Source organism: Lactuca virosa, chromosome 9 (assembly GCF_052849685.1).
Source record: "Lactuca virosa cultivar CGN04683 chromosome 9, Lactuca_virosa_CGN04683_v6, whole genome shotgun sequence".
NCBI classification, from domain to species: Eukaryota; Viridiplantae; Streptophyta; class Magnoliopsida; order Asterales; family Asteraceae; genus Lactuca; species Lactuca virosa.
Window position 1 is genome coordinate 584,306 of NC_136434.1, and position 72,089 is coordinate 656,394.

At 36.2% G+C, this 72,089-nt stretch overlaps 2 protein-coding genes across 2 annotated transcripts; one reads left to right on the plus strand and one right to left on the minus strand.

The window, feature by feature from the left end:
• The first annotated feature begins 45,977 nt into the window (after positions 1–45,977).
• On the plus strand, positions 45,978–48,042 carry LCD (Pyridoxal phosphate (PLP)-dependent transferases superfamily protein). Its single transcript, XM_079074504.1, has 2 exons — positions 45,978–47,476; positions 47,695–48,042. The coding sequence occupies exon 1, from the start codon at positions 46,077–46,079 to the stop codon at positions 47,460–47,462; it is 1,386 nt and encodes a 461-aa protein (XP_078930630.1). The 5' UTR covers positions 45,978–46,076; the 3' UTR covers positions 47,463–47,476; positions 47,695–48,042.
• A 130-nt stretch (positions 48,043–48,172) lies between these two features.
• LOC145141185 (ABC transporter B family member 11-like) lies at positions 48,173–56,011 on the minus strand. The gene is made up of 11 exons (XM_079074503.1): positions 55,760–56,011; positions 54,804–55,190; positions 54,660–54,714; positions 54,386–54,561; positions 54,062–54,283; positions 53,733–53,971; positions 53,124–53,649; positions 52,763–53,036; positions 51,291–52,687; positions 50,908–51,201; positions 48,173–48,649 (listed from the first exon to the last, which is right to left on the minus strand). The coding sequence occupies exons 2-11, from the start codon at positions 55,134–55,136 to the stop codon at positions 48,296–48,298; spliced, it is 3,870 nt and encodes a 1,289-aa protein (XP_078930629.1). The 5' UTR covers positions 55,137–55,190; positions 55,760–56,011; the 3' UTR covers positions 48,173–48,295.
• Positions 56,012–72,089: the final 16,078 nt, after the last annotated feature.

Here is a 72,089-nt window from a genome sequence, read left to right on the forward strand (position 1 = left end):
AAACTTGTGTACGCTGGGCGTACTAATGTCAGGATGAAACCCTAATATTTAGGGTTTGGAGGCTATATTAACATCCTTATGGCTCATTTTCTCTTATCATTCTCAGCCTCCATCTTACAAAAAAAGTTCCAAACCCTAGTTTTGTGTGTGAGTGTGATTTGGTGTGTATTTTGAACTCTTGAAGGTGAAGACATTGCATCAAGTAGTTGGAGAAGGAGAACAAGGCTATAGATCTGAAGTTGTGTTGTGCCCTAGAAGTTCTAGAAGGTAAAAAGCTTGGAACTTTATACTTGTATGTTATAGATCTAGACATTTTAGCTTTATGGAAGCGTTCTTGTCCCAAAAGTCCCAAAGGTGCATGTTATGATTTGGACAGAATAAGCTGTCCTTTCAGACCTTAGAAGAAGTCCTAAGTGATAAAAATAAGGTCCTAATAGTTGAATGTGTCCCATGCATGGAATAAGAAGGTCTTAATGGATTAAGACCAAGTATTAAGAGTTTTCTGGATGTCCAAAGTGATAAAGTTCATGACTTTATGGGTCCTGGGCACGTTAGGTCTCTGGATCTGAAGTTTGGGCTTAAGTGCTTAAGCCATTAAGCACTTAATAAGATTTTGACAAGACACTACATACACCCAGCATAAATTTAGTACGTCCAGCATACTAGGTCAACCACCCTAATGGTGGTCAACATCTGGACGAGTACGCCCTGCGTACCAGAGGAGTACGGCCTACGTACGTCCTCTGTTGGGCCTTTGTCAATTAGGCTTCGATTTTTGGGCTGTTTATGGACTAACTGGATTTGGGCCTTTGCTGGACTTCATGAATATAATGTTTTGGGCCAAGTTTTGATAATGGATCTTGGGATTAGGCCCAATTAGGGATTTGGGCCAATTTGGTAAATTGGGCCAATAATAGGCTTTATAAATAGAATTTCAAGTTAAGGACTTGGTATTGGGTTTAGGCCCAGTAAAGAGGATGAACTTAATAAGTGGTGTGGACACTTAGTCAAGAAGGTTATTTGGGTATTAACTTAGTATTTTATTATGTGATAGTTTTGGATTCCCGGTGAGACAACAAACAGAGATTTGCAGTACTATCAGCACTACTTGCAAGGTAAGTTATCCTCACTATATCAGCAGGGTCTAAGGCACCAAGGCCGACCCTTTATGCATTTCCACCAAGGCCGATGGGGATATGCTTAGGCGTAGTGACCTGGTTAGGTCGGTGTCCTGGTTATAGGATGTTGTTATGCTATATGATTTGTTAGATCGGTTTGATTGTATATATATATATATATATATATATATATATATATATATATATATATATATATATATATGTTATGCTAGCGTATGATAGTTATGTGCACATGTTTGTTTTGATTGGGGATGGGTTGAGGCGGTCCTTCTTTGTGCTGAAGGCCAACATATCCAGGGCGGACCGGATAGACTACAACCCAGGAGGGTATGATAGTCAGACCGAAGTCCCGACGAGCGGTCCGGATAGGCTGAAGGCCCTGCGAGGCGGTCCAGACGTGTCAAAGGCTCGGAGAGCGGTCCAGATAGACTGAAGGCCTGTGAGGCGGGCCAGTCAGGCTGAAGGCTCATTATGCATGTTGTTATGTACTTGTTTATATGATATGATTATGGTTATATGAGGTTGGTATTTTGGGGGTAACTCACTAAGCCTTCGAGCTTACATTTATCGATTATTGTTTCAGGTACTTCTGGTGATCGCGGGAAGGCGAAGGCATGATCGCGGGAAGGCGAAGGTACTTATGATTTTATGATTTGATACTGGGATACTCTGATATTTATTATTTTGAGAACAAACTTTGTAATGTTAAACAGTTTAAAATGTTTTGAAAAAGTTTAAATTTGGCATGATTTTTATGAGCGTTACAAATACATTTTCAGACAGTTTCATTTGAACATTAACTTTACATTTGGTTTACGGGGTAAATATACATTAAAATAGTTACATATAATAATAAAACTACAATACACGACTTCTCAGTACAACAAGGATTACATTTCTAGAAACATACGTTTAAAAAGGATTACATACTAATACAACTACAATATACTATTTTCCTAGTCCAATGCAACTTACATTTCTAAAAGGACTATTATTGTTTACTCTATGATTAATTAGCGTATGTGTTAGGGTTATATATAATAAAAATACCATAGGCATTTGAATGCGTGTTTCTGCCTTACTTCCTGTTCCTTGTTTGGTTGTGGACTTAGGGCAGAGTCACCCAATCGACTGTCCGTTCGATCTTGATTATATATAACTTGTATACTCTAAGTGATCATAGGGGGAAGCAGCATGGGTCATACCACTTACATAAATTAGAACTTCGTATTACAAATTTTAAGCATAAGAAACTTATACATTTTGGTCTTAAGGTACTAAGACTACAACTCATTTACAAAGAAAATATTGGATTTTCGGGAAGAATACGTTAACATTTTCAAGGAACAAGAAACATACTTTTCATATAAAATGCTTATGAACTCACCAACTTAAATGTTGACACTTTTTCAAATCACTTGTATTCTCAGGAAATTAATAGACAGGTACCCTCACAGGTGTCACAAAGAAGGAGCATAGTAATGTCATGTCTTAGGTTTTGTTATGATTTTAATGTCAAACAAATAATGTTTTGAACATAATGTAAATTATATATTTTCAATATGATGGTTGTGTTGCTTTGATTACTATTAATTAATTGTTATGATAGTGTACATGACGTCATCCACCCCCGAATGTTTCTGCCATTCCGATTTGGGGGTGTGACAGGATCTAAAAGCTCTTCCTTGACCAATGAGACTCCAAGGTGGTCACTCTTCTTCAAGAACTCCAAAATACACTCAAGGATGGTCTTCCAAGCTTACACATTCACAATTAGGGTTAGGGTTTCGAAAAGAGGCTTAAGGTACATTGGGGGCTGAGAGAATGAAGAGCCTTGGGTCTTAAGTTGTTAAATGATGCACACTTAGGGTTTTGAGTGTAGACGACGAACGCGCTGCGTTCCTCCATGGAACGACCCGCGTTCGTCTTGGCCTCCGCGTCCAACTTCATGCATCAAACGCTGAGCGTTCAAGATATGAACGCCCCGCATTCGACCCTTGCCCCCAACACCCATCTAGAAATTAAGGTCCTAGGCTTGAAAAACTTTCATACTTAATTGATTTAAGCTTATGCATGCCATATGAATCTTATAATTCCCGAGATGTTACACCCAAGGAGGCATGTATAATTTTCGAAATTAATAATAAATTAGGGTTCAGATACATACCTTTATTGTTATGTATTAATAACAATGAAATCCTAGAAGATCTTGAACTCTTGAGAGCAAGTATCACAAGTGTAAAACCTCTAATGGCTCACAAACACACCAAGTAAGAGGATGAGAGGAGAGAGGATGAGAAGCTCTAGAATTCAGCTCTTCTTACGGTTTTGGAAGCATAGGCCGAAATCAATAGGCAGAGGTTCTTTAAAGCATAGGCTGAAACCCTAATTTCTAGCTTAAGGCCTAAGCAGCCCATGAACTCCCTATCCTTAAGCCTTGGACGAAACTCCTAGGGCCTGCCTAGGAGTTTTTGTCCATCCCTTCTAGGATGGTCCAAGTGTTGGATATAGTGTCTAAGTCGATAACTATATTTGGTATGTACTTGACCCGACCCGGCATGGTCCATTTGGGTTGCATGGCATTGCAATACTTGGATAGACCAAAATGAGAGAAAGGACACTTAAGGTTTATTAATATACTATAAGTACTAATATATTAATAATAGTATTTATTTAGTATTGATCAAAGAATTAATCATGAATTAATTAAGTGATCAAAGAAAGACTAAATTAAATATATGGGGTTGATTGTGTAAATAATCTATTCTTGTATAGTGGGCTAATGATCCATGGTTTGTATGGATTGGGTTAAAACCCATAAGGTGCTCCATGGATAGTACATGGAGGTTACAAACCCATGGATCGTGGAATATGGAAAGCCAAGACAATTAGGGTTTACATGGTGTAACCCTACTTGTGTCACAACTATATAAAGACTCCTTATGCAAGCAAAATTGGCACTACTACAAGCAAGTAAGAGGGCTAGCCGATTTTTGAGTATATTGTAATTCTCTCAAGGTTATTCCAAGAATTGTGGTGTTGTGTGAAGCATTTGAGGAATCACATTTGGGGTGCTAGGCGCACAAAGTCATCAAGAAATCCAAGCTTCTAAAAGGTATGTTATTCTACTTGAATTTTGTATTACAAGTTCCCCATGACATGCTAGATAGGAAGTAAACCTTGGAAAATCAAATTTGCATGTATTTAGAGAAAACATAGATCCAAGGTTTCAAGGGTTGCATGTACACCATAGGAGTGTTAGAATGCTCAAAACCCAAGAGTGGTATCAGAGCCAAGTTTGTTTTCTCGATACTTGATGCAAACTTGTTGAAAAAGCTAAAAAATCTGGACTCTGCAGCATGAACTCGCCGAGCCCATGGGGGGACTCGACGAGTCCATGAGGAAATTCATCCTACTCGTTGAGTAGGTTCTTGCACTCGACGAGTAGGAGCCCCTGAATGCAGATTTTCGAGTTTTGCTGCTGGAAATGGACTAGAAACATTACCCTAAACTGTTTTGGTGTTTTAAAACTTGTTTTAGATGGTGTAATGCTTATGCTAATCCATTTACAATGGCTAATATCAAAATTCCATGTTTTGTATGTGTTAATATGATTCTTGAAATTTTGATATTAATGTTCATGTTCTTATGAGTTTTAGAAGATCATAGGAATTATGTGTAACTTGCTTGTAAGTATGATTCTTGATCTTATTGGATAATCATGGAGTCCATAACTTGTCCTCAAGTTATGGATAACCAAAAGTCACTTCTTTAAAAGTGTCATTAAAGAATAAGAGGTTACATAAAATGAAGAGTCTTCATTTTAATGAACCGTTAAACTCATAAGTTATGAAATGAAAGGTCTTGAATAGTTTCAATACTTGCCCTCAAGTTTTGGAATTTGTAAAGTCTTACACCCTAATACTTTAATTTCCAAATTGAACCTTGGAATTTTAAAAGTTTAAAATTCAACCCTTATACTATTATTATATTAAAAGTTTAAATATATAGATATGTATAAGAATAAGTCAGTCTTACCGTTAGTAGGCCTCATTCACGAAGCCGGTCTATAAGGGGGGTATAAGGTTGTTGCCTATAAAATGGCAGCTTAATGGGTGTCCACTCTCACCCACCGCTTCCTTGACTGGTGGAGGGTCGTTAGCCGAATGGTTAGGACAAGGACTTTAAATCTTCATTAAAAGTATAATGAAATTCTAAAGTAACTACACTTTAATAATTCCCAATTTTAGTTACTTTAGGAAAATGTGAAATAGGTGCTAACCCATGAAATTACACTTTTTACCTTACCAAGTCGTTAGTGGAGCGCGTGTGGTTAACCGGCACACTAACAAGGACTAGTAAGAGTGACAAAGGGTAACTTAATTTTATCATAGATCGGTGGAGCGCGTGTGGTTAACCGGCACATCAATTAGGTGATAAAAGTTAAGGGTACCAAGTAAATTTGCATGGTTATTCACACCTTGTTTGTGATCCTCGGCATCCAAGTCACAAACTTGAGAGGGCATAATCGAGATTCAAACATGCCATTGAAAGTTCAATGTATCTCAAAAGATCCAGAAATTTCAAATCCAATAAAACTTAATAATCTATTTCGTTTTCGTGGTGGAAATTGGTAAATCGTCATTTACCTACCTTCAAATATTTTATAGCTTGGATTACGGCATCCCTCTTCCAACTATAAATAGTTTGTTGGGTCCTAGCCTTAATACTTCATTTGGGTGACTTATTAAGGACTCTTTATCTAATAAAACTTGTCTTTCTTTCTTTTCAGATGTCATCCAACACTGCTACTGGCTCAAACCCTACAGCCTCCTTTTCCCTAGTGAACTTGTGTGGGAAAATAACTTTTGATGGTTCCAATTTCAATGAATGGATTAGGAACATCATAATGATTACTCGCTATGAGGGCAAAGAGTATGTCCTCGATAAGGAGCTAAAGGTTATCGATGAGTCAACTGCTACTCCTGAGGAGATTGTTGAGTACACTACCCATGAGAAAGATGCCACTAAGGTGTCTTGCATCATGTTGGCCACAATGACAGCAGAACTCCAGAAATCCTATGAAGATTTCTACCCTTTTGAGATGCACCAGGATCTGATGGATAGGTACCATCAGAGTGCTCGTCAGGAGAGGTATGAAATCATTTCCTCCATGATAACAGCTAGGATGAAAGAGGGAGAATCTCTCACCGGTCACTTACAGAAAATGCAAAGGTTCGTGTACCGGTTATTGAAGCTTAATGTGGACTTTCCTGAGGACATGGCGATTGACATCATTCTCCATTCCTTACCTCCAAGTTATGATCAGTTTCGTATGACTTATCATATGAACAAGGAGGAAGTCACACTATGTAAACTTCAAGGACTATTAAGGACCGCTGAAAGTGGCCTTAAATCAGCTATTACTCCTACTTCTACTACTGCCCCTGTCTTGGCAATTGGGCATGGAAAGGGGAAGAAGAGAAAGACCCATTCGAAGGGTACCAAGGGAAAGTCTCTTGATGGCTCCTCTTCAAGTGGAACCAAGAAAGGTTCCATTCCTCCTTCTTCAAACCCAAAGGAAGCACAATGCTTCTACTGCCAGCAAAAGGGGCATTGGAAGCGAAGCTGCCCCAAATACTTGCAGGATGTAAAGGATGGGAAAGTTAAACCCACCCATGCAGGTATTTACACTATATTGTCTAGTAACTCATTGAAAACTAACTCTTGGGCGCTTGATACAGGTTGTGGTATTCATATTTATACTGATTTGCAGCGCCTAAGAAGAAGTGAAAAAGTGGAGCACGGGAAGATAAACTTAATCATGGGGAATAGGAAAGCATCACGTGTTACCAAGATAGGAGTTTATTCTTTATTGCTTAATAATGGGTTAATGTTAGATTTGAATAAATGTTGTTACTCGTCTGAAATGGCGAGAAATATTATTTCCTTTCATGACTTGTACAAACAAGGGTTTTCCTTTTCATTTGATAATGATAATGTTGTTATTAATTTTTATTACAATGATGTATTTTACTTTAAAGCATTACCTTGTGATGGTGTATATGAAGCTGTGAATGTTGTAGATAATCTAGGAAATAATGTGTTGTGTATTGATTCTTCAAATAGCTTAGAAAAAGCATACTTGTGGCATTGTCGTCTTGGACATGTCAACAAGAAGCGCATAGGCCAACTCCAAAAGGCTGGAGTTTTGGAATCATTTGACCTAAAGTTGTATGATAGTTGCGAGTCTTGTTTACTTGGAAAAATGACAAAGTCGCCCTTCACTGGTACTTGTGAGAGGGGTGAGGGTTTATTGGACTTCATACACACTGATGTGTGTGGACCCTTCAAAATCGCCACAAGAGATGCTAATCGGTATTATGTGACTTTTACTGATGATTATAGTATATATGGATATATCTATTTAATCAAGCATAAGTCAGAGACCTTTGAGAAATTCAAAGAGTTTAAGCAGGAAGTGGAGAATCAACTGGGCAGGAACATCAAGATGCTCCAATCCGATCGGGGAGGAGAGTATCTTAGTATCGAGTTCCTTGACTATCTTAAGGAATGTGGGATTGTCTCACAATTGACGCCTCCTAGGACACCACAGCTGAATGGTGTAGCTGAGAGGCACAATCGAACCTTATTGGACATGGTTCGTTCCATGATGAATCGAACTTCGTTACCAATCAAGTTTGGAACTTGGTTGACAATGTACCAGGTCCTAAGACAGTCGGGTGCAAATGGATCTTCAAGAAGAAGACCGACATGGATGGTAATGTACACACTTATAAGGCGCGACTGGTTGCAAAGGGCTATTCTCAAACTCCGGGAGTTGATTATGATGAGACCTTTTCACCAGTAGCAAAGATTAAGTCTATTAGGGTTATGTTAGCCATTGTTGCATTTCATGACTATGAAATATGGCAAATGGATGTCAAAACCGCTTTCCTTAATGGAAAGTTGGCTGATGATGTTTACATGAATCAGCCAGAGGGTTTTGTCAGTACAGAGAACCCTAATAAGGTGTGCAAGCGTGAGAAATCCATCTATGGGTTGAAACAAGCACCTCGCAGATGAAATCTTTGCTTCGATGAGAAACTCAAAGAGTTTGGCTTTTCGAGGAGTGAGGATGAGTCCTGTGTATATGTTAGGGCTAGTGGGAGTATAGTTAGCTTCTTGGTGTTGTATGTGGATGACATACTACTCATAGGAAATGACATCCCAACCTTGCAGGAGATTAAGTCCTGGCTTGGGAAGTGTTTCGTTATGAAGGACCTTGGGGAAGCTTCCTATATGTAACGCCCGTGTTTCTAGGATAGGCATTAATATTGACATAATGGTCTAGGTTAACCTTTGTAACTCATTTAGAAGAAATGAAAAGGAATTATGTGAAAATTATGTGTTTTATGCTTAATTATTAGGGTTTAATTAATTTAGAATAAAAATGAGCGTCAAAAATTAAATTTTAGATAAAGCCGATATCTATTAAGAAACTTGTAGTGTGCATGACAAGGATTACGGATATATAAAGAATGCCGAAATCCGAGTTATAACGAAGAAGTTATGACCTGTCGAAGTTTCACGATAAACCGGCACGGTGCCGAATGTCGTAAAAAGTGAGTTTTTGATAAACTACTTTTTAGCCTCAGTGATCTAAACGAAACTCGTAGTGTTCGTTAAACCGAGAGTAGGTATAAAAAGAACACCCAAATCTGACTCCGTATGGCGAAGTTATGATTTTTCGAAGTTTCAGCTTAGCAGTAGACAGCTAAAAACTCGAATTTTAGATCGAGTGATTTTTAGCCGACACGACCTAAATAAGAATCGAAGGTCTCGTAAATAGAAGCACAACGGTAAAAAGTCTGACGAAAACGGACGTCGGATGAAGAAGTTATGAATTTTTAACGGATTTCTTGTCCCGGTCTGTTAAAAATAATAATATAAAAATTAAATTCAAAATTAGCCGACAAAGTCTAAACGGAAGTTGTAGAGCGTAATTTTACCTACGCGTGCATATAAAGAACGTCAAAAACAGAGCTCGTATGCGAAAGTTATGGATTTTAGAAGTTTTTGCACAAAAACTGAGAAAATTCGCATAGTCCCAATTGCCACGTCACCCTCGCTTAGAATGTGACACGTGTCCGAAATCTGTGACTCATGCGAAGCCACGTGGCGAAGCTGCTGAGTCATCCTAGCACATGGCCTTATCCGAAGCGGTCCAGTAGCCATGCGACACGTACCCTCTTAGCACGAGACCGAACCCCTCGCTGACTGCCACGGTGCCTAGGCTTCGGACCAGTAGACCTCGGTCCAATAGGAGACTGCCAGCGAGCCTTCGCAGGTGCGACCCACGTGTAGCCCTCGTGCGAGCCTCCTCTGCGAGCCGTCGGATCCGCGGAGCGTGGCCACTTCTCAGCCATTGGATCAGGAGGCTCGGCCCTATAAATACAAGGGTGCGAGACCTCCCGGGGGTACTTTTGAAAATTGTCAATTTTAGCCCCTAAACTCATATTTCTTTCATATTATCACCCCCCGAAGCCCCAGTATCAATTATAAGCCCCGGAATACGCCACGAAGTGCCCGTGAAGTCCGGAAAATTTATCTTTTCGGTTTCGAAGCCCGACTTTTGCAGAGCCCGGTTTCTCAATAAAACTCTCGGTTTTATTAGAAACGATCGTTTTAGGAAACGAATTGCTGCCCGATGTTCATTAAATCAGGTGAGTGTATAGTCACTTTCACCTTACACATAGATATGAAGTATTTACCTTAAAATACGTGCTATGTGTAAATATATTAATAGTTTATTTGAGGTGACTGTTGAATTGATGTTTTATACAAGTTTTAAACTGTATATATATTTTTATCTACAAATATGTTGGGTAAAACATGGGTAGATGAATTAGATGATGTGTGATAAAATAAAAGTGATGAGAGGTATCGATGTTTAAGATGATCTAGTCATCTAGCAGAGTATAGACAACGGCCACAGACTATTTTAGATAGTCCAGTGGAATGTTAGTAGACTTGTAATCGGTACGTATGTTTGAACTATATGTTCATAAAGTGTTCTTGAACTATATGTTCATTAGGTTTTTTTGAACTATGTGTTCATCCATTAGTTCTTCTTTTTGACACTATTACGTGTCGGGGTGCGGGAGCGTACGGGAGTACTTTATCAGTATTTTCCCTATACTTTTATTTGAAAGAGCTTTGGAGTCTTTGTTCTTTTATGAAGTGATTGGACAAGCTTCATGAGTTAGTGATATAGATCATGAGTTAAATAGTGGGTGTGTGATGAAAGGTGAGTTGGATAGATGAGATGATCAGTGATATAGATCATGAGTTGAGAGTGAGTGGTGAAATATGGGAAATGCTTTTACCCAAATGTTGGCGTGAGTGGTGCAATATGAGAAAAGCCCTTACCCAACGTTGACCCCCGTCATTCAGCAGAGTAGGGATGACAACCATGGACTGTTCTAGACGGTCTGCGGAACACTAGCAGGCTCGCAACCTGTAGGTGTTAATGGACTTAAGTGTTCATTCGTTGTACTCTAAAACCCCCGTCATTCAGCAGAGTATGGATGACAACCATGGACTGTTTTGATGGTCTGAGGAACACTAGCAGGCTCGTAACCTGTAGGTGTTAATGGACTTAAGTGTTCATTCGATGTACTTTATTCCCCTCATGAGTGCCTTTAGGGCATGTAAGGCTGGGGAAACCCCTTAAGTATGTTCATCAGCTGTATGGAAAACCCATTGACATGTATTGAGGGGAAAACTCCCGTGGGAAATACCGTCGATAAATAAGAGCTATGGACTTAGTATATGGAAAACCCATTGACATGTATTGCAGGGAACACTCCCGTAGGAAATACCGTGGATGAATAAGAGTTATGGACTAGCACATGGCGACGATGTGACTTCGTACCTATTTGACATAAATTGTTGAAGGAAAGCAATGTTGTCACCTTATTGGTTGTTTTATGTTAGGATGTCTTGTTTGACATAACTTGCTGAGGGAAAGCAATGTTGTCACCCCGATGTTTGTTTTATTTGACATAACTTGCTGAGGAACCCCCAAAGCAATGTTGTCACCCCTAGTGATAATCCTTAGGCTAGGTCCCTTATGATAGTTGTTTTAGGGACGTAAAGTGAGGATAATGGGAATGGGTAATTAGGGTTATTTTGATTGATGGAATTAATAAATTTATTGATGATTGAGAACTTAATAAGTTTATTATTTATTGTGGGTTGAAAACCCTATATGCTCACCAGGCTCCCAAGCCTGACCCACTCAGTTTATTTGTATCACAGGTATCGATACGAAGTTGCTTTACACTGAGAGATTAAAAGAGAAGTAGATCACTAGTGTAAATGAATGTAAGTTTTGTTTATGCTTATGTTTTTGTATTGACAATGACATCCCAATGGTTTAAGTGAATAAAATACATTTCTTCGGAAATGATTTGATAACATATTTATTATGTTTTTCTGGGAACAAATTCCGCAACACCTTTAATCAAATGATTACTCTGAAATTATTTCAAAAGCATAAATTAAACCGGTCTTTTCTGGCCGTGAATTTGGGGGATGTCACAGTTGGTATCAGAGCATTAGTTTAAGCGAACTAAGAAATTGTAGGAATTCTAGACTTAAACTTAGAATGCTAAGTGATGATTGTGAGATGAGTGTCTGCTATATTTTAGACACGAGCACAAGTTTATTTTAGGAAAGATGCCTAAAATGTTTTATGTGTTAAATATTTTATGTTATAGCTATAAGGATGCCTTATATGCTATTATTTGTTCGGATCTATGGTCTGTTGCCGACCGGATCTGGAAACCTTATGTGTGTAGTATTCTAAGCGTATGATTACGAGATTAGAACTAACATGTAAACGTTTCAAAGTGATAAGGACATTTATACGTTTATCGTAAATAAAGCTTTCCTATCTTAAATTCTCGCCCGGTACACCGAACGTCTGCTTGGGTGTACAAAACGTTATGGTGAAGACTCGTAGAGAATTGAGTAGATGGAGGAAATGAAAAGCTTATGATAGTGAATGATACCTATCAGAAGATATCGTAAGAGTGGTATCTTGTCTTAGAATATGTTTGATAAAATAATGAAACGTTTAGAGGAGTATGGTACGTCTGAAGTACACCTTCGATTGGCAGGATGATGGAACGATTGGTGTAATTCCTGAAGTTGTCCCATCATTTGGAATTTCCATCACCAACCAAGTTGAAGTAGAATTGATGACTGAAGATACGCATGGAAGAAGTCCTAGTAGAGTCTAGGAAAATTCTATGATTAATTGGACACATTCGTATGTGTTAAATTGTTTTGTTATTTTAGGACTTGGGGACTGCGAGACAGTACTTGGGACGAGTATGAGTAGGTGTGAATAGTAGTAGAGATCTATACTACTGGAAGCACAGGATTCACACTTGGATCAGGGAAAGTCACAAGGTTACCAAGGAACTCGTAATTGATTTCGTCTTATTCTAGTATGTCGTTACCATCGTTTCGGTAATGACTAAGAAGATGATTGTTATTCCGACCCTAGTGGTCATATCGAATTGAGTCCGACTACGATGAGTTTGTTATGTGGTTCAGAGAACCAAGTTCGATGTAGCAGTTGACTTAAGCCGAATTGAAGTAAAGGCTGATCAAAGCGATCAATAGAAGTATCGCGTTCGTTGTTAAAGAAGTTGGGTTAGTTTGTGTTCTGACCCAAAGGGATAAAGTGATAGCGTATGCATTGAGGCAATTGAAGGAGCATGAAAAGAACTACCCCACTCATGATCTGGAGTTGGCAGTGGTAGTATTCGCCTTAAAGATAGGGAGGCACTATCTTTATGGTACTAAATACAAACTTTTCACTGATTATAAGAGTCTTCGATATCTCTTTAATCAGAAGGAATTGAACATGAGGCAACGACGCTGGCTAGAGTTACTCAAGGACTACGACTGTGAGATACTTTACCACCTTGGTAAAGCAAATGTTGTTGTTGATGCTCTCAGTCGGAAGGTAAATCTTGAAAAGAAAAGGCCAAGAGCGTTGAGAATTGAAGTTGTCTTGACAATTGTGGAAAGTATAAAGAAAGCTCAAGAGGAAGCTTTAGAGAAAAATGACCGAAAGGAAGAACGTTTGGGATAAAACGTTGGTGTTTGATACAAACGGTTAAAGACTGAAGGTATTCAAAGGTATGATTTGGGTACCTAAGATGGGAGGAGTAAGAGGTCTTCTGATGGAAGAAGCTCACAAAACCATGTACTCGATTCATCCCGGCAGTGCGAAAATGTATAGGGACCTAAAACCCTATTACTGGTGGCCGACGATGAAGCTCGATGTTGCTAAGTATGTGGCTGAGTGTGTAACTTGTGCTAGGGTTAAGGCACAACATCAGAAACCGTATGGGAGTTTAGAACCTTTACCAGTACCCATGGGTAAATGGGAGGACATTACCATGGATTTTGTGACTAAACTGCCCAGAACAAGGAACGGTCACGACATGATTTGGGTGGTCGTTGATCGCTTCACTAAGAGTGCGCATTTCATAGCCGCTAACGAGAAATGGTCTATGGATAAACTTGCGAATTCTTATGTGAAGGAAAGTGTGAGGCTTCACGATGTTTCGTTAACGATTGTATCCGATCGTGACAGCCGTTTTACCTCAAGATTTTGGAGGAGTCTATAAGCGGAATTGGGTACCAAGTCGTGTTTGAATACAACTTACCATCCACAAACCGATGGTAAGAACGAATGAACAATTCAAACATTGGAGGATATGCTGAGAGCATGTACCCTGGAATTCCAAGGTAACTGGGGTAAACACTTACCTCTAGTAGAATTTTCCTATAATGATAGTTTCCACTCGAACATCTAGATGGCACCTTATCACGCTTTGTATGGGGAAAAGTGTCGAATGCCGTCATGTTGGCTGGAAGCTGAGGAAAAGCAGTTTATGGGACTTGAAATAGTTCATCAGACTGCTGAAAAGTTGAAAGTGATTAGGGAAAGGAGGTTAGCTGCTCAAAAGAGCTATGCTGACAAGAAAAGACAATGGATATCATTCGAAGTTGGAGATTCGGTTTTACTTAAAGTCTCGCCGTGGAAGGGACTTATAAGATTTGGTAAAAGGGGAAAGTTGAGTCCAAGGTTTATTGGACCATTTAAAGTTCTTCGGAGGATCGGGAATCAAGCTTACAAGCTAGAATTACCGGAAGAACTGGAGGGTATTCATAATACCTTTTATGTGTGTTATTTGAGAAAATTTACGGGAGATGTGCCCGACATAATTCCCATTTCTAAATTAAGGTTGGATGAAAACAAGAGGTTGATTAAAGAACCTGAGGCAATCGTTGACCGTAAGACTAGGAAGTTGTGACGTAAAATTGTCGAATTAGTGCTTATGTGTTAGAAACATACGAATGGGCCAAATCTCATCTGGGAAACGGAGAGTGACATGAGGAGTCACTACCCGTATTTGTTTGCTGATGTGTGATTCTGGGGACGGAATCATTCTAAGGGGGAGAGAGTTGTAACGCCCGTGTTTCTAGGATAGGAATTAATATTGACATAATGGTCTAAGTTAACCTTTGTAACTCATTAAGAAGAAATGAAAAGGAATTATGTGAAAATTATGTGTTTTATGCTTAATTATTAGGGTTTAATTAATTAAGAATAAAAATGAGCGTCAAAAATTAAATTTTAGATAAAGCCGATATCTATTAAGAAACTTGTAGTGGACATGACAAGGATTACGGATATATAAAGAATGCCGAAATCTGAGTTATAACGAACAAGTTATGACCTGTCGAAGTTTCACGATAAACCGGCACGGTGCCGAATGTCGTAAAAAGTGAGTTTTTGATAAACTGCTTTTTAGCCTCAGTTATCTAAACGAAACTCGTAGTGTTCGTTAAACCGAGAGTAGGTATAAAAAGAACACCCATATCTGACTTCGTATGGCGAAGTTATGATTTTTCGAAGTTTCATCTTAGCAGTAGACAGCTAAAAACTCGAATTTTAGATCGAGTGATTTTTAGCCGACACGACCTAAATGAGAATCGAAGGTCTCGTAAATAGTAGCACAACGGTAAAAAGTCTGACGAAAACGGACGTCGGATGAAGAAGTTATGAATTTTTAACGGATTTCCTGTCCCGCTCTGTTAAAAATAATAATATAAAAATTAAATTCAAAATTAGCCGACAAAGTCTAAACGGAAGTTGTAGAGCGTAATTTTACCTACGCGTGCATATAAAGAACGTCAAAAACAGAGCTCGTATGCGAAAGTTATGGATTTTAGAAGTTTTTGCACAAAAACCGAGAAAATTCGCATAGTCACAATTGCCACGTCACCTTCGCTTAGAATGTGACACGTGTCCAAAATCTGTGACTCATGCGAAGCCACGTGGCGAAGCTGCTGAGTCATCCGAGCACATGGCCTTATCCGAAGCGGTCCAGTAGCCATGCGACACGTACCCTCTTAGCACGAGACCGAACCCTCGCTGACTGCCACGGTGCCTAGGCTTCAGACCAGTAGACCTCGGTCCAATAGGAGACTGCCAGCGAGCCTTCGTAGGTGCGACCCACGTGCAGCCCTCGTGCGAGCCTCCTCTGCGAGCCTTCGGATCCGCGGAGCGTGGTCACTTCTCAGCCATTGGATCAGGAGGCTCAGCCCTATAAATACAAGGGTGCGAGACCTCCCGGGGGTACTTTTGAAAATTGTCAATTTTAGCCCCTAAACTCATATTTCTTTCATATTATCACCCCCCCGAAGCCCCGGTATCAATTATAAGCCCCGGAATACGCCACGAAGTGCCCGTGAAGTCCGGAAAATTTATCTTTTCGGTTTCGAAGCCCGACTTTTGTAGAGCCCGGTTTCTCAATAAAACTCCCGGTTTTATTAGAAACGATCGTTTTAGGAAACGAATTGCTGCCCGATGTTCATTAAATCAGGTGAGTGTATAGTCACTTTCACCTTACACATAGATATGAAGTATTTACCTTAAAATACGTGCTATGTGTAAATATATTAATTGTTTATTTGAGGTGACTGTTGAATTGATGTTTTATACAAGTTTTAAACTGTATATATATTTTTATCTACAAATATGTTGGGTAAAACATGGGTAGATGAATTAGATGATGTGTGATAAAATAAAAGTGATGAGAGGTATCGATGTTTAAGATGATCTAGTCATCTAGCAGAGTATAGACAACGGCCACAGACTATTTTAGATAGTCCAGTGGAATGTTAGTAGACTTGTAATCGGTACGTATGTTTGAACTATATGTTCATAAAGTGTTCTTGAACTATATGTTCATTAGGTGTTTTTGAACTATGTGTTCATCCATTAGTTCTTCCTTTTGACACTATTACGTGTCAGGGTGCGGGAGCGTACGGGAGTACTTTATCAGTATTTTCCCTATACTTTTATTTGAAAGAGCTTTGGAGTCTTTGTTCTTTTATGAAGTGATTGGACAAGCTTCATGAGTTAGTGATATAGATCATGAGTTAAATAGTGGGTGTGTGATGAAAGGTGAGTTGGATAGATGAGATGATCAGTGATATAGATCATGAGTTGAGAGTGAGTGGTGAAATATGGGAAATGCTTTTACCCAAATGTTGGCGTGAGTGGTGCAATATGAGAAAAGCCCTTACCCAACGTTGACCCCCGTCATTCAGCAGAGTAGGGATGACAACCATGGACTGTTCTAGACGGTCTGCGGAACACTAGCAGGCTCGCAACCTGTAGGTGTTAATGGACTTGAGTGTTCATTCGCTGTACTCTAAGACCCCCGTCATTCAGCAGAGTATGGATGACAACCATGGACTGTTTTGATGGTCTGTGGAACTCTAGCAGGCTCGTAACCTGTAGGTGTTAATGGACTTAAGTGTTCATTCGCTGTACTCTATTCCCCTCATGAGTGCCTTTAGGGCATGTAAGGCTGGGGAAACCCCTTAAGTATGTTCATCAGCTGTATGGAAAACCCATTGACATGTATTGTGGGGAAAACTCCCGTGGGAAATACCATCGATAAATAAGAGCTATGGACTTAGTATATGGAAAACCCATTGACATGTATTGCGGGGAAAACTCCCGTGGGAAATACCGTCGATGAATAAGAGCTATGGACTAGCATATGGCGACGATGTGACTTCGTACCTATTTGACATAAATTGTTGAAGGAAAGCAATGTTGTCACCTTATTGGTTGTTTTATGTTAGGATGTCTTGTTTGACATAACTTGCTGAGGGAAAGCAATGTTGTCACCCCGATGTTTGTTTTATTTGACATAACTTGCTGAGGAACCCCCAAAGCAATGTTGTCACCCCTAGTGATAATCCTTAGGCTAGGTCCCTTATGATAGTTGTTTTAGGGAGGTAAAGTGAGGATAATGGGAATGGGTAATTAGGGTTATTTTGATTGATGGAATTAATAAATTTATTGATGATTGAGAACTTAATAAGTTTATTATTTATTGTGGGTTGAAAACCCTATATGCTCACCAGGCTCCCAAGCCTGACCCACTCAGTTTATTTGTATCACAGGTATCGATACGAAGTTGCTTTACACTGAGAGATTAAAAGAGAAGTAGATCACTAGTGTAAATGAATGTAAGTTTTGTTTATGCTTATGTTTTTGTATTGTCAATGACATCCCAATGGTTTAAGTGAATAAAATACATTTCTTCGGAAATGATTTGATAACATATTTATTATGTTTTTCTGGGAACAAATTCCGCAACACCTTTAATCAAATGATTACTCTGAAATTACTTCAAAAGCATAAATTAAACCGGTCTTTTCTGGCCGTGAATTTGGGGGATGTCACACTATATCCTAGGGATAAGGATATTGAGAGACGGGAGTAAGAGACTAATTGGACTTAGTCAGAGTACTTACTTGGATAAGGTACTGAAGAGGTTCAGTATGCAGGACTCCAAGAAAGGGGAGTTACCGATCCAGAGTAACGCCAAACTGAGTAAGACTCAGAGTCCGAGTATAGAGGCTGAGATAGCTGAGATGAGTCATGTACCATATGCTTCCGCTTTGGGCTCAATCATGTATGCTATGACTTGTACTCGCCCTGATGTGGCCTTTGCCTTGAGCATGGTCAGTAGATATCAAGGGAACCCTGGCAAGGCTCACTGGACTGCGGTAAAGAACATTCTCAAGTATCTACGAAGGACTAAGGACTGGGTCCTTACCCTTGGTGGCAGTGATGACTTGAGAGTGGTAGGATATAGCGACGCTAGCTTTCAGAATGATTGGGATAATTTCCGCTCTCAGTGAGGCTGGGTCTTTATCCTAAATGGAGGATCAATTACTTTGAAAAGTTCCAAACAGGAGACGGTAGCTAATTCAACTTGCGAATCAGAGTATATAGCAGCAAGCGAGGCAGCAAAGGAGGCGATATGGCTAAAGAACTTCATTGGAGACCTTGGAGTTGTACCAACTATAAAAGAGCCAATGGAAATTTTCTGTGACAGCGAAAGTACGGTTGCCTTAGCTAAGGAACCAAGGGATCACGGGAGATCCCGTCACATTGACAGAAAATACCATTTCATTAGACATCGTATAGAAGAAGGACTCCTCGTGGCTAAGAGGGTATCATCAGATGAGAATCCAGCAGATCCCCTCACGAAGGGACTGACTAGGGTTACGCATTTACAACATGCAAGGTGCATCGGGCTGAAGGATGATATTAGGTTTTAATAATTAGATAGTTTGAAACTTGTAAAATGTAATTGACATTTGATGATTAAATAAAAGTTATTTATTTATGAGTAAAGTGTTACTATCTTATGTTAATCGTTTACTATTGTTTCAATTTTGCATGTTTTGACTTCCAGGATAATTATATTATTCAAACTCTCCACAGTCAGTCATACTTTGGAAGTAGGTATTGAATTAAGACTGTCATGAATTGGGTTTGTAGACTGTCTAAGGTGTATTAGACATAGCAATGGTTGCTGCAACATTCATGAATGCTCATAAGTTCTGAGTATTGGACTCAACCCACGCTCACTTGTATCACTTCATGGAATTTATCTCGAGTGATCGTGAGACGGTAATATCATATAAATCTTCAAACCTAGAGATATGAGTTGTTGACTATGAGTTGGTTATACATTGATTGTACGAAAACGCATTGGTAACTCGATGTTATAAAACGTGCGTTTGTGCATAATTCAATAAGTAGTTAGTACAAGCATATGAGTCGAAGTTTATCTGTTCCTTCTAGGATTAGAAGCGATATCTGGGCCCCTCGATGATTTTTTTTACCTATGTACCAGGCCCGGTCAGAACCTAATTGATGTGTTCAATTTAGTTCTATGTCAAACAGATCAGAGATCGAGAAACAACTGCTGGACAATAAGTACGACATTGTTCCATGTATTTGTCCGACTGATATCTTGAGAGCAGAGAATTATATGATCACTTATCTTAAATGGCGTATCATCATCATCATCTTAGTTCCAAGAGACTTTGAAAGAGCTACGATTGCTAGTCGGATTCTGAATTCATATCTGCAACTATAGTTATTAGACTTATCCAAGTGGGAGACTGTTGGATATAGTGTCTAAGTCCATAACTATATTTGGTATGTACATGACCCGACCCAGCATGGTCCATTTGGGTTGCATGGCATTGCAATACTTGGATAGACCAAAATGAGAGAAAGGACACTTAAGGTTTATTAATATATTATAAGTACTAATATATTAATAATAGTATTTATTTAGTATTGATCAAAGAATTAATCTTGAATTAATTAAGTGATCAAAGAAAGACTAAATTAAATATATGGGGTTGATTGTGTAAATAATCTATTCTTGTATAGTGGGCTAATGATCCATGGTTTGTATGGATTGGGTTAAAACCCATAAGGTGCTCCATGGATAGTCCATGGAGGTTACAAACCCATGGATCATGGAATATGGAAAGCCTTGACAATTAGGGTTTACATGGTGTAACCCTACTTGTGTTACAACTATATAAAGACTCCTTATGCAAGCAAAATTGGCACTACTACAAGCAAGTAAGAGGGCTAGCCAATTTTTGAGTATAGTGTAATTCTCTCAAGGTTATTCCAAGAATTGTGGTGTTGTGTGAAGCATTTGAGGCATCACATTTGGGGTGCTAGGCTCACAAAGTCATCAAGGAATCCAAGCTTCTAAAAGGTATGTTATTCTACTTGAATTTTGTATTACAAGTTCCCCATGACATGCTAGATAGGAAGTAAACCTTGGAAAATCAAATTTGCATGTATTTAGAGCAAACATAGATCCAAGGTTTCTAGGGTTGCATGTACACCATAGGAGTGTTAGAATGCTCAAAACCCAACACCAAGTGCCAAAAACCACAACTATTAAATAATTACAAAATAGCCCCTGCACTTTTTAATTAATTCCTTTAATCCCAAAATTAATTCCAAATTAATTTCTGATTAAATATTAATTAAATAACATGATTTCTATTTAATATATTATTTTCATAACATATTAATAACTCATTTTATATACTAGTTTATTATTCCAAATAATAAATTCAACCTCTCTCTCCAAAAGTCATCATGTCAAGTTGCTAGTATGAATGCAACCCAAAAGGACCATGTTGCTATTAAATCAAGTACATACCAATTATAGTTATGGGCTTAGACACCTAATCCAACAAGTTGGTGTGAGGTTATCCGGTTCAGCGGCCCAAACAGTTAGTTGGTTATCGGTGGTTTAAGGTGAGTCTTCCTTCGCAGTAGCCGTGGGTCGAAGGCACCAAGATCGGCCCACTAGTTTATGTTATAGCGTGATCATTATCTTTGTGATAATTTTTAGTTATGTTTGTATTGTCTTAATGACTTTGTGATTACTATTATGATATTATGTGGTAGTAGTAGGGGTGAAATAGACCCGGTATCCGGTTGAAATGGACCGAAGGGGTAGGCCAACACCCAGATATGCTTGGTAGTATCCGGTTGAGATAGACCGAAGGGGTAGGCCAACACCCATATATGTTTGGCGGTATCCGGTTGAGATAGGCCGAAGGGGTAGGCCAACACCCAAATATGCTTGGCATTATTAGGTTGAAATAGACCGAAGGGGTAGGCCGACACCCATATATGCTTGGCAGTATGTTTGTTTAGTATATGGTATTTTGGGGGAACTCACTAAGCTTCGTGCTTACGGTTTTCAGTTTATGTTTCAGGTACTTCCAGTTTGAAAGGAAAAGGCACGGCTTGATCGCAGCGCATCCACCCATGTTTCCGCATTATGATGATTTTGGGATTGTACTCTAATAACTGTTTTTCCAATAAAGTACTTCTGAATATTTAGAAAAGGATAATGAATCTTTGGCTTAAAGATAATTAATGATTTGTTTGAATTGAAAATGAAATTTTTACCTCATAATTTTTGGGACGATGACTTTTTGGTTCTAATCTAGGTATATGCTTTTGATTCAATTTTAGGAGTGGTCAATTTGGAATCCTAGGTTTTCTCTTCGGCTTTTTATGAGGTATATACTTTTTTGTAAAATAGCATCAAATCGACATTGTCCTCTTCAGATTGTTGTCTACAACTCAACCTAGACATGAGGTAAACGATAATATTCACCAACAATTTGTATTTGAGTTGATAAATAGATTTTTTTCCACCTTCGGTAGTTCATATTTGGTCAATACACTTAATTGATTGTATTAGTCAAAATGTTGTGTGGTCTTGCACCACAGGTGTTTGATGACATGTCTACACCCCCCGCCCCCTTTGTCATCATTAAATTGATTATTCAAGCACCTTTTACTCTATCAAAGCTACAGATTCAACTTACTGCTTAGTTTGGGATTTTTGCCATATGAATATTGTATTTCAGACATGGAAATATTAAGCTTTTTCTTAATACTTTGTGTGATGTCCCAAAAATACTAAGTAAAAGTTTTCTTTAAGTCAACCAAAATAGTCATTCGTTAATTCCAAATACCCAATCAAAGTGTAAGGAAAATGTATCAAAATTATCAGAGTATAAAACAAAATCATGGAATGTGGAACACTGGTAGATGTTGTGCGATCATGTCGGGTCTTTCCCTTTCGAACCAGAGGTACCTGAAACCATAAACATAAAACTGTAAGCACAAAGCTTAGTGAGTTTTCCCAAAATACCACATACCACATACATATAAACGGGCCCCGCCCACAGCTTAACGGGCCCCACCCAGAACATAACAGGCCCCACCCAAAGTGCATACGAGCCTGTCCAAAATTGCATACGGGCCCCGCCCATAGTATAACGGCCCCCGCCCAAAATGATATATAAAACATATATAAACATGCAAGAGTCACAAAGACAACAAGCACATACAGTCATAATCAACAAGTGTCACAAAGCCTGCTATCATCCTATAAACATAATCCAGTGGGCGGATGTTAGTGCCTTCAACCCATGAGTACAGTGAAGAGACTCACCTCAAACCGAAGATAACCAAATCTCACACTCTCTACTGCTACAAAAGCTCCTGACATTGAACATATCCAATACATCCCTAATTAACAATTAAGGTAATAATCCAAAATCAAAGGTCTAGTTCATACTCTCTCCGTCTCCAGGGTAAAAGACCATTTTACCCTTCCAAAGCTAGACCCCACCCAACTTGACCTAATGCTCAAAAATGACCAATAACACCTTCTGATCGTACATCGTGCGCACTCTAGCTCTACGTCATGCGTAGAGCCTTCCCACAGAAAATGGGGCAATGTTATGCTATGCGTTGTGTAATCCAAGGTTACGCCATACGTAACCAAGCAGTTGCCAAAATCCATTTTTAAGTCCTTAATATCTTAAGAACAAACATCCCACACGCATATCTGAACCTAATGGACATCTAAAATGATAAAGTTTCTGAATTTATGACTTTGCATGGCTTAATGGAGCCCAAAATCATACCCTAGTTCCATAACTTCATTTAATGTCCTCAAACCCTTGCATAGGTGAAATGTAACCATTAAGATCCCATTTTTATAACATATAATCCTCATAAATGACAAGATATGACAACCTTAAGCTCTGGAGTAGCTTTTACTCACAAGAACCAAAACCATTAGACCAAAAGCATGCAAAACTCTAAACTATCCTAGATCCAAGCCATAAAACCATAAAGGTGAGGACTTTATACCTCTAGAAGTTAGAAAAAGAGATGAAAGCTCTAGATATTCAAGCTCTAAGCTCACCAATGCTTCTCCAGTGGATTCCTTCTTCACAAGAACACACAAAAAATCACACTAAGGCCTTAAACTCTTATAAATAGGGCTAGGGTTTCGAGAAGACTGGTGGATGGGGTGGAGGTTGGAGGTAAGAAGGGCCTCAAAGAGATTAAGGTCCTTAAATATGGTCCAAGACCCCAAAATTAGGGTTTGCACCATGTGTGGTTACGCCTTGCATACTTCATTAAGTCCCACGTCCAAGTTAATGAGTTATGCATTGCGTAACTCAACTGACTACGCCCCGTGTACATCCAACATTTACAAAAAGTAAATAAACTTTAAATATAAAGAAATGCACCTGGAAGTAGGGTGTTATAATTACCCCCACTTGAATCAGACTTCGTCCTCGAAGTTCGCTACTGTAAATAACTTTGGATAGTGCTCTATCATCTCTTCATCGGGTTCCCATGTCCACTATGAACCCTTCCGGACTGCCATTGCACCTTCACTAACCTTACTTCCTTGTTTTGCAACGTCCCCATCTTCCTATCGAGGATTGCTACCGATCTCTCTCTATATAGTTCAAGAGTTCGTCAACCTGAATGTCCTCCAATGTCACTAATGAGGAAACTTTTTAGGATTGATTTTCGCTATTTCCTCATATACATGTGGTATCTTCCATATATACATAATGTATTATACATTCATCACCGTTTAAAAACCTCTGTCTGCAACTCTCAACTTTCAAGCTTAACAATGATGTTTGTCCATATTTTTCTCTTCTCCATCTCTCCAAACTAATCTACATCGGGAAGAACGTCAAGATTTTCCATGGATGATCTGTTGTTGTGTATGAAAAATATTTATTTGATTCACCCAATAACTGCCTCTGCTGGTTGATCTTTTACTCATTCTCACCAGGTAAACAATAATAAAAGATCAATAACAATGTTTTTTTAATACAAGTTATTTTGTTCAGTTTATGTTGTTTGATGACATGTGTGGCAGCCGTTGGTTGGGATCATCAAAGGTTGTGCTTTAAGGATACGTTACAAATTAAGGACTTGATAACTAGGGTGAGAAAAATGAGAAAACTCCAGAGTGACTAACTCTCCCTTCTTAATTCTAACAAACTGGTAAAGAATTGTTTTTTTCGAACAATTTTTTTGAAGATTTAAATGTTAATTTATGTTTGATTGTAACACCTCAAATTTCAAACCAAAATTTTCATTTTTAAATTACCCAAAATACTGTTCATAAACCAAGTCATCGGTAAAACACAAGTGTCAAATATAAATCATCATCACAAAATATCATAATGCCACAAAATGCCTAGTAACAAATCCCCATGCGAGTGTGTACAATTAGACCTTCGCCTTCCCGCGATCCTCATAAGTACCTGAAACACATATAATAAACAATTGTAAGCACGGATCTTAGTGAGTTCCACAATATACCACATACAACACATCTTAAATAAACAAATATAGGTTATCAGCAACCCTGAGGACTATCAGCAGTCCCAATGGGCAAACAACAGGCCTTGTGGCTTATTAGCAACCCTGGAGACTATCCGCAGTCTCAGTCTCACATAAACAGCATAACACAATAATAACAGTTAGACCCAACTGGTCATCATAAATAGAGTTATTCTACCACACAGGTAAGAATAAGTGAGGAGACTCACCTGATACTGATGACAGATAAATCTCATACCCGAACTGCCCGAAATAGAGACTCTGCCTAATAACACAATAATTAACCCTAATTAATAATTAAGGCCTATAATCAACTCACAAGTCCAAATCCCACAACTATGCCCCTTAAGGGCAAAAATACCATTTTGCCCCTTCCTTGGTCCAAAACCCTAAATCTTGACCAAAATTCAAAAGTCAGCAAGAAGTCAACTGCCCAGCGCATACGTTGGGCGTACACTCCCCCTACGCACGACGTACTCAAAGAATCAGGTGGGTCAAGGTCAGGCATGGCTACTATGGGCGTAGCTAGTAATACGCTAGACGTATGTCACCTGGTCCTAAATGTCACTCCAAAATATATTAATCATTAAGACATGCAATCCAAACATAGATCTGACCTCCATAGAATGTCTTAATCCATAAAGCTCATAACTTTAAGCCTTTGCATGGCTGAAAAGAGCTTAATCCTTAAAACCCTAACTTAATCCATACTCAACACCACCAAACTCTTGCATGGCTGGAAGGGACCATCAAGCAAACATTTTTATGAATCTAAGCACCCTAATATATCTAAAAGGAATGCCAAAATACTATGGAGTAACACATACTCACAAAGATCCAATATTTGGGACAAAAAGCTCGTAAAAACTCATCTATGGAGATCTAGAAAGAAACACATCAAGGTATAAACTTATTACCTTCAAAAGATGCACAAAGTGAGGTAGTTTCTGGATCCACAAGCTTGTAATCAACACCACCTTCTTCAATATTCTTCTTTTTCAACAAGAGAGCACCAAAATCACTAACAAGCTTCAAAAATTTCACACACAAGGCTTAGGCTTGAGATTAGGGTTTGTAAGGAGTGGAGGCTGATAAGAAATGTCCAAGGGAGGCATAAGGTGGATTAAATAGGGAGAAAACCCTTAACTTAATGGTTTAGGAGCTGAGCTAGTATGCCATGTGTGTACCATATGTACGCCCCGCGTACTAGCATGAGTCCCGCGTTTCCATGTCTCGAACATATACGTTGCGCGTACCTCACGTACGCCCAACGTACGGGATGAAGTCTAAGATTTTTTGACATAAAGGACCAACTATGCAAACTTTAAAAAGACCAAGGGATAAAATGAAAATACCTGAAAATCGGATATTACATTGATCTTTCTACCAAAATATAAAGTTTGGCAATGAAGGTAAATTCGTATAAAATAAAGATTTTATCTTAAATCATTCGGTTTGTGTTTTTACCTTCTTTTCACTGATTTAGCATAATCGGTTTGGATATTGAAGGTTAAGCTACTACAGATTGGTAATGCTTTCTATACCTTGCAGTGGATGTGGCCGAACCTTTTGAGTTGAATGCTAAACAAAAAAAAATACATGTGTAATGGTATATGCTAAGGAATTTTTTAAAAAAATGTTAACAATGGTTGAGTGAGAAAGATGTTCGATTTAGATTCTTTATATAGAAGTGGTTCTGGATGTGAAATGATATTGACATGTGCTGATTTCGATCTGATCCTTTGTTGGTGAATATTAACTAAATAGTTTTTTATGATATATATGTTTTTGTCATTTGAAAATTTTATTTTTAATCTATTGTGGGTTGCTTTATGTAAAAAAGAGGAGTTTGGCTACTCCTTATTAACGAATTCTTTGATTATAGTTGTACACAAAGTATTGCATTGGATGATTGAATGATTAATATTTTTTAATCTCTTGATGAGATGGGAAGGTTGAAAAACTAAAAAATGGTAGATTTTTTTCATTTTTTTTATTTTTCAAGTTGAAATGTAGATTTGTTAAAACTTTCTCTTCATCTCAGTTTGTGTAATATTCAATTGATTCTAATGAAAAGATGTTTACAAATGATTTATTTTGCAATATCTTGCATTTTATAATCTCACTTCTATGTTCCAACATGTAAGTAATTCCCATATACATGAGCCTTTCTTTATATATTTATTTTAATAATTCCCATATACATGAGTCTTTCTTTATATATTTATTTTAATATCAATCATTCACATTTTACATCATGAGTTGAAACCAAACTTATTATATTTGGAATTCACTAATTTTGAGTGATACATTCAAACAGAACAATCAATACAACTAAATCCGAATAATGAGAAATAATAAAGGTTCTGTCATGCTGAGAAAAAACAATTGTTATTCGAGGTTTTGTTAGAATCAAAAAAGAAAAGGCAAATTTAATTCATTAACACAAGATTGAATTATTTTTTTTATAATAAATTAATGATTTTTAGTAACACATGGATCAATGTGTACCTTTCAATTTACTAAAAGTTAATATTAACAAACAAACATAATTAGACATGAGAAGAAAACTCAGAAATTAATGTTTATCAATATGTATGATAAACAAAGCAAAGTCTCAACATACCAACACAAAATTGAGTTAGGTGATAAACATAATATTATTTTTTCTTGTTTGGTTTCGGTTTTAGACAAAAAAACGAAATAACTCACACTCATATCTATCAGTTTATGCATGTTGCGTTACACTAAATTCATTCACCATATTATTTTCCTAAAAAGAATATATGAAAAAATTAGATTTTGTAGAAGAACTAAACACTCAAAGGAAACTATTCGTAATAGATTTATTTTAATAATAAATGACATTTTACATTGCAAGTTCTTTATAAAATGACATGTTTTCTTAAGTTTTTCATTCGCAACCACCGAAAACCAACCTTCAGATATGGAGTCGCTAACTTCAAATCTAAAACATCCGCATTCAGATCTGCCCTCATCGTCAACATCATCCTTCTATAACTTCAGATCTGTGAGTTGTGCTTCATTTCCGACCACCTTCCGACCTCTTATCTCTCCACAATACCAGAAAACGTCATGTCTCCTTCCTCAATCTTTCAGATCTGAAGCCAAAGATGCCGGAAAAGTCACCAACCGCCACCATCAACCTTTTAGATCTGAAGCAAAAATGTACTGATTTCTCAGATTTGGTTAGATCTGGTCAAATCTATTGTGTTTGGTGTAATTTCAGGCATAGATCTTGTATGTATGAAGCATTTATGGTGGCCACCAGTGGTTCCACCACTTTTTCATCTATCTTCCACTATCACCACCTCCTCACCTCAGATTGCCGGAAAACTCATTAACTGCCATTAACATTTTAGATTTGAAGTCAAAGGCATAACGATTTCTCCTGTCCGGTTAGATCTGTTGTGATCTTGAATATCCGGAGACTTTTAGAAACATGACAATCTCAAATCTGTAAATCACATCAGATCTGAAAACAATATGCATACAAGGTGTTTGATGAAATGCTTCAACAAGATCTGTAAATTATTAAGTTATGAATAAGTGTTAAAAATTTTGTATTAAGTTATGAATTACTGTTTGAAGTGTGTATTATTAAGTTGTCAAATTTAGTGTTTGCAATATTTAATTAAGCTTTGAACTAGTATTTGAAATATTTTATTAAACTATGAATTTTTTTTTATCCAGATCAGAATTTTATACATGTAAATAATATGTGGATGTAGTATATTAAACTATGAAGTTTGTATATTAACTTCTGAATTTTATTAACAACTTAATATAATAAATTCACATTTTAATACACATAAATGCCTTAAGATATAAACGTGTAAATCTAAGTTTTAAGTTGGAAATATCGTTGTGAACATATAATTTGTGTGTATTAAACTGTAAATTTATTGTATTAAACTGTCAATTTTATGTATTAAATCGTGGATCGAATGTATTGAATTGTGAATGTTTTATCTGAAGTTATAAATTTAAATTTAAATTTAAGAATATATAACATTTCTGTGTATTAAATTATGAATTTGTTATATTAAGTTCTGAATATTTGTGTATTAAGTTGTGAATCCAATGTATTAAGTATAATTTTATTTTAAAACACTAATGATTTATGTACGAATTTTTGTATTAATTTTCTTGTGAATATATTTATTTTTGTGCTGTATAAGTATGTAAGAATGTATTAATTTTTAGATAATTGTTTTGCATTAAACTCAAAGTGTGTGAATTAATATGTTTATTAAACTGTGAATGTAGTGTTTAAGCTTAAGATAATAAATTCACATTTCAACAGATATAAATGCCTCCAAATATGAACGTATAAATATAAGTTTTAAGTTGAGAATATGACTGTGAATATATAATTTTTGTGTATTAAACTGTGAATTTGTTGTATTAAACTGTCACTTTTGTGTATTAAACTGTGAATTGACTGTATTAAACTGTAAATGTTTTATATGAAGTTATAAATATAAGTTTTAAGTTAAGAATATATAACATTTATGTGTATTAAATTATGAATTTGTTATATTAAGTTGTGAATTTTATGTATTAAAATGTAATTTACTGTATTAAGTTGTGAATTGACTCTATTAAGTTGTGAATTTTTTATTTAATTTTGTGTTAAAATATTATGTATGATTTTTGTAACACCCCGTTTGATTAATAAATTAATTAATTAATTAATTAATGTATAGTGGCCCTAAAATCAATAATTATATAGCAAAGTGTAAGTTTCGGCACTTATTTTGTAAAGATTTTTAAAAGACAGGGGGTATTTGGTATCATTTGTACCTAATTTGAAAAGGATTTGTATAGGGAGGGGCTGTTTGGTAATATTCAGACTTCATTTGTAAAGGGTTCAAGAGGCAGGGTTTAAAGGGTAAATTTTGGGCTAGGATTAAAAGAAAAAGGGAAGAGAGGGACTAGACTTGCCATTATGGGGTGAAGTTTCAAAGGTTACGGGATATATAACCCGTCCATACCCTAACCCTAATGCAAACACCAGCTGCCACCCTTATGCCTCCCTCTTCTAGCAGCCGTCACCTCTCAACTTCTGGCCGCCACCACCGTCGTCAAGGTCCCAAACCACCTCGCGTTCATTCTACCGTCGGGAACCGGAGTTGTGGGAGTTGCTGCCGTCGTTGCGTGTTAGACTACCCTCCAGCCGCCACCTTGGTGAGACGATCGCCACCTAGTCGCTGCTACTTCACCGTCATGGGGCCTCCTAGTGCCGCTGCCATCATCCTCCGTCGTTGCTGCTTCACTTCGTCTTTTCTTCTCCCTCAATTCGTCGAAGCGTCACCACCACAGTCGCATCTTCTCTCCGCTGCCGCCGTTCTCCGTGTTCGTTGACGACAAGTTGTCGCCGCTGCCGTGTTCGTCGACGACAACCATCAAGCTGTCGTCGCCGGTCACCACAGGTGGGTGATTTGGGTCCGTTTTTCGAGCAAAGGACGAGTAGTCGTGCTTCTACTACGGCTGTACATCCTGTGTGTGCCTAGTTTTGGCCGGAAATTTCAAGAACAACCACCACCACCACCGTGAGGTGGTGGCTGCCACCATATACCACCGTGTGTGTGTATCTTAGTGGATGTGTGTGTTTATTTGAGACTTAGCATTGTAAAATGTAATTAGAAATTGGAATAATGAAAAGAAACTCTAACCACCACCGTGAGGTGGTGGCTGCCGCCTCCTTCCACCACCAACCGTCATGTTGGGTGGCGGTGTGCTTTTGCTTGCGTTTGGTTGCTTTTGGATGCTTGGACAAAAATGGACTAGACACCATAACCACCACCGTGAGCCACCGTTGACCACCACTACCCGAGGTGGTAGTGGGTGGTGCCCGACTAGTGAAACCCTAATGGGCCTAGTGAAAATGAAAACCTAATGGGTCTAAGGACTTAGCTATTGGGCCTATTGGGTTGGGATTGGGTTGTAAACCCTAACTAGGGTTTAGAAAACCCTAATTTTGGATATATGGGCCTTGGACGTATCAGGACCCACATTTGGGCCATTAGAATGGAATTGTTAATTACACCCAATCACACCATATGACTTATGTAGAAGAGTGATGGACTTAATGGATTAAGTCCTTAATAGGTTAAGTGAGAAACACTTAACCCTAATCGTCATTTAATGTGAGAACCCTAATTTCACTTGGGCTTTGAGTTGGGTCTTTCTATTGGGCTTTGGTGATTGAGATATTAATGGGCCATCCAAGAAACATCATATGGACTAGAATAATTTAATGGGCTTTAGGGTAAGGCCCATGTGAAGGTTTGGGCCCAATTTGGAAAATTGGGCCATAGATGAGCCATAATTAGGCCTTTATGATTATGAGATATTGGGCCATTAGAAATGCCAAATGTTGGGACTGGACTAAATAGTTGGGCCTTAGAATAAGACCATGTAAAGGTTTGGGCCCAATTTGGAAGATTGGGCTATATGTTGGGCTTTGACTCATAGTTGACTTTTGGGCCTTTGGATTGGGCCTTGGGCTTGAATCAAGCTAAGATAGGGGTAAAGCAGTCTTTTACCCCAAGCATGGACTTATGGGTATATGTTGTAACCCAATTACTGATTGGGTGTTATTTTGATGATTGACAGTTTGAGAACTTGTCATCCAGCAGCTAGAGTTTTGTCTACGGGACTTCAGCAGTGTGAGGTGAGTTACCTTCCAGTAGAAGTGAGTCTACGGACACAATGCCGGCCCACTAGTAGGAGTTGGTTGATAGATGATTGTCTTTGTGATAATTATCTAGGTTTGCTACTACCTTATATGTTTTATGTGTTAGCATGATATGATGTTATGTGATAGTGGTAGTAAGGGGAATAGTCCCCGATTACCGGTCGATAGGGCTGAAGGGGTAGTTTAGTACCCAACTATGCTAGACAGATTACGATATATGTGATACGATATTATGTGGTAGTAGTAGGGGTGAAATAGTCCCCGAATACCGGTTGAAAGATACCGAAGGAGTCGTCAGAACCCATGCATGCCTAGCAGTATGTTTATGATATGTTATTATTTGGTAGTGGTAGGGGTGAAATAGTCCCCGTTATCCGGTTGAAACAGACCGAAGGGGAGGCCGACACCCAGATATGCTAGGCGGTTATCCGGTTGAAAGATACCGAAGGGGAGGCTAGCACCCAGATATGCTAGGCGGTTATCCGGTTGAAAGAGACCGAAGGGGAGGCCAGCACCCAGATATGCTAGGCAATTATCCGGTTGAAAGAGACCGAAGGGGAGGCCAGCATCCAGATATGCTTGGCAATGTATATGTTATGTGGTATGTGGTATGATGGGGGAACTCACTAAGCTTCGTGCTTATGGTTTACACTTTTGGTTTCAGGTACTCGTTTTCAAAGGAAAGGAGCCGGCTTGATCGCATCGCATCACACTATGATTTTCCGCACATGAGATCTTTGGGATTACACTCTGAAATTATTTTATGATAATATGCTTTGATTACTGACACTTTGGTTTTGGACATGAGATGTTATTATGAATGATTTTATACTATTGGTTTATGAATTGTTAAACTAAAAACGAAATTTTTGGTCTTGAATTTTGGGATGTTACAATTTTTTTATATTGATTTTCTTGTGTATATATATTTATTTTTGTGTTGTATAAGTATGTAAGAATGTATTAGTTTTTAGATAATTGTTTTGTATTAAATTCAAAGACCAAAGTGAGTGAATTAATATGTTTATTAAACTGTGAATAAAGTATTTAAGCTGTAAATGCATGACTTTATATACAAATATAATTTTGAATGAATGGTGGCTGTAAAGGTGGCACAGATGGTTGAAGATAATGTGTAGTGGTTGTGATAGTGTTTTTGTTTAACTTCTCTAAATATGTACATTAATGTAAAATACATCGTATTAAGTTGTGAATTTTGTATATTAAACTGTAAACGAACTGTATTAAGTTGTATTTTATAAAAATTGTGTATTTAAATATTAATGAACGTATAAATGAAAATATTAAACTACAAAATTTCCGATTTTACCATTTTCTTACCAAAAAACAAATATCATGATTTTTAACATATTTAATAACTATTCACAATATATATTTACTTAAGAAATAGGGGTTCTTAGGGTTCTTAACCTTTTGTGGTTCTCATTTGAACCATTCCATATATATATATATATATATAACATACACGTTAATAACCTTGGTCGATTATCGTGTTTTGTAAAGTTTCTGTAACGCCCGTAGATCCGGGCTAGTCAATTTAGAGACGATAAGCATCAAAAATGACTTTTTGATGGAAGATTAATTAGAAGGATTAATCTTAACCAAGTTGTAGTATATGTCTCGAGGTTTCCGAAAATATAAAGAACGCCGAAATCCGAGTTATAACGAAGAAGTTATGACCTGTCGAAGTTTCACGATAAACCGGCACGGTGCCGAATGTCGTAAAAAGTGAGTTTTTGATAAACTACTTTTTAGCCTTAGTGATCTAAGTGAAACTCGTAGTGTTCGTTAAACCGAGATTAGGTATAAAAAGAACGCCTAAATCTGACTTCGTATGAGGAAGTTATGATTTTTCGAAGTTTCTGCTTAGCAGTAGACAGCTAAAAACTCGAATTTTAGATCGAGTGATTTTTAGCTGACACGACCTAAACGGGAATCTAAGGTCTCGTAAATAGTAGCACAACGGTAAAAAGTCTGACGAAAACGGACGTCGGATGAAGAAGTTACGAATTTTTAACGGATTTCCTGTCCCGGTCTGTTAAAAATAATAATATAAAAATTAAAGTCAAAATTAGCTGACGAAGTCTAAACGAAAGTTGTAGAGCGTAGTTTTACCTACGCGTGCATATAAAGAACGTCAAAAACGGAGCTCGTATGCGAAAGTTATGGATTTTAGAAGTTTTGGCGCGAAAACCGAGAAATTTCGCATAGTCACGTTTTTGCCACGTCACCCTCGCCCAAAATGTGCCACGTGTCCGAAATGGTCGAGTCATCCGAGCAGCTGGCAGTCGCGTGTCACTTCCGGATTCGACCGAAGCCTCGGCCCTCGCACATCCGACGCGTGTACAGTGACTCCTCCATCCGAAGCCGCCTTACCTCGCCCCGACCCGTATCGCACCTGCTGTCCGAAGCGGTCCAATCAGAAGCCTCCAGCGAGGCCCTCGCATGCGCAGCCATGTTCGAACCCACGTGCGAGCCTTCCCCTGCGAACCTCGAATCTGCGACGCGTGGCTTCTTCTCATCCGTCCGATCAGCAGCTTCGGACCCTATAAATACAAGGGGTATGCGAACCCTCCCGGGTACTTTTGGGATTTTGCCACTTTTAACCCCTTTTTCCATATTTTCTTCACATTAACATTCCCCGAAGCCCCGGTATCGATTCTAACACCCGGAATACGCCACGAAGTGCCCGAGAAGCCCGGAAAATTTATCTTTTCGGTTTCGAAGCCCGACCCTTCGCAGAGCCCGGTTTCTCAATAAAACTCCCGGTTTTATTAGAAACGATCGTTTTAGGAAACGAATTGCTGCCCGATTTTCATTAAATCAGGTGAGTGTGTAGTCACTTTCACCTTACACATAGATATGAAGTATTTACCTTAAAATACGTGCTATGTGTAAATATATTAATTGTTTATTTGAGGTGACTGTTGAATTGAGGTTTTATACAAGTTTTAAACTGTATATATTTTTATCTACAAATATGTTGGGTAAAACATGGGTAGATGAATTATATGATGTGTGATGAAATAAAAGTGATGAGAGGTATCGATGTTTAAGATGGTCTAGTCATCTAGTAGAGTATAGATAACGACCACAGACTATTTTAGATAGTCCAGTGGAACGTTAGTAGACTTGTAATCGGTACGTATGTTTGAACTATATGTTCATAAAGTGTTCTTGAACTATATGTTCCTTAGGTGTTTTTGAACTATGTGTTCATCCGTTAGTTCTTCTTTTTGACACTATTACGTGTCGGGGTACGGAAGCGTACGGGAGTACTTTATTAGTATTTTCCCTATGCTTTTATTTTGAACAGCTTTGGAGTCTTCGTTTCTTTTGTGAAGTGATCGGACGAGCTTCATGAGTCAGTGTTTTCATTTCCGATGCCGGATAGGGGTGAGTCTGGAGGTTCAGACCACAGCCTAGGCATTAGTCAGTGTTTTCATTTTCGATGCCGGATAGGGGTGAGTCTGGAGGTTCAGACCACAGCATAGGCATTAGTCAGTGTTTTCATTTTCGATGCCGGATAGGGGTGAGTCTGGAGGTTCAGACCACAGCCTAGGCATTAGTCAGTGTTTTCATTTCCGATGCCGGATAGGGGTGAGTCTGGGGGTTATATACCTCACGATATTCAGACCACAGCCTAGGCATTGATAACTACCCCTGACTTAATTGTCTTGTGGTTCTTTCTTTTACGAACAAAGGTTCGTGGTTAAACTTATTCCATTCATTCGATATCTTTATCGATCCTTGTTTGCTGCTAGGGGATTTCTGAAGCAGTTTTGTTAGTTGGTTGTTCATATCGATCCTTTAGGCTAGATCTAGTAAGATCACTGTATAGGATCAGTATGTGGGGATCGACGTTGTTAGTGCCTGTTGTATATACCTTGGCGACGATGTGACTTCGTGCCTGTTTGACATAAATTGCTGAGGAAGCAATGTTGTCACCTTTTGACATAAATTGCTGAGGAAGCAATGTTGTCACCCTTTGACATAAATTGCTGAGGAAGCAATGTTGTCACCCTTTGACATAAATTGCTGAAGAAAGCAATGTTGTCACCTTATTGTTTGTCTTATTTGACATAAATTGCTGAGGAAGCAATGTTGTCACCTTATTGGTTGTTTTATGTTAGGATGTCTGGTTTGACATAAATTGCTGAGGAAAGCAATGTTGTCACCCCGTTGGTTGTCTTATTTGACATAAATTGCTGAGGAACCCCCGAAGCAATGTTGTCACCCCTAATGAAAATCCTTAGGCTAGGTCCCTTGTGATAGTTGTTTTAGGGACGTAAGGTGAGGATAACGGGAATGGGTAATTAGGGTTAATTTGGTTGATTGATTGATGTTTAAGCATAAAAAAATTATGTATTGTGGGTTGAAAACCCTATATGCTCACCAGGCTTCCAAGCCTGACCCACTCAGCTTTTTATATTACAGGTAGTGGATCCCGAGCATAGTCGGATGATGACAATGAGTGATTTTTGGATTATAGGCCAGTAGTTGTAAATAACTGTGTAAGGCTTATAATGTCTTGTTTATGCTTTTGATATGTATCGGAACATGACATCCCGAGGTTTTGATATAAAAGGAAACTATATATTTCTTAAAGAAAGGTTTTGACAAACTTTTATCATGTTTTGTTTTGGGGACCAATTCCGCAATATCTTTTAAAAAGATTTATCTGATTTTATTTTAAAAAGCATAAACGAAATCGGTCTTTTCTGGCCGTGAAATTGGGGATGTCACAGTTGGTATCAGAGCATTAGTTTAAGCGAACTAGGAATTTGTAGGATTTCTAGACTTAAACTTAGAATGCTAAGCGATGATTGTGATATGAGTGTCTGCTATATTTTAGACACGAGCACTAGTTTATTTTAGGAAAGATGCCTAAACTGCCCTTATGTGCTAAATGTTATATGTTTGCCATATATGCCATTATTTGTTCGGATCTATGGTCTGTTGCCGACCCGATCTGGAAACCTTATGTGTGTAGGATTCTAAGCGTATGACTACGATATTAGAACTAGCATATAAGTGTTTCGAAGTGATAAGGAGATTTATACGTCTATCGTACATAAAGCTTTCTTATCTTAAATTCTCGCCTGGTACACCGAACGTCTGCTTGGGTGTACAAAACGTTATGGTGAAGACTCGTAGAGAATTGAGTAAATGGAGGAAATGAAAGGCTTATGATAGTGAATGATACCTATCAGAAGATATCGTAAGAGTAGTATCTTGCCTTTAGAATATGTTTGATAAAATAATGAAATGTTTAGAGGAGTATGGTACGTCTGAAGTACACCTTCGATTGGCAGGATGATGGAACGATTGGTGTAATTCTTGAAGTTGTCCCGTCATTTGGAATCTCCATCACCAACCAAGTTGAAGTAGAATTGATGATTGAAGATACGCATGGAATAAGTCCTAGTAGAGTCTAGGAAAATTTTATGATTAATTGGACACATTCGTATGTGTTAAATTGTTTTGTGATTTTAGGATTTGGGGACTGCGAGACAGTACTTGGGACGAGTATGAGTAGGTGTGAATAGTAGTAGAGATCTATACTATTGGAAGCACAGGACTCACGCTTCGATCAGGGAAAGTCACAAGGTTACCAAGAAACTAGTGATTGATTCCGTTTTATTCGGATATGTCATTACCCTTGTTTCGGTAATGACTAGTAAGTTGGTTGTTATTCCGACCCTAGTGGTCATATCAAATTGAGTCCGACTACGATGAGTTTGTTACATGGTTCGGAGGACCAAGTTCGATGTAGCATCTGACTAAAGTCAGAAGGTTGAAATTAATGCGATCGATAGCATCGCGCTCGTTGTTAATGAAGCTTGTAGCTGGAAATGCTATATGCTAAAATGTGATTATATCACATTAAGATACGAACGAAGGTATATTCCATTCTGGAATTTGACTCAAAGAGACTTGAGTCTAGACGTTGCATCATCCGATGAAGGTCATTAGAACATGACCCGTCGATCTGTTACAATAGATAAGGGGAAGTACATTTCCTAAGAAGAAGAAGGAGTCCTCAATAAGGATTCATTTTGTAACTTGTAGGTTACGATTGAAAGTCCAACCTAGTACGAAGAGCAGGTGTAAGATTGAGCATCATGGTTATTACTTAGGATGGAAAGATAACGTATGGAATCATTATACAAGTCCTATTTTCGTTGATGATTTCGGGACGTAATCATCCTAAGGGGGAGAGAATTGTAACGCCCGTAGATCCGGGCTAGTCAATTTAGAGACGATAAGCATCAAACATGACTTTTTGATGGAATATTAATTAGAAGTATTAATCTTAACCAAGTTGTAGTATATGTCTCGAGGTTTCCGAAAATATAAAGAACGCCGAAATCCGAGTTATAACGAAGAAGTTATGACCTGTCGAAGTTTCACGATAAACCGGCACGGTGCCGAATGTCGTAAAAAGTGAGTTTTTGATAAACTACTTTTTAGCCTTAGTGATCTAAACGAAACTCGTAGTGTTCGTTAAACCGAGAGTAGGTATAAAAAGAACGCCCAAATCTGACTTCGTATGAGGAAGTTATGATTTTTCGAAGTTTCGGCTTAGCAGTAGACAGTTAAAAACTCGAAATTTAGATCGAGTGATTTTTAGCCGACACGACCTAAACGAGAATCTAACTTCTCGTAAATAGTAGCACAACGGTAAAAAGTCTGACGAAAACGGACGTCGGATGAAGAAGTTACGAATTTTTAACGGATTTCCTGTCCCGGTCTGTTAAAAATAATAATATAAAAATTAAAGTCAAAATTAGCCGACGAAGTCTAAACGAAAGTTGTAGAGCGTAATTTTACCTACGCGTGCATATAAAGAACGTCAAAAACGGAGCTCGTATGCGAAAGTTATGGATTTTAGAAGTTTTGGCGCGAAAACCGAGAAATTTCGCATAGTCACGTTTTTGCCACGTCACCCTCGCCCAAAATGTGCCACGTGTCCGAAATGGTCGAGTCATCCGAGCAGCTAGCAGTCGCGTGTCACTTCCGGATTCGACCGAAGCCTCGGCCCTCGCACATCCGACGCGTGTACAGTGACTCCTCCATCCGAAGCCGCCTTACCTCGCCCCGACCCGTGTCGCACCAGCTGTCCGAAGCGGTCCAATCAGAAGCCTCCAGTGAGGCCCTCGCATGCGCAGCCATGTGCGAACCCACGTGCGAGCCTTCCCTTGCGAACCTCGGATCTGCGACGCGTGGCTTCTTCTCATCCGTCCGATCAGCAGCTTCGGACCCTATAAATACAAGGGGTATGCGAACCCTCCCGGGTACTTTTGGGATTTTGCCACTTTTAACCCCTTTTTCCATATTTTCTTCACATTAACATTCCCCGAAGCCCCGATATCGATTCTAACACCCGGAATACGCCACGAAGTGCCCGAGAAGCCCGAAAAATTTATCTTTTCGGTTTCGAAGCCCGACCCTTCGCAGAGCCCGGTTTCTCAATAAAACTCCCGGTTTTATTAGAAACAATCGTTTTAGGAAACGAATTGCTGCCCGATTTTCATTAAATCAGGTGAGTGTGTAGTCACTTTCACCTTACACATAGATATGAAGTATTTACCTTAAAATACGTGTTATGTGTAAATATATTAATTGTTTATTTGAGGTGACTGTTGAATTGAGGTTTTATACAAGTTTTAAACTGTATATATTTTTATCTACAAATATGTTGGGTAAAACATGGGTAGATGAATTAGATGATGTGTGATGAAATAAAAGTGATGAGAGGTATCGATGTTTAAGATGGTCTAGTCATCTAGTAGAGTATAGATAACGACCACAGACTATTTTAGATAGTCCAGTGGAACGTTAGTAGACTTGTAATCGGTACGTATGTTTGAACTATATGTTCATAAAGTGTTCTTGAACTATATGTTCCTTAGGTGTTTTTGAACTATGTGTTCATCCGTTAGTTCTTCTTTTTGACACTATTACGTGTCGGGGTACGGGAGCGTACGGGAGTACTTTATTAGTATTTTCCCTATGCTTTTATTTTGAAGAGCTTTGGAGTCTTCGTTTCTTTTGTGAAGTGATCGGATGAGCTTCATGAGTCAGTGTTTTCATTTCCGATGTCGGATAGGGGTAAGTCTGGAGGTTCATACCACAGCCTAGGCATTAGTCAGTGTTTTCATTTTCGATGCCGGATAGGGGTGAGTCTGGAGGTTCAGACCACAGCCTAGGCATTAGTCAGTGTTTTCATTTCCGATGCCGGATAGGGGTGATTCTGGGGGTTATATACCTCACGATATTCAGACCACAGCCTAGGCATTGATAACTACCCATGACTTAATTGTCTTGTGGTTCTTTCTTTTACGAACAAAGGTTCGTGGTTAAACTTATTCCATTCATTCGATATCTTTATCGATCCTTGTTTGCTGCTAGGGGATTTCTGAAGCAGTTTTGTTAGTTGGTTGTTCATATCGATCCTTTAGGCTAGATCTAGTAAGATCAGTATGTGGGGATCGACGTTGTTAGTGCCTGTTGTATATACCTTGGCGACGATGTGACTTCGTGCCTGTTTGACATAAATTTCTGAGGAAGCAATGTTGTCACCCTTTGACATAAATTGCTAAGGAAGCAATGTTGTCACCCTTTGACATAAATTGCTGAAGAAAGCAATGTTGTCACCTTATTGTTTGTCTTATTTGACATAAATTGCTGAGGAAGCAATGTTGTCACCTTATTGGTTGTTTTATGTTAGGATGTCTGGTTTGACATAAATTGCTGAGGAAAGCAATGTTGTCACCCCGTTGGTTGTCTTATTTGACATAAATTGCTGAGGAACCCCCGAAGCAATGTTGTCACCCCTAATGAAAATCCTTAGGCTAGGTCCCTTGTGATAGTTGTTTTAGGGACGTAAGGTGAGGATAACGGGAATGGGTAATTAGGGTTAATTTGGTTGATTGATTGATGTTTAAGCATAATAAATTATGTATTGTGGGTTGAAAACCCTATATGCTCACCAGGCTTCCAAGCCTGACCCACTCAGCTTTTTATATTACAGGTAGTGGATCCCGAGCATAGTCGGATGATGACAATGAGTGATTTTTGGATTATAGGCCAGTAGTTGTAAATAACTGTGTAAGGCTTATAATGTCTTGTTTATGCTTTTGATCTGTATCGGAACATGACATCCCGAAGTTTTGATATAAAAGGAAATTATATATTTCTTAAAGAAATGTTTTGACAAACTTTTATCATGTTTTGTTTTGGGGACCAATTCCGCAACATCTTTTAAAAAGATTTATCTAATTTTATTTTTAAAAGCATAAACGAAATCGGTCTTTTCTGGCCGTGAAATTGGGGATGTCACAGTTTCTTAGCTTAAAATGAATAATATTATATGTTTTTGAGCGTTGAGTTCTAACAAGATAGTTTTTACGAGAATTAAAGTAAAACTATGTTTAGAATCACCACAAATGTATTGGAAGTCTTATGAGATTTCAATCAAAAGTCAATATTGAAATTAACAAAAATATAAAGTTGGAAATAAATAAAAATAATGTTATTGAAAGTTGTAGATAATTTCGTTAGAAACATTTAGGCGAAAACCTCATCGAAATCGGAGTTATAACGAAGAAGTTATGACCAATCGAAGATCCGCGACAAACCCAGCAAAACACTATTTAGCGTAAAAAGTGAGTTTTCAATAAACTACTTTTTAGCTTTAGTGATATAAATGAAAGTCGTAGTATTCGTTAAACCAAACATTTTCATAAAAAGAACGTCCAAATTTGACTGCGTATGAGGAAGTTATGATTTTTCTAAGTTTTAGTATAGCAATATACAGCTAAAAAGTCGAAATAAAGATCGAGTGATTTTTAGCCGACACAACCTAAACGAGAATCGAAGGTCTCGTCAATAGTAGTACAACGGTAAAAAGACAGACGAAAACGGACGTCGGATGAAGAAGTTATGAATTTTTAACGGATTTTCCTGTCCCGGTCTGTTAAAAATAATAATTTTAAAAATAAAGTCAAAATTAGCTGACGGAGTCTAAACGAACGTTGTAGACTATAATCTCGCCTACGCGTGCATATAAAGAGCGTCAAAAACGGAGCTCGTATGCAAAAGATATGAATTTTTGAAGATTAGGGCACAAAATCCGAGAATTTTCGCATGCATGCAAGGCCTAGAATCAGCCACGTCATCCGAATCTTCGCATGCTGCCTCGTGTCCGAAGCTGCTGACACATCCGATGCGCGGCCCAGTCCGAGACCGACGTGTGTCTTCGTGGTGGAGGCGTCCGAAGCGAGCCACCTGGCCCCTCGCATGCAAGCCACGTACCCCTCCCCCTCGCCTCGCATCCGCCGCGTGTCTCTCTTCTCTCTTCGGTCCGAGCCCTCGCACACTATATAAGGGAGGTGCGAACCCTCCCGGTTTTGGTTGGTATTTTCCATACTTTTTCACACTAAAATTTATTTTAAGCCCCTTTTAACTCCCCGAAACCCCGAGAACCTACCTAACACCCGAAGAACATCTCGAAGTGCCCGAAGACCCCGAGAAATTTATCTTTTCGGTTTGAAGCTCAACCCTTTCAAGGTCCGGTTTTAAATAAAGCTCCAGATTTTCATCGAAGAAAGTTAATTATAGAAACGAAGTGCTGCCCAAATTACTATTTTAACCTCCGGTTATTTCACGGTGAGCTCAATATATAGGAACAATTGTATGTTATGTGTTATATGTGCTATATATGCTTTTTCATGTTATTTTCCCGTGTTATTATTTCGTGCTATTTTGATAGCAAAGCTGTACCTTTGGCCATGTGATCAGTGAAAGGACTTACATTCACAGTGGTATTGGTATGTAGCCTCTGGCCGTGTAGAGCATGTCTCGCAAGAGAATGACTTCTACCCCTATGACATTGGCAGAAGGTTAGATAGGGCTGAAAGCCTGAAATCTTCCAAAATGTTTAATCAGAAATTGTATGTCTTCTGTGCCATTTGGGCCGAAGCGTTATTGATGTATATCAAGTATTGAAATTGTTATGTCTCATTGATTGTATATCTTTGAATCAAATCATTGATTGATACGGAAAGCTTGTCGCATGATTCACATATGCCTTTGTTGTTCCTTGTTCCCTTTGCTTCTGCCATATTGAAGTATATATATGGCATAACGTTATATTGTATCTATTATTGAACTCACTAAGCGTCACCGCTTACCCCTCTCAGTGTTTAACAATTGCAGGTAATAAGCATCCAGTATAGTCATATACTGTTGGAAGATTTAGAATAGTTTATACTATTACTTTTGTACTTGGGTTTATGTTGTATAAAAGCTTTAATATCATGGGTAGTTATGTAATATACTAAAACTCAGTCGGTTTGTATCCAGTCTTTTGTAATCAAATTATCAATGTAAAATATTATTTTTGAATATGCATGTAGCATGTTGTTGAGTAACTTGGAGTAACAATGTCTTTAGTATGAAAGTTTGGGTCTTTTAATATATATATATATATATATATATATATATATATATATATATATATATATATATATATATATATACTTATAAAAGATGCATTTTTATTTACACCACATGCATTTGAAACCTCCATGAATTTTCAATTTCTTTTTAATAATTATTATAAATTGGTTAATAATGTGAAATTAATACAGAAAACCAAATTCTAATCATAAATTAACTAAACTACAATATTAAAATATCATATTTTACTTCTATTTATAAAATTATGACTTTAACTTTTTTAACATATTATAATTAACTTATTAGTTTACATATGTTGTCGTATGTGAGCAATTGTCATTTTAAAGTCACAAATTTTGTATAATTTAGGATTTTATTAAAGATACTTAAATTATTAATTTCAATATATTATTAAACGATTAACTTAAATCAAAATTGTAGTTAAACTTGAAAAAAATTAAGAGACTATTTTATAAAGAGTTGAAAGTTATAAATTATAGTGTTAAACCTAAAATGTAATCCTAAATTAACAAAAAAAATCCATGAAAACTATTTTTTATAATCATTAAGAGTTTTCAAATAAGTAGCTTAAAAATAACTTACAATAAGAATAGCTAAAAGTAATATTATATAAAAAAACTATAATGTTATCTTTAAAAACAAAAACAGTTTTTGTTGTTTTAAAAAATTACAATAAACAAATCAAACAATATTCATCAAATAAATTTTAAAAAGGTTAAATTTCTGAAACCAAATTAAAATAATTAAGAGTTTTCAAATACGTTATTTTAAATAATTTACAACAATAATAGTTAAAAGTAACATTATACACAAAAATTATATTGTTACCTTTAAAAGCAAAAACAATGTTTAATATTTTAAATAATTACAATGATATAAATTAAAATCTTAAGCAAATAAACTTTTTAAAATTAATTCATTATAACAACAACTATAAATATCATTAAACCATATATTATATTTATTTTTATTCATTAGTAACCCGCAGGTATATGTCATTAAGACAACTGAGATTATAGAATTTAAAAGATATTTATATTATCATATAATTCAAAACGAACAATGTTCATACCAACTTATTATAAGATTTATTATATAAAAGGTAACAACAACGTCATTGATATATTTAAAAAACATATATTTGTAAAAATTTCAAATATATTTTTGTATTTTGTGCAATGCGCAAGTATTCGCCTAGTATATATATATATAACTTGAACACAAGGAATGTAAGCGCATAATAATGATAGGAAAATCTATAGAAAAGTCGCAAACTTTTAGGAAAAGTTTCAAAAGTTATTTTTTTAATAGAAAAACCCAAAAAACCAGATAATTCTTTCACTTTGGTCCTTTTTGACCCTTTCAACAAGTCACTTGCCCATGTGACACTCCAAGGTGGAAATCACTGATGATTTGGCATGACATGGCAGCTGACGTGCGTCAGCGTCTTCCTTAGGAAGTAAAAATTTGTTTTTTTTTCGAAAATAACATCTTACCAATTTAGCTGAACACGTTTTTTTCTTTAAATCCTTAACTTTTATATATGACACTAAATGCTGAAGCTTCTTTTAAAAAAACTGATTTTTTTCGAAAATAACATCTTACCAATTTAGCTGAACACGTTTTTTGCTTTAAATCCTTAACTTTTATATATGACACTAAACACTAAATGCTGAAGCTTCTTTTAGAAAAAACAAAGGTTGTGGGATTCGAACATGGACCCGTAATACACATATACAATTAACTTAGCAATTGAGCTATAAGATTAATTGTTAATTGTTCCTTCACTCCTCTCTCTCTCTCTCTCTCTCTATATATATATATATATATATATATATATATATATATATATATATATATATATATATATATATATTATCTTTCAAGCTTGAAATACAATAATTTATTATTATTATTATTATTATTATTATTATTAATATTAATGCTATTTTTATTAGTATTATAAGCGAAAATCAATATATGGTTTTTTAAATTCGTTTTTATCAATATTATGAAATAAGTATATATATATAAACACATTTTAAATAAATATTCATACGTAAAAAACATAAAAATATAATAAATACATCTAAAAAATATAAATACTTTTTATATATGTATTTATTAAATTTATATTTTTTTATGTATTTAAAATGTATTTATATATTTATTTATTAAATAATTATCATAAAAACGAATTTAAAAAAATCATTTTTTAACTTTTGCTAATAATATATATATATATATATATATATATATATATATATATATATATATATATATATGTGGCGCAGGTTCGAAACCCGTTACCATGATTTTAAAAAGAAAAAACTTCACGAATTATTGTTTATTTAAAGGAGTGAAGGAGTTAAAGATTAAGAATCTTCCATATCAACTAGTTGGTACCTTCGTTTCATTGAAGTGGGTAGTGGGTTCGTAACCCTTTGCTTGCATTTTCTAAAAAATGTCTAAATTTTTGTTTGTAAGGAAGAAACTGACGCAATATGTCATGACAGCTGCCACGTCACGCAATATGGAGAAACGACCTGCTGAAAAGGTCATGAATGGTCAAATTATAAACATTAACTGGTTTTTTTATTAAAAAAAAATTAGAAATCTTTTGAAACTTGAATCTTCCGGATCAATTGGTTGGTAACTTCATTTCGTTGAAGTGGGTTGTGGGTTCATAACCCTTTGCTTGTTTTTTCAAAAAATTTCTAAATTTTTACTTGGAAGGAAAAAACTGATGTGACATGTCATGTCACCTGCCACATCATGCCACATAGAGAAGTGACATGCTGAAAAGGTCATGAATTGTCAAATTATAAACATTAACCAGTCTTTTTATTAAAAAAAAATTAGAAATTTTTTGAAACTTTTCCTAAAAATTTTGGATTTTTTTCCTAACGAATAACCAAAAAGAAAAAGAAAAGCATCCGGTTGGTGCTAATTTGACAAAACAGTGCAGCCCTTCACATGAAACCCTAGCAACAAGATACAGAGAAAAATGGGTGAAATTAGAAACCATGGAGACGACCCCGAAGACAGTAGCAACCATATCCATCTTCCGAAGAAACCTAAACTATCATCATTCATTACTAAATCCCAAATTCAACAAGAATTCGCCCATCACCAGCCTGGCGTTGCCCGTCTAAACAACGGCAGCTTCGGCAGCTGCCCAGGTTCCATCATCGCAGCCCAGAAACGGTGGCAGCTCAAGTTTCTTCAACAACCCGACGATTTCTTCTTCAACCAACTACCTACCCAAATTCTCCGTTCCCGAACCCTAATCAAGGACATTATCAACGCCGATGACGTCTCTGAAGTATCAATCGTTGACAATGCCACCACCGCCGCAGCGATTGTTCTCCAGCAGGTTGGATGGGCATTCGCGGAAGGTCGTTTCCACAAAGGAGACGCTGTCGTCATGCTTCACTGTGCTTTCCAAGCCGTGAAGAAATCCATCGAGGCTTATGTGACCCGTGCAGGTGGCTCCGTCATCGTGGTACATCTTCCTTTCCCTATCAAGTCCAACGAAGAAATAATCTCCGAATTTAGAAAGGGTTTGGCAAGGGGCAAGGCCAACGGTAGGAAAGTTAGGTTAGCCATAATTGATCACATAACCTCCATGCCCTCCCTCATAATTCCAGTTCGTGAGTTGGTAAAGATTTGCAGGGAAGAAGGAGTGAGCCAGGTGTTTGTGGATGCTGCCCATGCGGTTGGTAGTGTCTCGGTTGATGTGAAGGATATAGGGGCTGATTTCTATGTCAGTAACTTACACAAGTGGTTTTTCTGCCCACCATCCGTGGCTCTTCTTTACTGCCGGAAATCTTCTTTATCCTCCTCGGAGCTGCACCACCCTGTGGTGTCGCATGAATATGGAAATGGACTCGCCATAGAGAGTGCCTGGATAGGTACACGGGATTACAGCTCTCAGCTGCTTGTCCCGGAGGTTATAGATTTCATCAACAGGTTTGAAGGGGGGATGGATGGAATTAGGGATAGGAATCATGAAGCTGTTGTTGAAATGGCAGAGATGCTGGCTAAGGCTTGGGGGACCAGCCTGGGATCGCCTCCTGAAATGTGTCCTAGCATGGCCATGGTCGGCCTGCCTTCTTCTTTGGGGGTTTTAAGCGATGGTGATGCTTCTAGGTTAAGAAATCATCTGAGAGACCAATTTAAGGTGGAAGTTCCTATACACTACCAGCCATTGAAAGACACAGCAGCAGCAGCAGAGGAGGTCGAGGGTGGTGGTGCTGATTTTATCACCGGCTATGCTAGGATTTCTCATCAGGTTTACAACACCATTGACGACTATCTCAAATTCAGGGACGCTATCAACCAGCTTTTGCATGATAGTTTTAATTGCAAGATGCTTCCTTATCCTTCTTAGAGAGAATAAAGTCGGTATGTCATCCCCTCCCCTCCCCTCATAAATAATCTTTTATTTCCAAATGACACAAGATATATAGTTGGTGAATTCATGCTTATCACTTTGTTGTATGAAAATACTAACAACAAATATTCTTTACAAAATAAATATCAACCTCATCTTATGTGAATGATAGGACAACTTTATTTTATTAACATTCAGTATACATGGTGATGGAAATCAAATTATGTAGGAAGGGAAGTTTGACATGACATACTTACGATGGTGGGTGGGAAGTTGATATCTGGAAAAAGGGACATGAAGTTCAGTTTCAGTTGCTTGTATTTTTAGAAAGACAGAGGAGGTCTACACTGGTTTTGTCACTTTCTTTTGGTACGTGAACAAGATGACACAGCTTTTAGGTTTAGAGTGAGTAGCTAGCGTGTAGGAAAAAGGGAATTCTATTTTTATCATGTTGGTTTGGCTCACAAGTCATAAGAATAAGGAGGATGTGATTGTGATTGTGAAGAGGTTATTATGACTCTCAATCTCTTTTATTTTATGTTATTCATTTTGTTAATACTAATAATATGTTTGAAAACTACATGTAGTCAACCACCAAACTGTAATATCCAACAGGACAGAATAATTTTGGCTAAAGGAAATGAAATACCTGATTATTTGTTGATACTTTGGATATTACAAAAAATGATTCTAATCTTCAAGACATGTTTTCAACAAAGCAGTTGTTCATTCTATTTTCTTCAAAACTTTACAAACTTCATATTTGGATATTACAAAAAACAAAATGGAATACAATTTAATTCAATTGGTTAATAGCTCAAAATATAAATTTAAGTGGAAGCGGTCATGTGAAGAGCAACTAAAGATGCATAGAATCCATCCTTGATATTAATTAGTTTTTCATGCTTCCCTTTCTCAACAATGACTCCATTCTTGACCACCGCAATGACATCAGCTCCCTTGATGGTGGACAACCTATGAGCAACCACGACCGTGGTCCTGTTGACCATCACTCTGTCCAACGCATCTTGAACCACCCTTTCCGACTCTGCATCCAGTGCACTTGTAGCCTCATCCAACAATAGTATCTTTGGACTTTTCACAATAGCCCTTGCAATCGCCACTCTCTGCTTCTGCCCACCCGACATCTGCACCCCTCTTTCCCCTACTACCGTGTCATAGCCCTAAATTTTCATTCACATTCAATATTATATCAGAGACAGAGACAATATATATATATATATATATATATATATATATATATATATATATATATATATATATATCAACTATAAGAAATGAAGATCTATTTTGCACCCCTCTTTCCCCTACTACCGTGTCATAGCCCTAAATTTTCATTCACATTCAATATTATATCAGAGACAGAGAAATAATATATATATATATATATATATATATAAGAAATGAAGATCTATTTTGCCACATGTCAATCTCTCATGAGTTTTGACATTTGTCATTTTGTGATATTTTTGAAATAAATAATATCCACATGTTAATTCTTAGATTTTTCAAATTTTAAAATTAAAAAGCCACATAATATTTATATATTTATATATGTAAAGTATTAAATGTCATAAATATGATATTAAATTGCAATTTATACATTTCTTTATTGCTTATTTCAAAATTTTATTTTAAAAATAAAATTATTGTTTACACTTTAATATTTAATTTCTTTTTTAATCAACCCGTATAATATACGAGTTTTACACCTACTATATATATATATATATATATATATATATATATATATATATATATATACTCTCTAATGAATGAAGGTTTTTTTGCCACTTGTCAAATTCTCAAGATTTTTGCCACATGTAATTTTGTGGGAGTTTTAGATTTATTATTTTTCACTTGTCATTTTTTGGGAATTTCCATTTTTTAAAATAAAATTCCACAAAATTCTAAGAGTTTTATAAGGAAAGAGAAACAAATCTGTAAAATTGGTCCCTGTGGTATTCAAAAAACTTTGGATAGAGTCCAAAAAGTTTCTCACTTGCATAGAAGGTCCAAAATCAAGGTTTTTCTGTGTTTTTGGTCCAAAAAAACTTAGAATGACGGTTATACCCTTTTACTTTCTTTTTTATATTTTTTTAATTTTTCAAATACTGTTTTAATTTAAAAATAAATAGAAAAGGAAATCTCTCTCTCTCTCTCTCTCTCTCTCTCTCTCTCTCTCTCTCTCTCTCTCTCTCCGACAAAAAAGGGAACCGACAACCCTCCTCCACCCTCTTTCCTATCAATTGGAAACAACCAAACACCCTTGAGGATCGTCGCTTCCCTCGGCTGCTACTTCAGTATTTCTTTCCCCTTATCCCTCGTGTTTTGCCAATGGAACAGAAGGAGAACCAAGGAGGCCACCGGAGCAGCCCCCTCGCTGTAACAGTTACCCAGCAGCGGTTCCCTTCTTTCTCCCTCGCTATAACCTCCACCGAACCACCCCGTCCTGCTTCCGTTCATCTTCTTTCTCCCTTCGATCCAGTCGGTTCCCTTTCCCCCTCGATTTGTGGCCGTCGGCGACGAATGAAGAGCCTAGGGGAGTTCGTCGGAGATCGAATCCTTCTCGCGATCTGTTTGACCAACAGATCACCACTCTGACTGCTTCTATTCATGTTCCTTCTTCCCTCTCCCAATCAGTGAAGACGAAGAGTTAACCCACAAAGGGTCGTCGGTCTTGACAGACCCCCTTGCCCCTCCTTGCGATTTCCCATCTGCACCTCAGCTCACGTCAATTTGCCTTTCGTTCGTCTGTTGTTCTTTGTCCAATATGATGGAGACGATAATTACTCAAGGTCAAAGTGGGTTTGGCTTTTTGGGGAAGATGAAGTTATAAGAATACGTATTGTAAAAGTCTCAAAGAAATGGGGGGGGGGGGGGGGGGAGAGAGAGAGAGAGAGAGAGAGAGAGAGAGAGAATTATTTCCTTTTCTATTTATTTTTAAATTAAAATAGTATTTGAAAATTTTAAAAAAATATAAAAAAGAAAGTAAAGGGTATAACCGTCATTTTAAGTTTTTTTGGACCAAAAACACAGAAAAACTTCGATTTTGGACCTTCTATGCAAATGGAAAACTTTTTGGACCCTATCCAAAGTTTTTTAAATACCACAAGGACCAATTTTGCAGTTTTGTCGAAAGAGAATCATTCTATTAAATTGATAATAAAGTCTCATAAATGCTCTAAAGAATATTTGATTTCTTTTATAAATGTTCCAAAAGATTACATTATGTTATGTAAAAGTGTTATTTTATAAAATATTTAATGTTTAAATATTGATATTAAATTTTTATTTTTAATAAACCCCCGTGTAGTACACGGGTCTCACACCTAGTATATATATATATATATATATATATATATATATATATATATATATTATTCAAATAATAGTGCTAATAGATGATCTGATGACTGACCTGGTGTAAGCTGCTGATGAACTTGTGGGCATTTGCCAACTCGGAAGCAGCTATTATTTCAGACTCTGTGGCCTCACCGTCTTTTCCATAAGCAATGTTGGTTCGGATGGTGTCATTGAACAGGATCGGCTCTTGGCTCACCAGACCCATCTGCAGCCTCAGCCACTTGAGTTGAAACTTTTGTATCTCGATTCCATCCAGCGTGATACTGCCTGAGTCTGGATTATAAAATCTTTGCAACAGCGAGATCACTGTTGATTTCCCACTTCCACTCTCTCCAACCAATGCCACTGTCTGATCAATATCAACATCAACATCAACATCAAGTTATATAGATATAGATAAGCGGTAAATAATTAGATTGAATTAAACCAGGTAGGTACCTTGCCACTGTGGATGGTTAAGCATAGATCACGGAATATTTGAACGTCAGGTCTGGTGGGATACTTGAAGCTGATGTGACGAAGCTCGATTTCCCCCTTGACATTATCCAATGTCGTCCCGGATTCATCACTTGGGTCAATCTCTGACTTGCGGTCTAGAATGGCAAATACAGAGACAGCAGAAGTCTTGGCTTTGCTTGTATCTGGGGCAAATGAGCTCGACTGGGACACTGCTATGGCTGCCATCGTGAGAGCAAAGAATACCCTGAAAACATCTGAGAATGTGGTCTTTCCAGCCTCAACAAGCCGAGCCCCAGCATAAAAGCTGGCTGCATACACACAGAAAAGCAAGAAAAACGACACTCCAAACCCAATCCCGCTGATCAAACCCTGCTGTATCCCCGCTTTCTTGGGACCCTCACATTTATTTCTATAAAGTTGCATTACTTTCTCTTCTGCGCAAAAAGACGCGACCGTCCTTATGCTCCCAACCGCATCGTTTGCCACCTGGCTTGCTTCCTCATACATCATCTTAGCATCCGCACTGAAGCCTTTCATGAATTTCACCTGAACAAATCCATTGAGTCCTATGAGGGGGATGAGAGCAAGCATGATGAGAGCCAACTGCCAGCATGCTACAAATGCAATGGCTAAACCAGCAGCAGCAGACGATGAATCCTGAACAAGTTGAGCAAGTGCATCGCCGACCAAACCACGAAGGCTGGCCGCATCTGCCGACAGCCTGGCACCAATTGCCCCGCTGGAATTCTCGGGCTTATCAAACCAACCCACTTCCATCCGTATCACCTTCTCAAAGCATAGAGATCTGATCCTTCTTATTAGCTTAGAACCAGCAATAGAGAAAAAATATGATCTCCCAGGATAAGCTAAAAAAGATACCACCCCAAGGACTACATACATTAGAGCCCAGAATCGGGCATCCTTTTTCATTTTATGTGGGGGCTCATAGAAGGTCTTGATCATGCTGGAAATCAGAATGCCAAAAACCGGGAGGACTGCTCCATTGACGATAGCAGCTATGGTACCCATTATGAGTACCGGTATCTCTGGCTTGTTGAGATAGGCAAGTCGTCGGAGTGGCACTTTGGGTGCTGCCTTTTCTTCTTCCGAAGCAGCTTCAACATCCATGGATTCAGCAGCCACAGCGAGTTGTGTAGGCATGCCAAAAGAGTTGGAAATCGAGTGCCGGCTGCTGTTTCCTATGCTAGATGATGATCCTCGGCTTATCGACCGCAGGTACCTTTTATTATCACTACTTGGGGTTGGGGGGTCCTCTGACCCCAGCTGCTGCTTTCTTGAGTCCCTACTAACTTCTTGTAGTTTTATAAGTTGAGCGTATGCTCCTTCAGGATCCTTGACTAGCTCCAAATGTGATCCTGCAACCAACAATTCATAAGCCATTAGCCATGGTGATGTTTTGTATGTGAATTAAACTAGGAGTAGGGACCTACCTTTCTCAACCATCTTTCCCCTATGAATGACTGCAATCATGTCGGCATTTCTTACTGTGCTTAGACGATGTGCTACAATGATGGTTGTCCTATTCACCATAATCCTGTCCAACGCCTCCTGCACAACTCTCTCAGATTCTGCATCCAGTGCACTTGTTGCTTCATCAAGGAGTAGGATTCTGGGATCTTTAAGAATGGCTCTGGCTATGGCAATTCTTTGCTTCTGTCCACCAGAAAGCTGTGTTCCATGCTCACCAACCATGGTGTCCAGGCCCTAATTAAACAAGGCAAAACAAACAAAATCAACATCAGCAATAAATAATATAACAAGCAAGCAAGCAAATGGCAAATAGAAACGAACCTGAGGTAGTTTATCGATAAATTTAGCAGCATTTGCTAGCTCGACTGCAACTCTAATCTCATCCATAGACGCACCATCTTTCCCGTACATGATGTTATCCTTGATGCTGGATGCAAACAGGACCGGTTCTTGGCTAACAAGACCAATTTTCTCCCTTATCCATTTCAGCTGGAATTGTTTGAGATTAATATCATCGATGAGAACTTCCCCTGCTTTAGGATCATAAAATCTCTCAATCAGGCTGATCACAGTTGACTTTCCACTTCCACTTTCTCCTACCAAAGCTGCAGTCGTCCCACTAGGGATGAAAAGAGAGAAGCCACTAAATATTTCCTCATCTGGTCTTGCAGGATAACTAAAATACACGTCCTTTAACTCCACATCACCACGGATATCACTCAGTACTTTCCCTTTTGTGTCATATGCATCTATTTCAGGCTTTCTGTTTATCGTTTCAAACATCTTGTATGCTGCTGCCCGACCAGCAGCAAATGCACTCAAACAGGGAGACGCCTGACCAAGAGACCTGCAGGGCACACAATTTATTTATTTATCTATTTAGTTGAGATTTGAGATTTGAGAAAGACAAGAAAGAAAGAAATCACGTACATGGATCCGGTGAGCACTGCAAAAATTACATTGACCACATCCCCCCCGGTGTAGCCTTTTTCCAGTATCATCTTTGCACCATACCAAACAGCCAAGGCATAACTACAGAACACGATCAACATCATCGTTCCAAAACCAAGCCCAGCAGCCAGGCCTTCATTCACACCAGACTTGTAAGCATCTACAAGCGATTTATTGTAATCCGCAACAGCTTTTTTCTCCCCGGTGAACGAAGCAACCTATTTTATTTTATATTTTTTAAAAACCAATCATATAGTATGATATGATGATATACAGAAAATATATATATTTGTATATGTATATATTACCGTCCTGATTGAGCCGATTGTCTGTTCGACTACATTGGCTGCTTTAGCATAAGCGGTTTGTCCCCGTGATGCCATCTTGGATATAAGTAGCGACATCATTCCACCAGAAATCACCAATGGAGGAATCGAGGTTAACATGACAAGCGTAAGAAGCCATCCCTTCACAAATGCTATCACAAAACCTCCCACAAATGTTGCCAGTAGCTGAGTGAATTTTCCAACCTGCAAACAAAACCAATAACTAGTTATAATAATAATAATAATAATAATAATAATAATAATAATAATAATAATGTAGCTAGTTATAGAAATTAGATTAAGAACCTTTTCCCCCATGGCATCTTGTATGAGGACGGTATCCCCAGACATCCTGCCAACAACCTCCCCGGTGTTTGTTTCCTTGTCAAAGAAGGACACATCTTGTCTCAATATGGTTTTCAGATACAGATTCCTTATTCTTGCAGCCTGTCTTTCTCCCGTTACCATCCACATTGACACCTCTACATACATACATACATAACATGCCTAATTAGAAAAAGCTGATATATAGATCCATATAATTAAGTTTTAAGAAATAGCTAGGATTTGATCTACTTACGGAAGAATGCTGCCAAACCAGCCCCAATAGCCAGGTAAACAAATTTCAGCGATACCTAACAATTAATAATACTCGTACTTTGTCATAAAACATTCTGCCTAGCCCACCAATAACCAATTAAACATACATATAAGTTATACGTACCTTGGAAACAACACGGACGACATCGTCGTTATTCTGGTTCTCACCAAAAGAATCTATAAGGTCGCCGAAAAGAATAGTCATGAGGGGCATGCAAGCTCCATTACCGATGGCGCCTATGGTACCAGCGATCATCAGCATGTAATCAGTGGAATCAGCAAAAGCAAACAGCTTGTAGAATGGGACACTATTGGCATTGGGGGTCTCTTTTTCTTTTTTCCTGTCCAATCGGGATTCTTGTTCAGGTTGTAAACCATCACCATCACCATCAGCGCCGTCGGTGGTGGGGGAGTTAGAGGGCTCGGCCTTTTCCTTTCCTTTACCACCGGAGCTCATCCTGTACACTCCGTTCAAGTGCTAGATTTGCAGCCAAAATGATGTACCGCCTGTCTGTAGAAAAAAAAGTATAAAAAAAAAATCAGAATGCAAATATCGGGAAATCAAATCCGAGTTAATTTTTAGTAACAAAAAGAGTAAAGTGAAACAAAACTAAAAGAAGAAGGAATATCTGACTGTAAAGCAAGGCAGGAAAAGTGTGAAGGAAAAGTAAACGGACCGGATCATGGAAATGCCATGAATGAAAGTAAGACGTACCAGACAGAGCAATAAGACATTAAACGAGGCAAATGATGTTAATCAGATTAGATTAGATGGCTTAGGGTTTGAGTCACGTTGCGTAAATCCAACGGATGAAACGGATCCAGATGCCAAACCGAATCCGAATTGATCAAATAAATAAATAAATAAAATTATTTATCTGCGGAGGCAGAGTTAGGTGAAAGAGACGATCGATGTTAAAAGAAAACCCAGCTTGTGATATAGGAGTATGTATATTATGAATGGACTGACAGATACATAAGGTGATGGTTTGTTTTCCATTCTCTCTATATCACACAATCCATAAGAAAATAAATAGAAATTTTAAAGTTGCTGCTAAAATATAAGAAATCGGAGCTCACAGTGTAATTAGTTTATGATTGGATGAAGGTGGGAGGGAGTTGCAGAGCAAGCAGTTGTAGAACCTTGGATGACGAAAAAGCAAGAATACATGTATATATATATTTTTTATATATGTAAGGGTTGGTGGGGAATTGCCAATTTGCCAAAACATTGAATGTCATCATCAAAACCAAAGAAAAGAGGAAGAGAGAGAGATAAGATTTCCTTGAAGAGCACGGCTGGAGAGAGGCTGGTCAAAGCTTCACATGATTTTCTCCCTTAGATTTAGGATACTCGATTATTCGATTAGCATCTCCTTTTATGAAAGGAGGCTGATTCTTCCATTGCAACTATTAATCCATCCACTTAAATTCATATATATTTCTATATTTACCCTTATCTAATTAACCATTTTAACATGGCTAACAGTGGCCCATTATAAATAGTTAATTATAGATTGATTTTTTATTAAAATGTAAATAGAGTGTCTTAGAGCGACAAATATGAAATACGTGACTAAGGTCGAATATCAACATTTCCATTTTATTTTTAATCTCAATGGAACTTACCTCTCTCTCTCTCTCTCTCTCTCTTTCTCTCTCTCTCTCTCTCTATATATATATATATATATATATATATATATATATATATATATATATATATATATATATATATATATATATATATATGTTCAAATGTTTCTACTATCTATTGTATTCATGTATGATTGATTCTGAACCAATCATTTTAGTTATTTTAAGAAAGTAATTAATACATATTAAATACCGAAGATTTAATTAATATAATTATATATCTTCAACATGTAATATACATTAATTACTTTCTTAAAATAGCTAAAATGATTGGTCCACAATCAATCCTAAATGCACACAATGAATAGCTAGAACACAATAGATAATGAATATATATATATATATATATATATATATATATATATATATATATATATATATAGAGAGAGAGAGAGAGAGAGAGAGCTAGGTTCAAATGTTTCCTCCAAGTATTGTGTTCCTGAATGCATCAATCAGAAATTAGCAATTAATTAAATAACTAAATAAATAAATAAGGGTAAATTAGTAATATTACATATATGTATTAATGAATATCCAAAATTAACAATTGATATCCTTTTATTTAAGGGATACAATTTTTATTTACCTATTAAAACCCTACACCGTCGTTTTTTTCAGAGCCGTACATCACCAACACCTCCGCCCAAATCCTCATTCAATTGCTGGCCAATTAGTGACCCTCTTCACCGCCAGTGCTACACCACCTGTCGCCGTTCCCCTGTTATTCCGGCATCGATCTTGTTCAAAAATTAATCATCTTATTTCTTGTTCTTGAAGGTAATTTTAATTTTCTATTGACAATTGTTCTTCACCTCCAACGATAAAATTGAAGAACGAAATCAATTCATCTTCCTTACAAACCCCAATATAGGTATGTTTTTCATTTCTGCAGCTACTTAGTTATATTGAAAATTGAATTTTTCAAAACGTGAGACTAATCTCCAATTTATTTGATCCTTTATTTTAATTATTTTTATTTGATTGGAGTTGAGTTCATCCGTCTAAAACCACAATATGTATGTGATATCTTTATACAAGAACTATGCAGCCCCATTTCAAAATTGATATGGAATATATTTCTACTTAATTTATGTCCATTCAAAAACCAATTAATTAACTATATGTTGAAGTGTTATTAATTTGCTTGATATTGTACTTGTGAAATTTATATTTATTTCTTGTGATTTGATCTGCGGGTTGGATTTGTGGTATCTCATGATTGATTTTGTATGTGATTGATTTTAGGTGAATTTAATCAGTGTATTAGTGTGTTTGGTTGTACTTTATCTTATTGCATGCAAGGTGTTTGTGGAAATGTCTACAAAAAAAATTGATATAATATATAAAATTTGTTTGATTATTGGGTTTGGATGTGTGTTATCTCATGTTCTATGTATTCTACCAGAATGTATTCTGTCAGAATATATTCTGCCAGAATGTATTTTATGTATTCTGTCATATTCCATCTATTCTACCAAAATATATAAAGTGATAGTTAATTGCAAGTAACCTGTTTTTAACCATTATTAGTTTTTGTTGTATTTGTGATAGGAATGACTGGAAGAATGCGTTGAAGACCTAATAGGAATAACTTGAAGAATGAATAAAGTTTGATCATACTCACATTTTAATAATGTTGTTATTTTTTTAATAATTTTATTCATTTTTATTGATTTTCTTTTAGAATATGTATAATTATATTAAAATGTATAAGCCTTTTAGTCTGTAAGAATATTTATGAATTTGTATTTAAGTTCGGATGTATAAGAATATATTAGAATGCTGTTATTTTTCAACCTTGGATTCAATAATTTTGTTATTCTTCAATAATATTCTAATAGAATAAAATTCTGAAAGAACATCATCCTAACAAAAAAAATATTCTGACAGAATAAATTCGGTTATGTTTACAAATTACATTAGAATTAAAATTGAATTAATTAAAAAAATTCAGATTTTTAAAATTAGGAGAATTAATTATCTCTAAAAATCCAAAAATTTCCTTTTATAAATGTAGTTAATTGTCCAAAATACCATTTTGCTAAAAATTTGTGTGATTATATGGTACATCTTATCCCATTGTAATATCATACACTATCAAATCATGTCCATTGATCTGTGCATTCTGGCGCAAAATAGTTAGTAAAAACAAAATAACCTAAGCCTATATATATATATATATATATATATATATATATATATATATATATATATATATATATATATATATATATATATATATATATATATATATATATAGGGAAGAGTTATTTGGAAAACAAAACAACCCTAAAAATGCATAAAAAAAATACCAAGACATCACAAAACTTCTTTTTGAATTTTTTTTTATCAAAAAATCGCAGCATTTTTTACAATTTCGCTGAAAAAAAAATAAAAAATCAATTTTTTTTTTTTGTAAATTTTTTTTTTCAAAAACTTTTTTCAGCGATTTTGACCTAAAAGTTGCGATTTTTTGATAAAAAAATTCAAAAAAAAGTTTTGTGATCTCTAAGTATTTTTTTATGCATTTTAATGATTTTTAGGGTTTTTTGTTTTCCATAGAACCTAAACCTATATATATATATATATATATATATATATATATATATATATATATATATATATATATATATATATATATATATATATATCGTAAGAAAGTGAACACCATGAAACTTAGAATTAAAGAAAATTAAAAATCCATGAAATTCTTTTTGTTTTATTTCTTTACTTTTTTAAAAGAGGTATACAAATACAAATAATGTGTCATTGTATATTTAATTTTAGTATATTCACTTGTTATACAAAAAATAATTTTTACATTTTTTTGGGGGTTTGCATCTGATACCGAGTTCAACAACTAACATACTTTGAATTTTCAAATTAATGGATTGGTTAGTTTACTTTGCTGTCATGTTTATTAATATTAAATTATTATTTAAATTTTTATAATCATTCAAGACGAAAAACGATATTATTATTATTATAATTACTATTATATATATATATATATATATATATATATATATATATATATATATATATATATAGAGGAAGGAATGAAGAAGGTGGCAGGGTGCATACGCACTTGCAGACGTAATACGATTTATTTAAGGGACTTCTTATTCACGCTAAAGTCTAAACTATGCAAACAAATGAACAATAACGACGTTGGTATCGTAATGTAATGCTTTTGTTATTCTTTAATATTCAAATATGACGGCAACAAATGATTTTTTTCCTTGTCCACCAATCAGTTTATTACAAAAGATTATTTTATTTGCTATTTATCGATCATCAAGCTAAGAAAAGTCCCTCTAATAACTGTTTCGCTAAGTATTTGAACAAATCCCAAAATATTTCAATAAAGTTTTTTTTTTGAACGGAATTTACATAAGCTAGCAAACTTAGGAAAAGAACGAAAGTATTACAGGAAAATAGCCGGAAATGAGTTCTGTAACTAAGAAATCTAGTTGACTTTATGTTTGTGTTTCTTAAAAAAAAAAAAAAAACGCAATTCTATCAAAAATAAAATTTCTATTGTATTTCTTCGATCCAAACACCATAGCATTCTAAAAACTCCAAATAACCTATAAAATGTCAGAAAGATTACATCCAAAGTTGCACTTTTTGCATTAGACAAGTGAAGAAATCCATCTAATTTAACAAATTTGTGACGAAGCTAAAATTGGGAATTACAAAGTCCCAACAATGAGCAATCTGCAACCAAGTCGGAGAGCCCACCTCACAAGCAAGCATCAAATGGTACAAACTTTCAAAATGATTGGAAAATTAGGGCATAAAATGTTAGATAATTATGGGATCACATCATATAGATGTAATGTTATCATTAAATCCAGTTATTATGGTAAGAGTATAAATTGTTGATGGACCAATTTATAAAATATTTACTTACCTTGTGGGTTGAGTTCCCGGTTTGACTCAAGATACTCAAGATCTCTTCCATCTCTCACATTAGGGTTTATCTCCATCTATAAATACATGTGATGAGGAGCAGATCAAGACATACGAAAATACACAGAGAAATTCGATTAGGGTTTGTTGAGGGATATTAGAGAGAGCTTTTGAGATCAACTGGAAAACCCAACCCTAGTTCTTCAGATCCGAAGATCATAATGAAATCAGGTATGCAATCGTTCTTTAATGTTTATGTTTTCTTTTAACCAGATTCGAGATTAAAGATCCAAAGTTTATGCTTCCGCGTTTATGTTTTTGGTTATCAAAAACCAACAATTGATATCAGAGCTTACTTGAATATGTTACTAGAAAATTTTGATTGGATTATAACCCATTAAAATTGTGGGATATTTTCCGATCTGTTAACATTTGATCTATAGAATACCTGTATACGTAACTTTGTCTTCTTGTTCTCTTCGGTCATTTTTTTTCTTGCTTGAAAGCAAGATGGTACCAGATTGTGATGCTTAAGTGTTTCTCTCATGTTACGGTTGTGAAAGATTTAAAATACAAACCAAGGTTTAATTGACTGCAACTTTATTGTTTTAATTGATTAAAAGATTTTATGATTATTAAAGTCTAATAAAAAAAATCAAAGATAACAGTGACCATGAGGGGGTTTTATCACGTATCTAAACTTTTAGATACATATGGTATATTTAAAGAATATATGTATATATTGTTGGGTTTTGAGCATTCTAACACTCCTATGGTGTACATGCAACCCTAAATACCTTGGATCCATGTTTTCTCTATTATACATGCAAATATCAATTTTCCAAGGTATTGTTCTAACTAGCATAATATAAAGTACACATAATATAAATTCTAGTAGAATTACATACCTCTTGTTTGGTGCTTGATTCCATGGAGTTCAAGAGCCTAGTGCCCCAAGTGTGACACCTCAAATGGTTCACACAACATCATAAACACTTGGAATAACTTGAGAGAAAGTACACACTTCATGAAATCGGTTTTCCCTCCACACATAGACTTAGTGGCCGATTTTGACAAGAATGATATGTTTATATAGTGTGACACTATTAGGGTAAACCCTAATTGTCATGGCTTTCCATTTCCTTGGATCCATGGGTTCAAATACACCATGGAGCATCCATGGAGCATCCTATGGGTTTTAGCCCAACTTGATAATCCATGGAGCATTAGCCCACTATACAAGTATGGATGATTTACACAATCAACCCATATATTTAATTAGTCTTCTTTTGATCACTTAATTAATTCTAGATTAATTCTTGATCAATACTAATTAAATAATCTTATTAATATATTAGAACTTATAATATATTAATAAACCTTAAGTGTTATTTCTCTCATTTTAGTCTATCCAAATGCATGATGCCATGCAACCCAAATGGACCATGCCGGGTCGGGTCAAGTATATACCAATTATAGTTATGGACTTAGACACTAATCCAACAGTCTCCTACTTGGATAAGTCTAATAACTATTATTGCAAGTACGCCTTCACAACCTGACCAACAATCGTAGCTCTTAAAAGCTGCTGCCGAACTCTGAACAAATCAATGACGCGTCAATTAGATAAGTGATCATATATTCCTCCATTCTAGATATCATATGGACTCAGACATGGATTATAATTATTCTCTCTGTCCATTTGTTGTTTCCCGATTTCCGATTTATGACGACTGACTAACTGAACAAATCAAATCAGTCCAGGCCCGGCCGAGCACTTACATTTTGTCATCACTAAATCATCGAGGGGCCCACAGATATCGCTTTTATCCCTTTGAGGGTAAAAGGAATGGATAAACTTCGACTCATATGCTTGTACTGACTACTTGTTGAATCATACACAAATGCACGTTTTATAACATCGAGTTACCAATGCGTTTTCGTGCAATCAATGTATAACCAACTCATAGTCAACAACTCATATCTCTATGTTTGAAGAATATAAGATATTATCGTCTCATGATTCACTCGTGATAGAATCCATGAAGTGAATCCAAATGAGCGTGGTTGAATCCAATACTCAGGCCTTATGAGTACTCATGAATGTTGCAACAACCATTGTTATGTCTAATGCACATTAGACAAATCATACAAGCCAAATTCATGACAGTCTTGATTCATATCTACTTCCAACATATGACCGACTGTGGATAGTTTGAATAACTTAGTAAGTCGGGAAGAATGACCTAGTTATTCTGGAAGTCAAAACATGCAAAGTGAAACACAAAAATAATACTAATCTTGTATGGCCTCAACACTTTGAGTGTAAATAAAAACCCTTTTATCTAAGCACCATATTGATTACTCATTATTCATTGTTTCGATTTATAAACTTAATACTTGAATTGAAACAATAGTCATGCCATGCACCAAGCATGCATACTATGTTTACCTATGGTCTTTTCTTTTGTGAAATAGATTAATTGAACACGACTCCAACGATGCTCATTTCACAATCCCAATCCCTTTTGTAAATGTAAGAATAGCAAACTCTTGTCATTTACCGTAATCTTGTTAGATTCTAAACATATATGCAATGATCCTCTTGTAATGAATATGCACACAAGTCACAAAGACTTGGCAACAGACATTGCAAAGTATTCCAATGGAAAGCAATTCCATGGGAATAAAGTCTCAAATTCAAAGTACATTCCTTTGAACATCCTTCTTTGCATTAAGTTCTTTTAATCTTACACAGATTCAAAGAATAACTTCCACTTATGGAAACAATTCCACATTCCCATTTTGACCATCACTTTTGAACAAGAGTTGCCTCTTTTCAAAATATGTCAATATGGTCCTTACTCTATACTTCCAATTGTCAATGAGTAACCAATCTTTGGTAAACCACAAATTGTTCTCGACAATTGCTTAATCATTTTAGTCATATCCAGTTCTAATCCTTTTTCCCCTCTAAATGCCCTACGCATTAGGAAAATTTAGAAAGGATAACTATTATAGCTCATGTAATCGATCCTATACCCGAAGCATATAGGGCACGATTCATGCTATAAATTTTTATTTGCCACATTCTCACAATTCGAACTATGAAGAGGTATGCCGTAATCATAATCGAATTTTGAGAACGCAACATATATATAATTTCCTTATGTTGAACCATTCCAACATAACATTCTTATATATCCTTGACTAAAGTATATTAAAATCTCAATCTAAGCTTGTAGAATTGGAATGAAGTATAAAATCCTCTCCCTTAATTATAGCAAAACAACTTTTTCAAGGGGAATTGAAACTTTTGTTTTCTATAATTAATATTGCTAACTTGCAACACTTAACATAATAATCATGCTCCCACTAGCATAATGATTATTATCTTACTAGCATAACACTTATGCTCCCACTAGCTTTGACATGTATCCAGAGATCAGCTGGACTTTTAGAAATCAACACTTTATTGACTTTCTTACCAAAGTTCAGATTTCTGATACGCAATTGCTTTGATAAGACTTTATCAAAATCATACACCTTTCCTTAGATAGCTCACTTGTGTGTCTAAACAATTATGAAGAGGGATGCCGTAATCATAATGTTTAGACCTTTTGTCATTCTCACAATTGCTATCTACTCAAAATCTACTTAGTGAAAGAGTTTCCTCACCATCATTTTCATGAATCGGAGAGAAACCTTATGACACTTAGATTTTATGGTGTAAGTGTTCCTATCCATGTGAATTTGTCATAACCATAATCACAAGACAAGGTTAGTGGCAAATCCAAACACATATGGACTGAACTTATTCAATCTTAATTTCTTGCCACCCGGCAGCACAAGGGCCTACCATTGCTTCCAGGTTGTTATGCAAACAATTGAGAACTCATAGAACTCACAAGCATAGTCAACTTTTAACTGGAATAGACACAGAAATAAGAATATGTCAACACGATAGGTTACAAACCTCAAGTCGTGACTAGTGATTAACAAAACTCTTGATTAGTTCTTGAAACTATTTCAGGATCTTTTAAACTCCCACTGTCCTCTTGACATATAAGACTCTCTTGCCCAATATTCAAGAGATAGTGCGGATTCTTTTACAAACACTTCACATAATTGGCCTTAGTCGGTCTTTGTTTTATCCAAAACATCACAACTTACCAATTTCAAATGTACAAGAGTAAGAAAACATTTTACTCTACATTTGACAAGTGTTTTAAACCTTTCTTAAGATTATGTCACTCAAGGCTCAATCTTGGAGTATGAATCAAAGATTTTATTTTGGAATGAAGTATGATTTATCTTTTGATTTAACCATTTCCACAATTCAAGATTCCTCTCCTTAGATAACAGATACACTAAGATGTCCTTAGAGGATCAATTGTGATATGGTTTCATAATCACTAAGATAATCATAAAACAAGATACACAAGTACTCTCCCATCTCTTCAGATTGGAGAAACTTTTATCTTTCTGCCTTGTTTGATTCTTCTTATTCATTCTGCCATAGATTGAAACTTTTCCAATGTTTCAGAATTACACTTAAACTTGTAAGCATAATCATATTTACTAAACTTTAGTAAATCATAACGAATAATCTTATCAACCTTTGTGGTGGACCTGACTAGTGCACAACCTAATGTACCCGATCCTTTAGTCCTTCGCTTGACTCACATGCAAATGTGAACAAGGAATTAGTCTTAATTTACCAAAGATGAAAAATCTCATTCATCACACAATACAACTTGCATGATTCCAAGTTTCTATCCAACTGAAACTTGGGTGATGAGAATCTTTCCTTATTTGATAAATTATGACACTGCCACAAACGAAAGAATCAAATTCATTTTCCAATATTGCTTATCAATGGAAACATATAAACAACAATTTTTCACAAATGCCTTTGTAAGGATACTTAAAATAAATAAAATCAAAACTTTTCTTTTATTTTAAAACTTGCGGAAAAACTTATCCTTACAATGCAAATTCATATGAAAACTTTGTTGTTATCTATTCCTAAGCAATGTCTCATAACTCTTATGCAGTCGCTCAAAATTCTGGTCATCGAACCATGCGATCAGAATCAGCACACCTTTTCTTTAAGCTTCCTTTGATTCTTCAAAAACATTAAAATGTAATTACATTACATCATGTATTAAGAATCTCCAAAAGAGACTTAATAGAGTTAGATAACGGGCTTTACCTGAAGTAGGGTCAAACTTTTGACTTTACCATCCTTATGAGGTTTCAGGTAAATTCGGCAGCTTCGCAACCAATGCCCCTTTTCTTTGGCAATAGGCACATATGGACTCTTTGGGAATGGTACATGGGACTATCTCAGACTTAGCCTTTCTCTTTACCATTTGGTCAACCGAGTTGACTATGGCCGATCCCTTTCCATTGGGAAGATAAAGTTTTCTGGATTTCCAGTGTTACCATTGTCAATGTCCATGAAGTTTTGGGAAGTCGATCTTCTAATCAAATTTGCTTTACCAGTGTTCCAAATCATTGCTGATTCAGCAGCACCAAGCAAATAAATAAGATCATTAAAGGGTCATGTCGTGATCTGTCATCAGGGAGTGACTGAAGAACCAAGTTAACAGCCAGCTACCTCGAGACTTCGACACCCGACTCTCCCAGCTTGTCAATATTTGACTTAATCTCCAAGACCTAAGCACATATAGACTTTGTTTTCCAATAGGGATTGAGTGACTTAGAACTTATCAAGTCTTGAAACTTGTGGGATAGGGAGATTTATTGGAGGAGGTGGAGGAAGTGAAGTATGATTTCCAGTCCCACTAATGCACAACAAAGGGATTGATCTTTCACCTTGATTGCCATTTGGAATATCATCTTCATTAGGATAGCTTGTTCCTAAAGATTTGGGAAGACCATAGTTGTCTGAAGGAGACATCTATAAGGGAGAAATTCAAGTTAGTTGATTTAAAGTCCTTAATATAACACCCAATATGAAATATTAAGGCTAGGATCCAACAACCTATTTATAATTCGAAGAGGGATGCCGTAATCCAAATTATAAAATAGTTGAAGGTAGGTAAATGACGATTTACCAATTTCTACCATGAAAAACGAAATATAATTAAGTTTTAATTGGATTTGAAACTCCTAGATCTTTTGAGATACATTGAACTTTCAATGGCATGTTTGAATCTCGATTGTGCCCTCTCAAGTTTGTGACTGGGATGCCGAGGATCACAAACAAGGTGTGAATAACCATGCAAATTGACTTGGTACCCTTAACTTTATCACCTAATCGATGTGCCGGTTAGCCACACAGCTCCACCGATCTATAATAAGGTCAAGTTACCCTTTGCCACTCTTACTAGTCCTTATTAGCGTGCCGGTTAACCACACACACTCCACTAATCGACTTGGTAAGGTACAAAGTGTAATTTCATGGGTTAGCACCTATTTCACATTTTCCTATGTAACTAAGATTGAGAATTTATAAGTGTTTAGTTACTTAGTATTTTTCATTATACTTTTAATGAAGGGAGAATTATAGTCATTTCCTACCCGTTCGGCTAACGACCCTCCACCAGTCAAGGAAGCGGTGGGTGAGAATGGACACCCATTAAACTGCCATTTTATAGGCAGTAACCTTATACCCCCCTTATAGACCGGCTTCGTGAATGAGGCCTACTAATGGTAAGATTGATTTTATCTTATACATATCTATATAATTAAAATTATAATAATAGTATAAGGGTGTATTTTAAACATTTAAAATACTTGGTGGTTTAATCTATTAATTAAACTATACTCTTAATTTAATTAAACTTAAACCATGTCTTTATGGAATTATTAACTCTTTTAATTAAACACTTTAATTAATTTAATGAAGTCCATAAAGTTTGAATTTTAACTTTTAAAATTATAGAGTTTGGAATTAAAGTATTAATGTGTGTGAGACTTTACAAATTCCAAAACTTGAGGGCAAGTTTTTGAAACTATTCAAAACCTTTCATTTCATAACTTATGAGTTTAATGGCTCATTAAAATGAAGACTCTTCATTTTTATGTAACCTCTTATTCTTTAATAACACTTTTAAAGAAGTGACTCTTAAACATCCATAACTTGAAGACAAGTTATGGAGTCATAAAATAATTAAATGAAAAAGACTCTTCATTTTTATGTAACCTATGACACTTTTATGATTTTTAAGATTCATAAATGTGACCTTTTATGTGACTTGAAGACAAGTTACGAAAACACCTTTTATGAACTTCTTTTAGATTAATATGGATTGAAAACAACTAAAACACAATTTTTTTTATTAATCTAAACTAACTCATAAATCAAGGAAACATAAAACTCTTGGTAATCCATAATTTGATGACAAGTTATGGACTCCATACAATTTCATTGAGATCAAGAATTATACTAACAAACAATTTGCACATAATTCCTATGATCTACCAAAACTCATAAGCATGAACATTCATAATCAACATTTTTCAAGAATTACATAAACACATATAAAACTTGAAACTTTGATTATAGCATTGAAATTGGTTTAGCATAATCATTACCACTTAAAAAATAGGTTTTATAAGTCCAAAACAGTCAAAGGTAATGATTCTAGACCAATTCCAGCACCAAAACTCGAAGATATGCTGTTTGGGGGTCCAACTCGTCGAGTGCATGAACCAACTCGGCGAGTTGGATGCATTTTGTCTTGGACTCGTCGAGTCCATCAGTGAACTCGACGAGTCCACTGTCCCAGCAGCAAAAAAAACTTCGATTTTAAGCAGTATAAGCAAGTATAACAAGAAAACAAGCCTAGGCTCTGATACCACTGTTGGGTTTTGAGCATTCTAACACTCCTATGGTGTACATGCAACCCTAAATACCTTGGATCTATGTTTTCTCTATTATACATGCAAATATCAATTTTCCAAGGTATTGTTCTAACTAGCATAATATAAAGTACACATAATATAAATTCTAGTAGAATTACATACCTCTTGTTTAGTGCTTGATTCCATGGAGCTCAAGAGCCTAGTGCCCCAAGTGTGACACCTCAAATGGTTCACACAACATCATAAACACTTGGAATAACTTGAGAGAAAGTACACACTTCATGAAATCGGTTTTCCCTCCACACATAGACTTAGTGGCCGATTTTGACAAGAATGATATGTTTATATAGTGTGACACTATTAGGGTAAACCCTAATTGTCATCATGACTTTCCATTTCCTTGGTTCCATGGGTTCAAATACACCATGGAGCATCCTTTGGGTTTTAGCCCAACTTGATAATCCATGGAGCATTAGCCCACTATACAAGTATGGATGATTTACACAATCAACCCATATATTTAATTAGTCTTCTTTTGATCACTTAATTAATTCTAGATTAATTCTTGATCAATACTAATTAAATAATCTTATTAATATATTAGAACTTATAATATATTAATAAACCTTAAGTGTTATTTCTCTCATTTTAGTCTATCCAAATGCATGATGCCATGCAACCCAAATGGACCATGCCGGGTCGGGTTAAGTATATACCAATTATAGTTATGGACTTAGACACTAATCCAACATATATAACTTGTGGACTGTAAATTTTTTTTTCTTTTCAAATCTTCATCATAATAAAACCCAATCTGGATTAATATATTGTTTATTATTATTTTGTATATTTTTGATTCGATTAAACCTTTTGACTGTGGATCCCGTGTCTTTTCCAACTTATAGTAAAACTGCAGACATTAGGGTACGTAGCAGCAACCTTTGCTATTTACAATTTGGTTTCATTTTTAATTATTAATTTTTGTGGCTACATACAATTGTGTATGCTCAGCGTAACTTTGTTCCAGATTTTAAGTAGCAAATGGTCACAAGTTGACATGTGTATTAACCTTACAATGAAGTAGCAATTTTTCTTTTACCATAAATTTATATATTTAAATTATGAAATTATCGTACGAATAAGTTTTTAAAATTATGGTGTATGAAATTGCTAGCTATTTTAATATGTTCAACCTGTATGGTTAATTTTGGTATGTAATATTTAATTATTGCAAGTTTAATCTTATAAGTAAATATTTAAATTATGGTGCGGTTAAATATTTAAAATTATTGAAAAAGGCTGTACAAAAACATGTGATAGAGTTTATGGAAATTTATAAACGTGTTTTTGGTTATTGATAAATTTTATTTATGACATATTATTTATTTTAAGGGTAAACTAATTGACACAATATATTGCCAAAGTGATCTCTTTTGTGAAAATTAATTTACAAAGAACTTAAATTTTATGGTTTGTGTTTATTAATGCGGATATTAATCGACCAAAAGGTAGGTTAATATTTTGCCGGATAAACACATGTTTGATGATAAATTTGCGATAATTTTTAGGTTACATGTCATTAATAAGTCAATCCAAAGAGGGGCTTATTGATTGACATCATATATTGTCAATTCTCATTATCAAAATTTATAGTTTATGTGTTTATTAATGCGGGTATTAGCCGACCCAAAGGTAGACTGATATTTGGCCGAATAAACACATATGTGGTGATAAACACGTGACAATATTTTTTGGTTCAATGTGATTAATAAGTCAATCCAAAGGGGGACTTATTAATTGACATAACTTATTGTCAATGTTTATCACTAAAACAAGGTTATCTCTTGCAAGTTAATATTACTGTCCAAAGACTTGATATTAATGTTGTGTTGATACCTTGTAAAGATGTCATAAATTGAATTTATTGATTACGGTTTATGGATTAATGAGCATAAAAATAGATTTGCTTATATTCTCAAAACAACAAATTTGAAATATGGTATTATATCTGCTAACATTTATCACATTTATGATTCATGTACTCAATTAGATTAACTTTAAGGAATGGAATGAGGGCATTATGTTAGTTCTCAATTGCATGGATATTGACCTTGCATTTTTGGATAAAGCAACATTCTTTGAGGATGTTGAGTTTGGGGGAGAAACGAGGGTAAAACATTGTCCTTATAGAGGAATCAATCTTGATTCCTATTATTGCTTTCGATAGTATGCAAATTATGAATCAGTGATCAACAATGTTATTTAATCTCCTATTCAAAATACACAAACTCAACAACCTCAACTTTGGATATCCTATGTGTGGTACCAAATTTTTCATCAATTTATTATCTGTTTTGGTTTTGAGGTAAATACAGAAGATGATTTTGTGTATCACATATTAAGTGGGAGTAAATTTATTTTTCTGGTTTTTGGGCAGATATCTACGCAAACTAAGTTTGGATAATAAGAAAGCAGCCGAATAGATTTTGAGATATCTATACATAATAAAAGACTATATGCTCAACTATAGGAAATCAGATGTTTTGGAGATCATTTTTATTAAGAATATGATTTTATTTGATGCCAAAATGGTTATCGATCCATATCGGGATAACTTTTACATTTTAGCATGATGAGCCATTTCATGGACTAGACATCGGTAGCATCTTCCATAATGGCAAAATAATTTGTAGAATGGAATATGGTTGCGGAAATTTATCACGAGGCTACACATTATTAGTTTTGAAAGACCACTAAAGTTGTGATAATAAGTCAGCAATGTTATATTCCAATAACAGAAGTTCTATTAAGTCCAATCATATTGACATCAAGTATCCTTCTGTTAACACAATAGTGCAAAATGGAAATATATATAACACATATGAACAAACTCCATGAAAGTGGATCCGCTCATAAAGGGATTACCTCCCTAGGTCTTTCATGAGCATACTACACACGTTGGTGTGATATTTGGTTTTAGTGGGAGTTTTATGGTGCTTTATGTGTTGTTTAACAACAATTATGTTTTTCTGTACAGAATTAAGAATTCGGTTAACTCCATTATTAGTTGCACTTATTTGAAGTTTGATCTCACTTCAATCTAAAGAGGAACTCGTTGGAAATCTATTTCGATTTTAAAACCACACATCATATTTAATCTATGTCGTTAGTTATGTGTGTATATGTGACCATTGATAGGTTTAGTTACGTAAATTGTAACGAAGACCACTTTGATCCTATACTATTATGATTAGTGGACGAGATTGTTTAAGGGTACCAATATTATGATAACATTCATTAAAGCGCTTATACAATTATACGTATATTTATATATATTCGTGGTCTAGTGGGAGATTGTTAGATAATTATGGGATCACATCACATATATGCAATGTTATCATTAAATCTAGTTATTATGGTAAGAGTATAAATTGTTGATAGACCAATTTATAAAATATTTACTTACCTTGTGGGTTGAGTTCCTGGTTTGACTCAAGATCCTCAAGATCCCTTCCATCTCTCACATTAGGGTTTATCTCCATCTATAAATACATGTGATGAGGAGCAGATCAAGACACACGAAAATACACAGAGAAATTCGATTAGGGTTTGCTGAGGGATCTTAGAGAGAGCTCTTGAGATCAACTGGAAAACCCAACCCTAGTTCTTCAGATCTGAAGATCATAATGAAATCAGGTATGCAATCGTTCTTTAATGTTTAAGTTTTCTTTTAACCAGATTCGAGATTAAAGATCCAAAGTTTATGCTTCCGCGTTTATGTTTTTGGTTATAAAAATAACCAACATAAAATTGGATCCATATCTAACCCCCCGTCCACTAAATATATTCTGACACTTGGTTCGTGAAGATCCTCCATGAACGTTCATCTTCTTCAGGCAACCATATTCCATCTTGTAACATATTTATCGGCTTCTAAAGTCCTCTCACCAATAAAAAGTCTAGTGGAACCGGCCGAAAACTCATAAGAATTATCCAAACTCATAAG

Excerpts from the sequence above, each read along its gene's own strand:
- LOC145141185 (XM_079074503.1), bottom strand. The coding sequence starts at position 55,136 with ATGAGCTCCGGTGGTAAAGGAAAGGAAAAGGCCGAGCCCTCTAACTCC. Across the intron at positions 54,562-54,659 it reads TGGTTTGGCAGCATTCTTCC|AGGTGTCAATGTGGATGGTA; the intron begins GTAAGTAGATCA and ends GTATGTATGTAG. Across the intron at positions 53,037-53,123 it reads TTATCGATAAACTACCTCAG|GGCCTGGACACCATGGTTGG; the intron begins GTTCGTTTCTAT and ends TTGTTTAATTAG.
- LCD (XM_079074504.1), top strand. The coding sequence starts at position 46,077 with ATGGGTGAAATTAGAAACCATGGAGACGACCCCGAAGACAGTAGCAAC.